Raw genomic sequence first — 71,665 nt, 5'->3', positions numbered from 1 at the left:
TCAGGGCTGGCAGCGAGGCGTGGCGAGGGAGGGAATGTGTAACCGTACAGGCTGTAGGGCGGCGTGTGGAGGCGAAGCCCAGCATAACCCTGCGGGGCGGGGTTGGATAGATAGCCCAGCTGAGAGGCAGGGAGAGGCAGGGAACAGAATCCTTCGCTCTCATACGCCGATGGACCTCTGGGAGCGGGGAACGGCTCTGGGGGGTTGCTATAACGATGGAGAGGGTGTGTGGGTCGGCTGCAGGTGTAGTCAGGTGGGCTGAGAGGACAAACCTGGAAAGGTGAGGAGCACGGTGACGTGGAGAGCAGGTGAGGTGATGCTCCGATCCCTCCATGAGCTCCGGTGATCCCTACAGAAACAGAGCCAGAAAAACAAAGAGAACAGTGAAACCTAAATCCACTTAAATGAAAGCAGTGGTTGTTGGTTCAAATACTTAAAACAACTAGAGGTGAAATGAGCATCAGCTCTGATATGACTGATCCACATTGAAATGTATTTATTTGTCAATGCCATAATAAAATTCAGATTACGCTATCAGCTACAATCTTTCATGCACAGCAGCTGAGCTTTTAGGACCACAGGAACCCCTGTTTTAATTTAACCTGACTTAAAGTGATTCCAGGGGGTTGTGTGCAGAGATGTGCACATTTTTTAAGAGTTATTTGTATAGAGTACTCTGTATCAACAGATGTTCTGAGTTGACCTTTGATAATTGGTATCAGGGGATAAATGTTGGATCAGGACGTCCCTGAAAACGACTTAAGATTATGTCTCCTGTTGTGGCTGGCAGACAGAAGCCAAAAGGGAAGTTTTGTGGTGTTTTAGCAAAACCTCTTCAGACCGTGGGTGGACACTTGGGTCGTTTACAGAGGACATCGCTTTTTACACAACACTTCCTACAACGATCACCTTTGGTCTCTTGTAATCATGACCAAGTTCTTTTCCTAATCTTCACCCAGTGCTTTTTTGTGCCTAAACCCGACCGCTCTCTTTTTGTAATGAAAGGCACTAACAAACAATGTCATACGGTTAATAGGGGCGCCAGATCAGCAATGACAAACAACTGACTTTGCCATTTAAGTTGGATGACTTGACTTATGCTCAGTATCCAGACAGCTCCTACCTTGCTTGGCCATGCCAGGGATGTCCTCAAATGTGAGTGTTCGCAGAGATGGACGCCAGAACGCATAGGACTCAACCAAAGCCTCCAGACCCATCCTGTAAAATGCACATAAATGCACACGTTAACTCGTTGCTGGTACATGATCACTAAATCACTAAGAGCAGACCTTCCCCGTCTTACACTCTCTTAAGTCATTGATGCAGCTGCAGCCGCTCTTTCCCAGCATGCCTCACTGGGTTGTACATTACGCTAACCACCTGGCGGCCATCTTAGTCACCCATGGGGCCTCTCTTGCAGTCTCCATGGAGACTGCAGGTAATGAGGGGCATAAACGCCACGTTGCGATTGGCTGCTGCCGGCCGGGTGCTCGGAGGTAATTGCTTTCACACGGCTTTTACGGGCGAATCAGGACGAAGGAGCAGGAAGCCGCAGCAAGGATTTATGAGGTGGGACTCCCCTTCCCCCCAATCTGTGTCTCCCTCCTCCTCTAGGTGAGGCAGAGGGTTGCTGTGGCGGGGTAATGCGAGTGCTCTGTTACCCCTCGTTAGCGTGAGGATAAAAGTCCTCCCCCCCGCGGGGTTGTAGCCACGGTGATAATTTAGACAAGCTGCCCGGAGCGGCTCTGTGTGCTCCAAAGCAGCCTATCAGAGCAGAAGTTTATTTAGCAAACTGCTTAACTCTTCCTGTAATATTTAAGGGGAGTTTTTTTTCGGCCTTCCTGAGTTTAACTTTTATAGGGTCAGCTGTCAGGGTTATCCAGTTTGCCGTTCTCTACCTTCCTCCCTCTCAAATTTTCTGTCTCACACGTTCCTTCTCCTCCTCTTTCTCCTGCTCTTCCCCTTTCTCCCCCCCTCCTCTCTAATGATTTCTGTGAGGCCTCAGGGGAGTGGCTGTTTGGAGACTGTTGGAGTTTTACTGCTGTGTTGTTTTAATGCTGTGTTTATATATGTTTAGAAATGTGTTTATACAGATTTTCTTCAGGACACTCTTGACTTTTATTATTTTGCTGTTGATGTTTATGTTCCCGAGGCCGACTGGAATCTGACGCTCCATTTAGGTTTGCAGCCGAGGTTAGATTTTTCCCTCTCAAAGCCTGAGCCTGTAACTATGAAATTGCAGGAATTATGGTGCCTTTAAAGTTAGCACATTTAAATGAAAATGCATCACCGATTAATATGGTAAAATATGTGCCACGTCTCTATTCGGTTTAGTCTTTTTTGCCATTTAGGACAGGTTTAATGGGAGGCTGTTGCACATTTTCCATGAGAAAAAAATAAATAAATACATAGCTTTGCTCCCCATAAAATCAGACTGAAATAGCCGTGACAAAAACCACAACCAAGCCAGAATATAAAGCAGTCATGCATCCCACATTACCCCTAATGCACTAGATAATGTGAAAATCTCTGTGGTCGAAATGAACTCACCGGTTTCTGCCAGAGTCTCTGAAGCCCTTGGCAAATGGGTTTCTGTCAATTTTCAGCCTTGTAATCTGAAAAGTAAAAGAAGACTCTAATTATTTCCAAACATTTAGTTATTCCAAAGTCCATGATAACATTTACTGTTTAATGGAAGTTTTTTTTCCAACCAATATGATTTTCTTATAAATAAATAAATTCATGTGCATAGTTACCTGCCAAAGCGCAGCTTGTCCGTGTTGTGTTACATATGGGAAGGCAAGTATGTACTTGTGTTTCCCTGCACATATATGTGAATTTGTGTGTGTGTGTGCGCGTGCACACGCTTGTTAGTTAATGTCTGTGGTGCTGTCATGGGGCTGCCCAGGCTGTGGGTGGTGTTTAAGGCCCACCTCTGTGACCCGCATCCAAAGAGACTTTTATAGGCATCGCCACCATGTTCTAACTTCAGCCGTCGTATGCTGTGGGCCAGCCAACCTCACTAACATCCTACTTCAAAGCTCACACTGACTGGTCCAGTGCAAAGATCCAGAAAACACAGCAGCTTTCCCTCACTCAAGACATCAGCTTTGAAATTTAGTGGGAAAATTTTAAATAACTATGAAACCCTCAAGCAATGTAGTAATGTACAAGTACTTAAATGATCAGCTGAAGCGAGTAGCACCGTTCTGACAATCAGTCCACTAAGTGTTTCCTTGGTAGGGCTGGTTTAACGCCACGGGCTTTGCAAAACACACACACACGCATAGACGCATACGTGTCCAACTTTTAAAGGCAGACCACACCAAGGTGCCAAACATAAAATTCTTATGATACAAAAATCAAAATAGTTTTTTATTTTACTTTTCTACATCTTCCTGGTCTGTATGAAACATGTAGCTGAAAGTATCAGTGTGACCAGAAATGTATTTTAAACCTTTTGTCAGTAACTACAAACAGCCCAAAACTACAGAACAAACAGTAGCATCATACAGTGAGTGCAGCACTTGGATTCTGGTAATGTGGGTTTCTTAGCTATGTTGGCTATTTCAGCGTGTTTGGTTCACGCAGTGATGTTGGTTTTAAGAGGAAATGTGGTTGCGTGAAGGTCAGCTGTGCTACCTGTTGATTCTGATAAGCTGTGACGGTGGTGAACACAGTCTCGGGGAAGGAGAAGGTGCGGGTTCCCTCCCCAGCAGGGATGGCTCTCACTGGGGATAACTCCTCTCCGCACTCCTTATGGATTACATGGACCCGTGGCTGGTACTTGTGCATCGAGTGCAGAATGATCTGAACCGAGACAGAAAAAACAAAAACAAAAAAAAAAGTTCTCTCAGGCTTAAATTACATTACAGCAATTACATGTTATTCACAGCTATGAAACAAGGTTATTGAATATTGAACACACACACACACACACACACACACACACACTGACACACACATCCGTAGTGATGTGCACCTGCACAAAGAAAGACACACAAACACAAAATGTCCCAACTGAAAGAGGAAGTTATGGAGTACGCAGAAATGTCAGAAATATGATTTTTTTTTGTCTTCTTTCTAACATCTTTTAATCTGCAATTATTACAAAATACAGCAGGAAAAAAGGGTTTCAGGCTTTTATTTTCTTGTAAAATCTGACTATTTAATAATGTTTATTATACTGTAATATTATCACAACAACTATATAATATCATGTAAAAATTTGATTATTCAGTGGAGATGAAATATTATTAAAGAGGCCACGATGAGGTCATGAGGTAGTACACCCATGGGATAATAATAATAATTATTATTATAGTGATAATCATGATAATCATAATAATTGTACAGTCTCTCACATGTCCCTGGTCGTCCAGTTCGTTGTTGGTCAGTTTAAGTTTGTCGAAACTGACCACCTGACGCATCCACGTCTCTCCTGAGGCCGGGGAGTCCGGGTGGATGTAAACTCTGGGCGGGACAGGAGAGTCCGCATTCCCCGCTACCATCCACTTGGAGCTGTGGTACACGTACCTACACACACACACACACACACACACACACACACACACACACACACACACAAATACAGTGTGAATTAACACAATGTCCCAAATTTGCATTTTTATGCAGCCCCCATTTTACATGCATAACGGCGAGAAATTGGCCATAAAAAAAGACTGAAGTGATTTTTGCCAACAGCAATAATCACAAGCGATATGAAAACGGAAATAAAAGAAAACCTGGAGTGAACAGGAAGGACAGGAGTGAATATCAATCCATCAGAGTTGGAGCGTAATTGTCGTTGAACTCAGAACTGTAATCTGATTGGCCTGCAGATTACCTGCGTACATAGATATAGATGAGATATACTTTTATATATACTGTACATTTATATTTTATACTGATATAAGTATTTTAATAGTTTTCTACATTTTATCCTACACTTTAAACGACGTTGTATATTAAACGAAATACCTACCAAGAGTCAATCGTCAGGTCTGATTTTGAAGCAGGCCTGAATCTATTTTTCTTTTTCTTTTGGTCTTGTGTTTTATGTGTAAGCAATTAAATAAGCAATTAAATAAGTAATCGCTTAAAACGATGGAAATGCACACGGTAGGCTGCACATATAAAGACCGTGATCCTTAGTTCCTCCTCTGGTTGACGGAGGGTCCATCACCTGCTGGCTGTTCAGCGTTTGGTGAGTAAAAAAAACCTGCAGACTGAAAGTGTGAGGGGCGTTGGACGCTTGCAGGGGCAGAGCCACGGTGCACTGCATGGCTGCGCAGACGGAGTTGCAACAGCACAATGTTTTCTCCTGCATTATAACGACATTTGCTGGCTTGACCTTCCAGGCCGGAGAGGTTAGGCATCCAAAAGGCCTTTTCCAAAAGGGACTGCAAAACCGCCGTGACAACACACCGGTGCCAAGCGCCATTTGTGGAGACAGACGTGGGGCTGCGCAAATGAACCCTCCTGTGTTGTCCCAGGAACAGTGTTTATGGAGTCTAAATTAAGACTTGATGTTAACGAAAATCACTGCAATATTCCCGTTTCTGCTGGACATGCGTGAGGTTACAGCCCACCGATACATTTCTATTATATTTACAGCTGCTATTACAGAACACCTTTACTTTTATTTACCTTCTACGGTTTTAAAATTCATCAAAGGATCACAGGGTTTCATAGCGTCTTTAGCCTTGGTATGCGGTGTGTGTGTGTGTGTGTGTGTGTGCACGTGCTGTGCGCGTCTTACCTGTATCGTTTATTGTCCACGGGGATTATATCCATGGCAATGTAATACTGCTGATGTGGGTCCAAACCAGTGATCTTCACACGCATAGCGGGGAACATCCGCCTGACAGGAAAACCAAATAAATCCTCTGCACTGGAGATTTCAGCTCAACTACAGGCTGCACGATTCTTACAGAACAATAACAATAACTGTAATAATAAAAATGTCAAAAATAGCTTCCTAATAAATAATAATGATATAAGGCTGTATAGGCTGTTTACACTGTGTCGTGGTTAGAGTTAGATCTTTTAAGATTTATTATTATCATGATCAGTTCTGCCAAGTCAGCCGAATACATCTGTAACTATCTGGTTTACAGCTTGTTTTTACAGATTTTTGTCTCATATCTCATTATATTCAATATTTATTGATGCATCAATTTATTATAAACATCTTTCTTTCCCCAAATATACCATATTGTATTTAGTATAATTCTTTTGAGCACGTTGAATACCAGGCTACCCTTTCCCACACAGACTCCGTCTTACCGTCCAGCCTTGGTGATGATCATTTCCGTGCCAATCTCGTGGAACCGTTTCCACAGGTCTGATCCCTGCAGGTCCACGCGGGTCTCCCCTCCGGTGCCGGTTACCGGCGCCGCGCACAGAGCTGCGGGCTGCGGGCTCTCCAGCAGCGCGTCCTCGCTCTCTGCTGCGCCGGAAAGAGGCGAGATTAACACGTTTTAAAAGTAACACATCCACCCAGGCCAAGCGTTATTCACCTCCAAGGTGCTTCTCCTCTAGACTAGAATACACTCTAAAAACACACCAACACAACAGCAGGACCAACTTCTTCTTATGACACCAGCACCGAGGCTGTAACTACATAAAGGCTTTGACAGTGTAACATATATGAATAGAACTCACTGTTATTAAGAATATTATTACCATTACAGTAACTAACAATGATTAGAAACCTTTCAGCAGCCTACAAAAATCTCTTACATTTTACTACATGCTGCAAATTATTTCAAGGAGAAGAAAACCGCTTTTAAGTTGCTCATAGTTATATTATTTAAAGTCACTATTGGTTATATTTAAAGTCACCCTACTGTGGCACTGAAAGCTCGGAAATTGCAGTTATTACAGTTATACATATTTTACATAACCACATACACACTATAGGTCTAGTATATCATGATACAGTGGGAAAATGGCAGGTTTACTATACACTTCATTTCATTTCAGTATGATTACTCAACTCCAGTCTGAGTCCTAATATGAGCTGCATAATGATTTTCACGATGGAGAGTTTGAGTTTGAATCTGTGTTTTTAATATTGAGGGTATGTTTAGAGGAGCGTTTATGTGTCTCAGCGCTGTTGTTATTTGCGCTGCTCAACACAGGCCTCCTCAGGTGGTGGAAATTTATGGACACTAGACGTGGGCCTAACAAGCCAAACTAGCACAAAGACAAATCCTCAGCCAAGTGCATTTTAAACTCGCAGCAGATTTAAATCCTAATTTGTTAGGGCCGCTCGGTTTATGCTCTCTGCAGACCTCTTAGCATCCTTTCCGTGGCAGCTTCTCTGCCTTTATACGCTGCTAATTGGCGTGTTTATGATTGCAACACAACTCATAAAGCGTCTCACATTAGTCACACTCACACCACTCATATTTACTAGACCAGGGCCACGATATGATATCACATTTCCACTGCGTGGCTCCGACCAAAGCCCATCATTGTTTTGCACTATAATCTGCATCTTTTGCGTCTTATTACTGAATTTTCCTCGGCAATAAGCAGAAGAGGGCATGCTTAATGCTGATGAAAGAACTGCTGCCTCTTATTAAAAAGGAAATGTCAAAGCAAAATGGCATTTTTTTCTTAGAAACAGAGGGTAAATGTTGAATAGAGCCTAGAATGAGAGAGTATAGTTTAATGCTCACCTTTATTATAAACTCCTACTAATTTGGTTGTTTCTATTTCAAACGCCTGTTTTATTGAGTCATAGTAATTTATTTTACCAAACCATTTTACGGGCCTATTATTGTTGGCTTCATTTGTTGTTATTTACTTACGGGATCCGTCACTGGCACACTCTGCCTCGCTGCCCCGGTCGCTGGTGCACGCTCTGTCGGCCCGCGGCCCCGGGCTCCCGGTTAGATCAGAGACATCAGTCCCGTCCTCGTAGCCGGGGGACACCGCATCCTCTTCGGCCGTCCTGCGTCTCTTTTCCGCCCCGATCAGCGCCTCCACAGAGAATGCATGCGCCTTGACGCTGAGCGCGCACGGGGACCGCCGCTTCTCTGCCATTTCTCGGAGGAGGGAGACGGCGTCACGAGCTTGCAGGGAGCACGAAAAGTTCAAAACACAGACGGTGGCAAAAAAACAAGGAATCCACGATGACAGTCCAGTGCCTTCAGTGCGACGGCTTGTCCGCCCTCGAGCCGGACCGCAGAGGACACACGGGGAGCCCGGACGAGCTGCGATAATGTCTCCGTTATCCGTGAGAGCCGTGCGGACTTTTGGAGAGCGTCAACAACCGGAGCTTAGAGGAGAGTCTGAGAGGGCGATCTGTCAATCACGACACAGAGCAGCCAATCACGAGTAATCACGGCCCCCCGGAACTTTTCCCTCGTCCCGCCCGCTGTGGGGGCCGCTCGTGCCGCCTTATGTGGTAAAAGGAAAGCTGGTGATTGAATCATGTCCTCAGGGGAAGGAGCGCGAGGAGCGTCTCTCCGGGGCATTGCGCGCATTTTCACACACCGGCACTACATGCTTTGCATATCTGGCCATTAGTACCTCCTGTACGGTGGCCAGTTGTGGCCCCCATCCTGGAAATAAGCGTTTCTCACAACATGACCGTGTTGCACATGGGAAATGTCTCAGGATGCGTTTCTGCGTGCAATAATCATAAAAAGCCAAAATACATTTGGTCAGGCTGCTGGTAGCCTACAGATGGTCACTGGGCCATATGAAGGAAAATATAGTTTAACAGGTTTTTTTAAATATACCTGCAATAAATGTGAATTTAGAACGAGGTCTGTGAAATGTCCAAGTCAGTGAGAGAAACAGAAGAGAACAGAAAGAGTCCCGCACAACAGAGGCTCTGCTTCATGACATCATAATAAACTGCATTTAATAGAAATAACTAAAAGAAAAACATCATACAGCTCGACATAAACGTAGTGAAATATTAGTAATAATATCCTTGACTTCTTTGTGCAAACCCCAGTGCTTTTTACACTGCAACAACACAAATGTTTTACTGAAAAAAGATCAAGTACCACCGGCTGAGACGCTTCAACTGCACTAAAATAAAAGTGTAGCCACAGCTTAGCATTTCCTATTGTTAATCAGGCTGCAGTAACCAGAACAGGCCCGGCCTATACATGAATACAAGTACAGATACATAAACATATTTATCTTTAAATATGTCAATGTATTGATGATTATCATTATAGCCCCACATTGGTTGATGTTTATTTAAGATGGAAAGTATAAGTAATAAAGTATTCCAGTCTGCCTGTTTGAGTTAATGAATACAGAAACTGGACTGCAGGCCGCAGGATGTGATAGCTGGAGGATCACTGAAGTGATTTAATAAACCACCAGCCGAAGGGAGACCAGAGATGAGTCTGATTGTCTCTCCACGGAAATAATCTGCCACACTTTCAAGGCCGCGTAAATGAGCGTGCGGTCACGCGGGGAATGCGCGCGGAGGCAGCAACATATGGAGGGCTATAAATAAACTGTGAGGCCGTGCGCGCGTGTGCGTGCGGCTTTTTCAATCTGACAGTTGAGTGAACGCACTCAGGTGAGCACACAACTGACCGCAAGACAGTTTAATCTGCACCATTTCACCTAAACACCAGAGGAGTCCTTAATTAATCTGCTAATTTGTTACCTAGCAACGTCTTTTGGCCTCTGACGGAATGACTGGATGTGATGTGGCTTTGTGAAATACCATCACTGACATCAGGATTTAATTCTTAGTTTTTAAAGTTGCCTATTTGCGGTGATGGTGATGGTTCCTCCGCTGAAATGAGCGCAGAGCTCGAGGCCTCTCGTTGCTTGTTGGTTAAATAAACAACACGTCGTCATCGTTTATTGGCCCAAATTCAGTGTAAATGACTGAACGTCAAGGGGGAAGGTCCGCGTGGGTTATCAGATCAAAAGCCTCGTGTTTCACTTCTCGTGGGCATTAAAAAATGTCACGTTTCTTAATAACTCCGTGAGAATTAAAGAGGCTGCGCTGTGTTTAAAATACAGTTTAATTTGGACTCAACACAAGTGACTGATCCAGGCTGAAATAACCTCCAAATGTTTACTGCTCAAATGTTCACACGTGCATTTACGTGAAAAACACAGGTGATCAAAAAACAATTCATAACACCACGACGTTAATGATTTGTTTTCTCTTTATTATTATTATTAGCCAAATTCTCTTTTATAACCAGTCCCATAAAACATAACAAACTTTTAATATAATTCTAGCCAAATAGCCAAAGAAATATTTGTTTCAATATACAGATGATATATGGTGACAACATTTGAGCTGTTAGCCTAATATGTATCCGCTGTTACATTAAATAGACCTATTAAATAGAGTTTAATAATAGACTTTCAAAACAGGCTTTTAATGTATAGACCATTGTTAACTAAATAAAATTAAGAAAATGTTTCATGTTCCCATTAATAAATTGGTAGAACTATTAAAAAAGAAATTATTATTATTATTATAAATTCTACTTAAAGGCTATTTCAGTTCATGATTAAGACATATATTCAGACCTGCCACTTTAATCCCATAACTGTTAATTAGTTCAGTTTTATTATAATTACATGAACAGTTGGTTTCAATCAGTCCTAACCATGAAAAACATTTTTTTTGCCTACCGTAGCTTTAGAACCACATGGATTTCTGAAGCCTAATAAAAACCAAATTGTTTTTGTAAATAATTCTTGTTTGTAATTGTTATTTTTTTTCGTTAGCAGGTGCACTGGTCCGTGCAGAGATCACTGTGCCACCTGCCGTTTGGTCTACGATTCTTTAATACATTATTATTGTTATTTGATCTGGTTTTATTTTTTTCATAGATAGATTTTGAGACGGGTTGGGCCATATAAGAACATGGCACATACATGTCGCTGGAGAAAGCTGCAAGAAAGAAGACAGAAGAAGCTTTTAGAACTTGTTATGGGACATAAACTCAGCCTGTAGGTGATCTAACTCCTACAGTAACTCCTGCAGGCCTGTGGCCAACATGACCTGGAAGCGTTTTGAGGGAATGGGATTGTGGAATAAGTTAATCTGGGCCTCTGAAATCATAGAGACTGTTCCTCCTCTGCAGATATATCGGCTCTAAAAAATAATGGGACGCCGTCTGTTGTATCCAATATGGATTTTTTCCAGTCCGGCAGCTTCGTGCACCATTTGTAATAAACGTAGCTGCTTTTTGCACGAAAGTAACTGAAGAGAAAAAATCACGCGTCTTAACTGTGTTTTATTTCTTTGATTTGAACGTGTGTTTCTTTCCCTCTGTCATACTGCACCGCCGCTTGTGTCCCGTTCAGTGTCTCAGTTTGTCAGCGCCTCAACCTGACTGGATCAACCATTTGGAAGACGCTGGATGTAAGCTGAGCACTACCCTGCAGCCTTTATCCGTGCATGGAAAATCTAAGATGGACTGTTTTTGTTAAACTGGTGTAAATCACAGGTTGCTCGCGGCAGCCTCCCCTCCATTCATGAAAGTGAGCGCGTGCTGCTGCTCTAATTAGCTCGACCTGTAGCTTTGATTTATGACTGGATAGTCTGAAACCACCATTTTGTGCCGTATTTAATAATTAAGTATAACAATTCACGAATTATTATAAATTCCTCTAACCAGGTTTGCCTTGAATTCCAGTTTAATACTAGACTAAATAATACCGAGTCGTTTGGCTTTTATTTTAATTTTTCTAAACTGGAGGCTAATTTCTCTGTGAGTTAACCTAAATGATGCGTTCACGTGCAGGTGCGCGTTTACCTGTCGACTGTGACCTACTTTGTGCGTCACTCAGCCTCCGTGAGAGCGCGGCCTGTTTATCCAAGCGTCGTTTAAAGAAACCCATTTGGTCACCGTGAAAGAAGGCGGAACCCACTGCGCGCTGAATAGGCTGTTTATTAAAAACCTTTGACATAATTACCTGTGAGCTTTGAAGGGACGCGGGGTAGGATAGAAGTGCCGGAGCAGGGGAGTCTGGGTAATACATTGTTAACAGTTATTTAGCGCGTGCTAATGGGCACGTGGATCACTGCCAGGGCTTTTATGGCGGAAGTGGCATGAGCGGCGGGGAAGGTGTGTGAGTTTCTGTGATATTGTGTGTGTGTGTGTGAGAGAGAGAGAGGGGGGGGAGAGACCTACATAAGTTAAGTGGTAATATAGTGCTTTTTTAAAGGTTTCAGGAGTGATGCCTTTCCACTGTTATGTCGTTTTGATGGAGATGGTGATAAATGCAGCATCCAGCTTCAGCCATCTGCCTCCCTCCAGATTCACCCCTGCAGCCAAGGTCCTGGGGGGCCGAATCCCAGACAGTAAATGCTGGATCCTCTGCACGGCCCCACTGGGAAAGTCATAACTTGAACTCCATGCTGATCTGCAGTTGTGCCAACACTGCAAAGCAAACGGCCGGGGCCCCTGTGAGCATATCCTGCTTATGCTGGCCCAGAGTCACTCGTCATCCAAGTGAAGTGACCCCTGCTCTCTTTCATAAAGTTAACCTTCCATTGAAAACGTGGTATTTACTGACGCGCTTGATAGAAATTGATGGATGTATGACATTTATTGAATTTTTTTTTACGAGCCGGTTCTGGTCGTGACGCCGTTTATTCAGGCCTCTGTGCGCCTCGGATGTTATTCAAGTTGAACTCCTGCTCTGGCTCTGACAGAGAGAGACACACAGATGACTCAAACTCTGAGTTACAGCTTGAAACTGCTGGACTGGCGTTGGATTCATCCTGTTATTCACAGATCAAGAATGCTTCGCTCAGCTAAGCCTGATCTGTCACTACAGGGCCTATCACATCATTATTTTGATTAGATCAAACTGAAATACATTTAGGATGATTGTTTCACTGTCCATAAATAAGTTTTATCAAAGCCAAAAGTACTAGTGTTCAGAACTAGAGAGGGAGCTGTATGGGGCAAGGAATTAAAGCAAAGGAGAAACTGTGTGTAATTAGTCTGTATGGAGCCCATAGTATTTTTTAATCCATCATATTTTCAGTCAAATTCGTCTGTGTAGCCATGCTGTGGCTGCTGTATGAAGAGATGAACTTTCTGAAACACAAATTGACGGGAGCTGATGGTTTGAGAGCATCTGTTATTTCCAAAGCTCATACAGCCCATCCCATATTGCATATTGTTTTAAAATTTTTGTGGAAACTTGCTTAGAGACAACAAAAAGACATGATTGCTCCTCTCGCCAATGTAGAAATGCAATGATTCTGGCATTTGTTGCTTTTTTTGGAACTGTTTTTCATTGGAAAGAGTGATGGGTTGAAAAGTGACGACTGGGGTTGCATGACATCAAATGCAATGAAGTGGCCCTCAAACCATTCTCAGTGTTATGGTGTTAGTGATGCATTATGTTTGAAGGGCAAACACATTATGTGCAGGCAAAAGTCTGTGTGCAATTGAGAGAGAGAGAAAGGCGGGAGAGCGATAATTATAAGAGGAAGTTAAACTTTTAGGCTCCATTTGACATTTTCTGGCAGTCAAAACCACTGAGGTGGAGACGGAGTGAGAAACCAGATGTGATTTCTGTCAGGACCAGGTTAAAAACAGGTAGCCAGAGGTTGTGTCGGTGTTTATCAGTAGAGATCAGTTTGGCACCCATGTGCCTACAAAAATGCATTACCTCTGGATGTAACAGGAATCACTATCTCAATATTAAGATGCGCTTCCAAAATTGAACAGATTTCCACGGATTTCATGCAAACCACCGTGCGCAGGATTTGCTGCCAAAGTGAGGTTGGACGCCCAAAAGACTACCCAGCTGGACTGGGTAGATTTTTAAACAGAAAACTGCTCTATCCAGCGATGCCATGGTTTGAAAAGTATGGTTGCAATTGTTGTATAGTTAAAAGAGGGAGGTTAATGATGCAAAGAGTCCTTCATGATGATCTGTTGAATGGTTACATAGCTGCGCTGTGATTGACTTTGAACTTGAGGGCAGCAGAGGTCAGCAGCTCTGCAGGACTGGCTCCAGTCATATTTACCCGAGTCAGCAGGAGACGCAGTTATACACATTTCTCTGGTTGATCTAAGGTCGATTAATTACAAAGCTGAGTCATAATTTGCGGAAGTAAACCGTTCACTTATTGGCGTTGAACACACTGTAAAACAGCTCCAGAATACTCTCTGCTTTCAGTCTACCTTGCTGCCAAGGTAACCTGCTTGTTTTATCACCTCGTAGCCTACACCTGGATGATTTATACGTTTTGGGTGGCTGGGGTGGCCCTATTGGTTGAAACAGCTTGAACTTGGCAGGTTTGACATCCTTTGTCCTTGAGCAAGGTGCCAAATCCTCACCTGAGCAGTGATTTTAAGACGCTTTGAATGAGAGCGGGCTAAAATGCAAATGTCTTGTGTTTTATGTCGTTACACAGCAACAAAACAACGAATCCTATTACCTCACTGCCGCTTTGTTTTCTCCCATCAAAGACAGGCCGAGAGGAGGGGCGCACAGGATGGGGAGAGAACAAGTGAGCAGGTGCAGTTTTTATGGCTTTCTACATCTAGCGAAGAAGGGGTGAAAACATTTTCTCCTCTCATAACCCATGAAATCACATGAAGGCTCGATCTGAACAGAGTGCGTGTTTGTGTGTGTGTGCATGAGGTCATTAGAAGGAAGGGTTGTGTATGCAGAGGTTTTGATTACTCCTTATTGTTCACTGCCAGGGAATTCTCGAATTGGTAGGTGTGTGTGTGAGTGTGAGAGTGCACGTGTGGGTAGTCAGTCTTTATGTGTAATCACCTCTATAGTTTCCTGTGATTAGGCTGCATAATGAGCTGCTAAAAAGCACACAGATTAGAACTATGGTTAATTAAGCTCAAAGTACTCCAGACTTTTTCTTTGGATGCCCCTCACATACACAGACACCCCCACACATACACGCAAACACACACACACACGCACACACACACACACACACACTAACGAGTGCAAAGCTCATCACGGAAACGCTGCAATTTGAAAATAACAACAATCATAAAAAAACCATACAAACATCTGCAGCTCGTAACTGACGTCTCAGGCCAACCCCAGCACACGTGCCTCTTAAAACTGGAGAACAACGGTTATTTTCATCTCTTAGAAGTTGGACTTTTATTTCTTTTCTCTTTCTCTGGCTCAACTGGAACCGTTTTAGGCGTTTTTTTAATCAAAGAACGAAGTCGTTAAAATTGAGAATTGGCGGTGAAGGCGTCCGGTAAGCCCGCCTCTCCTCCCTGCTTGTATTCGACGTCGGGCCCAGTGCTAACTAGCATTCAGCGCAAATTTAAAGAATGTTTTATTACTGTATTTAAGGAATGCCTGTGTTAAAGTGTACACAAAACATGCTTATGTATATAGAAAATTTTATTACCTTGTTACCAAAAAAGCATTTCAGTGTTTTCTGCGTTGTCCCGCCAGTGCCAGTTACTATTTTTAAGCCTTTCAGGGGATCTAATTGGTCCTAATGACTCAAGAGGAACAAACTTTGAATGAAACTCAGGAAATCAAAGCTTTTAGGAAGCGTAACGCACACTGATTCACAATAACAATATCAGTAAATGTTCATTATTATTCATATATTATCTGTTGTCCACTTAGCACTGCTGCACACACTGTGTTCAAGTTTATGCACCAATGCAAAGTTAGCCTAACGTGATTGAAGTAATGCTGTTAATGCATCAGGATGACTGTGAAGGTCTGACGGGGTCTATATTTATCAAATGATACATTGAAGAGCCTGTGAAGTGCAAGAGTAACCTTTAAGAAGAGTTCCCATGTGATCACATGATTAATCACATACATGCTCTGAGCAGGATTCTTCAATCAGACACAAGGATTTGAGTTCTTTTTTTTTTTTCCAAGAATGAAGATGATTTTTAAATTTTTTGTCATTCACATTTTAAACTACACATTGTTTAGAAATCCTTAATATTTCCCATTTACATGAAAACATTAGTCTATGATCTATGATTTATTATGTACTAATATGCATTGTTACATGGGGACGAGATGATAGAAAATGAAGTATAATGGGAACAAAACAAAAACTGAACAGGGAGCAGGACTTCTGCTTTAGACTAGGAACATACAGGACAGTAGATACAGTGAAAATGATTCCAAACAATAATTCTTCTTTGGTTATTGTTGAAAAATGGACAAAAAAGTTGGTATCCTCTCAGATTTATGAGCATTTGTAACTCTTAATAAAATGTGACAAATAACATAGTTTTTAGGTTTGGGGATGGAGGTAAAAAAAGTAAAAGTATTTATTCTCTTCTTTCACCACATTTGCACTTGTAGCAGTTTGCTAACTGAATTAGTGCTCGGCAACAAAAAGGTGTTTTTCTAGTCGACCTTGATAAAGTCCATCTGTACGTTTTTTTACATCCACACAGTTGCATTCACGTTTGTGCACATGTGCATGCCTGCATGTATACACGTATGCCTGTGCATGTGTATGTGCACATCTCTTTATTTGTAGCCATATACTGTAGCTGCAGTGATACAGCCTCGGGGTGCAATGTGTTTTTGATATAGAGTCTCTTCCTCTCCCGGCATGCCTCTAATACTCTCCCTCTTCCCAGGATAACAGGGTCACAGCATGAAGACCTCAACGACTCCACACCTGGAATAACACCACCCAGAATATCCGCTCTGCTCTGCTTGTGAGCTGATGTGTGTGTGTGTGTGTGTGTGTGTGTGTGTGTGTGTGAGCTCTAGTGCGTAAAGAAGATAGGAAAAAGACTGAGAGAGGCTTTATGAATGACAGGGTGAAGGAGGTTGTGTGGTGCAATCAAGTCATCTGTCTTGCTAATTTCGTTTTCTTTTTCTCCTTCTCTCTCTTTGACACATACTCAGGCACAAACTGAGCGCTCTGGTGTTTTTTTGCGATGGCCTGTTTTGCTGCGGAGGAAATATGAAACACCCTAAGGCATTTGTCAGCGGTCAGTTGCATGTTCTTGCTCCTTAGTTGTGTGTGTGTGTGTGTGTGTGTGTGTTCACTAGGCACATTTTAAACTCAAACCTGTGTGCGTCACTCCTCCCCTGACACACTGCTGAGGTCTGATTAATAAAAGATGAGTTCAGGGGAAGTATGACTGTTTTGATTCCTCCGCTCCCTCCGCGGCGAAAAGAAAAGAAAAGACAGGATGAAAGACGAGGGAGAGAATGAAAGTGGAGCGAGAGAGGGCAGGGTCCACTCTGATCACCCCAGGACCACACTGTGAATGGGCCGTTCACCCAGAGAGAGAGAGGGAGGGATGGAGAAAGAGAAGGATGAAGTGAGGACAGAGGGAGAGAAAGAGAATTCATATATCCACCACTGTTTGATGCCTGTGGTGCGCCTCTGTAACTATAGCCCTCTTTCTTTAGCCTGCTCTCGCTCTTGCCCTCCTTCCTCCAGATTACTCCCCCTCTCCCCCATCACTCCCTCTTTTTTTATATGCCTCTCTTTGCCCTCTTCCTGCTGATCTGTGCCAACCACCATGAAACCACCGCCACATTAGAGCCTTTAACGGGCACTGCCTGGCATCCTGCTCTGTCCAAACATATTATAGCCTAGTCGCACACGCACATGTTAGTGTGTGTATATGCGTTTTACACAGTTTCTGAATTCACAACTATAGGATTTCGACATATATTAAGGGCTGGGGACATTTTTCATCCCTGCAAAACTGCCACGTGTCATTGTGGCTCCAAATAAACTCCAAAGATTTTGAGTGCTTCTAACAGATTGTAGATGGAGAAGGCGGCAAATAAATGGTTCACATATCCCGACTGAAAAATGATATTAAAGCTGAAGAATTTACTAGGAATATGGTTTGGACTGATGTTTATAGAGTGGAATATTATTATTACATACCTACTCTATTCTGTGCTGGTACAGTATCACAGAATAGAGCAAAAAAGAGACTTGGCTTTTGTGTCTGTTTTATTAATCTGCCCGTCCATCTCTCCATCATACGTCCATCTATCCCTCCATCATTTCTCTGTTTATGGGCCCATCTGTGAATCCATCATCCATCATCATTGATGTGTTTTAGAAATTAAGTGTTATTGACTTTATTTTACACTGGCGGACCTTCACTCAAACCCTCTAATTACTCCAGAGAACTGCTCATTTTGACTCGTTGAGTTGTTGGTGTGTATGTGTGTGTGTAACTGTACTCACCATCAGCTGGCCAAGTCTTTCATCTTTCTCATGAATTGACCATCTGAACATTGTTTCACACACACAGCAAACATGCCCATGTGAAGATTTTATGATTTGTTAATGAGGCAGCGAGGATGTTGCTCACACCCCGCAGAGGAGGATGCAGCTGGACGGCACTGACCACACCTGCTGACATCACGCCACCACGCCGAGGTGACGCTTGTTTGTTTGCCAGTCGTCTCGAGGCGTGGAGATGAGTTGAGATGATGATTAGCGAGATTTTCCTTCAGTCAGAGAAAACCCCCATATGTCCTCTTAACCCTTCCCAGCTCCAGGAGCACTGATCTGTACCTGATATGGACCTTTGACCTTCCCTGTGGAGAGGGACAGGAGCACTGTGAGGAAGTGCAAACATAGGGAAATATACAGTGTATTAGAAATAGCCATCAATGAGATTTGCCTGAATAGTTAGTTTCCCATAACAGGAGAAAGCTGCACCAATTAATATTTCTATTTTATATAATAACAATAGATCAGATGACTGTTTGTTATTAAAGCTGTTGCATATAATGATTTCCCCACACACCACCCACATCTGCATTTTCCCCTGAAGCTTAACAAGTGTTTTAGGATCTTTCAGCATATTGCTCTGGTTTTTCAGCCAGCAACCCTTAGCCCTGCCACAATGTTCTTTTTAATGATGCCCAGCACCAACAGGCAGAATAAGTTAGCAACATAGTGAACACAGTGGAGCCTTTAGCAGCCAAGAAGCCGCATATTTCAGTCAGGAGTTGATGGACACCAAACATGTGCTAAATGGAGTTTTGGATGTACGTTTGTCAGGGACTGAGAAGCACAACGTGTTAATGTTGCTCCGTATCTGGTGGATGTGGAAATAAGCACCTGTTTGCTCACATGTCTCCAATACTTTATATGGTCAGTGTTGTGTTAACAACTTGTTCTGCTGCCCTCAAATGATTAACTAATAAGCTGTGCCATGCCTAATGGGCTTATTCTCTCCCTTTGATGCTCAATGGTGCTTAAAAACAACTCCAGAGGTCTCACATTTAGTCCATGGAGGTACATCAACAAGAATGCAGTCACATCCTCCAATATTTCATGATTATAAGAAGTGCTATTCACTGTTATATATGTGATGTAAGTTAGATTTAAGGTCCTGCAGGTGGCACTGTTTTGGTGTAGGGTTTTTTTTGTGCTATTTGCTACCCTCCCAGTTCTACCTTCCTACCCTGTGTTTATCCCAGTGATAAAATTACACATTTGCATGTTTTTCCAGCATCAGAAATTCACTCAAAGTACATGTGACTGAACCTACATTAACAGCATTTGTGAGATGCAACAAGTATTACTGCAAAAAACAGTGGAAGAGAGTAGTATGACGCTATTCATAACTTGCAGTATATGAAGCAAGCATTTGTATACTCCCCAGTTCAATGTATTTATTTGAGTAAATTAAATCCTTTTTAGATGCACAACACTATTCCAGCCCATGACCGATGGATCTTAATAATGTTGGATGTATGATGTGCCATCTGTATATTATTCACAAATGATTTTTTCTTGTCACCCAAGTGATAAAGCCCAGCTGTGTTCATTATTGGCCACATGGATCAAAATGAGGCCTATAAGAAGTGTTAGAGTAAAAAGACTGAGAAGTGTGTGTTATATGTACACATACGTTCTGTATATACTATATACACACACACACATTGCATCTTTTACAAATGAGTCATTACACAAAGTCACAACATAAAAATAATTTGTCTTGACTATGTGCTGCTATATAAGCCCAGTTTCAGAGGTTCTAGCACTACTGAGCCAAGAAAAAGTCCTTTGGTTAGACATACACAGATTAGCAGCAGGCATTACTGTCAGGGAGTATCAGTGTCCATGTCCTTTGACTCTAAGGCTATGTAAACCACATTTATAGGTTTATTAGAAACACCCCTGTATGACTGGGGGCTGTAGGAACAGTTAATGGTGTATGTGACAGTTTGTTTCCCTTTCATAATGGGCTCTGAGCAGAGCAGGTAATTATAACAGGCAGTCTCCTGGGCTGCACAGGGAAGAATGTTTACCAGCCTGGGCAAAAATACAATATGAGTGATGGAGCCCCAAAGTATATGGGGAACCAGTGACAAATACAGCAAGAATAATTCCTGACACGGTAATCATACTCCAGCCGTACTCTGTCCTTCAATCTCTTCCTCTTTCTCTCTCCAGGTCTAACTCCAGGGCTCCCGCAATTTTTTTAAAGTGAGGTACAGTAAGGAAACAGATACTGTAATTATTTCATAAATCAAGAGTGTGGAGGACTGGTGAGGAGGCCTGTAAATACTGCAGAGGAGTCTTGCTTTTTGTGGCTTTCCACGTGCGTTTGGGTCAAAAAGTCAGACTCACACAAGCCTGTTTGAAAAGATCAGCTCACAGACAGACAGATAGGTAGTGTTGATGTCATACATTATATTGGTCTTGGTTTGGAAGCTGCGGCCATAGTCGGACCCATGAGTTACAGCTTGGATTCTTAACTGTAGTTTACAACCTTAAATGGGTCATGCTTCTTTTCTGCTGAGTTTTAATGTGTTCACATCAGCCTTGGCCTAGCGGCATGAAACACATTTTTTTTTATATGGGCTCGGACTTAAAAATGTTTTGGAAACCTTAACTTTATGAAGTTCTCGGCTCCAAAACTCAGCAACAGAGACCAGTCAGGATGTTTTCCTCGTGCGTCAGTCTGCAGCACAACTGTTGTTGTATGAGCGGGTGATGAGTGAGAATAACAATGTTTTTTTTTTGTTGTAATATCTGTAACTCAAATTGAATAATGTCACGAGAAACAAGTGGTAATTGTTAAAGGCGATGATGAGTTGGATAATCAGTGATGGTCGTGTAGAGAAATCATGATACATTGCTTATGATATTAATTTTCAACAGCATGATGCAACGTTTTTTTTTTTTATTAAGTTAAAATGCAGGCAAAGAAGAACTTTTATACACACATTATCCACAGGAATACGATACAGAAATTCAGTGGGGAGAGTTTCCATCCAGTGTAATGTTTTTTACTTTTTTAACAACTATATATAATCCATACTGCAAAAAGAAGAAGCTTTTAAATTTTAAGCGACACTCTTATTTGCTTTCTTGCCGAGAGTTAGATGAGAAGATTGTTACTGCTCTCACATCTGTAAATACAGTACGAAGCTACAGTCGGGCAGCTCGGCACTTGAAAAATGTGCAAGCCCCCATGACCGGCACGGAGCCATCTTTGAACGTCCTCACCTCTTTTTAATACATTCATGTGCTGGACACAGAAACATCCTGAGGTCCTCTTTAATTGCCTGCAAACTTCACAGTGATGACAAGACTCCTGATAGGTGGTTTATTTTTGTTGCTATTTCCCTGTGCTGCCAGTTTTTGCGCTAAGTGAAGCTAAGCTAACTGACTGCTGGCAGTAACTTCATATTTACTGTACATGTACATATGAAAGTGGTGTTGAACTTCTCATCTGGTGAAAGCGAACAAGCATACTTCCCAAAATGTCCAAACAATTCCATAAAAATCTTGCTGTCAGACTATTAAAATGTATTCTTGTTCAAAGTAATCCAAGTTTTTGCAGAAGTGTCCAATATCAATGTTCTGTCTGGCAATAGTGTTTCTGTACATCATTGAAACAGGAAAATGTTAAACTAAAACAATGAAAGTGCATATTATTCATTAAAACTGCAGATGTTATCATAAGGAGGCTAAGGAAACTAACCCATCTCATAAGTTGCTTTGGTGCCATCTTGATGAAGACTCCAGTCTATAAACAGCAGCATTTAGTATTTGACTGGACCTTTTTGCAAAATTTTAGACATTTACTTTACATGTATTGGTTTTAGAGAAAGAAGCAATCTGCAAAGAAGGAGGAAGATGAAGAGTGGACATGTTGAAAATCTAAATGTGCATATCTTGACAGACGAGAAGATGGATAGTTGGAGTTCCTTTGGAAAATAGTTCTGATGTTATCTGCTGATCAAACCGCCGTGTGGCTGATGGCAGCAGCTAAATCTTCCTAAATACTATGAGGCGGTGAGAGGACCGAATCCAGTGAGCAATCAAAACACAGTGAAAGGAGCTGAAATGGGAAAGAGAGAAACAACTCTGTGGACACAGCAAATTTACTCCTAATAGACTATGACAAGGACCCATTTTTAGTCCCGCGGTTTTGGTTTCAGTGTGTAGACAGTCCAGGAAAAGAGATCATTGTCTTGTGATGAAAGATGGAGCCTGTATGTGTGCAAGATGGCCACCGCTTCTCTCCGTTTCTCCATGAGTTCAAACTTTGATATGAAGGCTTTTGGTTCTTTTCCTCCCTCTGTCCTTCGCTTTCACGATATAAGGGAATTTCTCAACAAGCTTCATGGAGTTTTCTTTAAGAAGAGTTTCCATTGTTAAACGGTCTGTTCAGAATCAGCCGTGCCTCGCAGCGTTGCACTCCTCTTGACTTCCTCCACTCTTTCTTTCACTCCCTTTTTTTGTCTTTTTTTTTTTGTCGACAGCCCACTTAAAGAGCAGAGTAATAAAGCATAAGAATTTTAATCAGGCTTTTAAACAGTCCTCTCCTATTCGCCCTCCAAGGAAGGTTTTTAGCCCCCCTCCATCTTTCCTCCTCTCCTCTCCTCCCCTCTATCCCTCTTTCCTCCTGCTATCGCCCTTGCACTTTCCTTTGCTTGTTGAATGCGCTCATGCATGATGGTCTGAACTTGATAGACGTTCATAGGGCATCGGCAAGAGAGCTGTTAGCATGTGCATGTATGCATGTGTGTGAATGATGGATAGAGTATGTGTGGTCTCCCTGATTGGGTTTCATATGTGTTTTTCATCTCTCTTTTTTTAACATATTGTGTTTCTACACATATATATCAATCTAACTCTCAGATCTTTCTCGCTTTCATCTCTCGCTCTCATTTTATTCTCATCTATGGCGAGGAATGTGTTAGTTTTATATGAAGTCAGCACATATGCCAACAGGCCTGTGATGTGGATGCCAAAGTATGACGACTCTCTTCGGGCTAACTGTCAGACGTTAGCTGTAGATGGATCGGGTAATTGGAAGAAAGTAAATAGCTGCATAGAGAAAGGGTGAGAGGAAGATACAGAGGAGCGAGGGAGAGTTTGGATGTCTGAGTTGCAGATTAAAAGTTTGCTCCGTTATCCTGGGAAAGAAGGATGGAAGAAAGGGAGAGACGGGGAGGGAAGGGCTGAGTGTGGTGTGTGTAATTTCGGCAGAGGGATTTTTAATGAGGGGAGATCTCTGCAGGTAACTTCCTCTCCTCCCTCTTCCCCACTCTCCCCCATCTTCCCCCAGTGTAGGGGGGAGAAGCCCATCTGGTTAGACTAAACAGCAGATTAGCACATTAGCACTGGAAGACGGTCAGGCAGGCACCACAGGAAAGACCCGAGCTAGCATATGACATTGGCACACATGGCGCACAACTCATTAAAGGCAGACATAAAAGTTGCACTAAATTAAAGGCAAGCTCCATCCACCGTCATTAACAGATGGTCAAAGTTTGAGTCATAATTGCAGCTTTCGTATTTGGTACACAAGCAACTTGATACAGCTCAAAGCTAAAAAGGTTGGCTTTGTTTTGGGGAATAAAATGAGCTTAGCCTGCTCTGATGTTTTTTTTTTTTTTTAATTCAATCCTGAATTTGGCAACTATTGCAGTGATACAAGGCAAATTACAGTACAACCTTCTGTGTATGTTTGTCACTTCCCAGAAATAATGCCCTAAGTACTCAGGGCAATTCACAGACTCAGCTGCCCACAGTTTTCTTTGGGAACTAAATTCTACCAAAATATGACCTCCAATTGTGTCAGTACTGGTCAGACTGAAGGCTAAGTTGAATAAAGTGTATTTTTGCTGCCCTTTAATCTGTTTAATCTACAGAAAAACACCAAGCATAAAGCCAGATGGAAATGTAGATATTGGACTATTCAGCAAAACCTTGGATCACATTAAATGTCTACATTTTTCGAATTCCCTCTTTTCTAGAAAGTCTGTAAAGTTTAGGGGAAGATACAGGAAAATCACACATGTGGTGCTGTAGCATAGTAAAGTATGGTTAAAGTTAGGCCGCTAAAGCTTACTGAAGTTTAAGAAGATTGTGGTTTAAGCTAAAACAAAAGAAAGTGAACATTCACTACACTTGTCTTCTGACACGACAAGTCCTCCACACCCCTGCTTTCCCTCGCCACAGGAAGGGGAAAGTATTGTTGGCATTGGATGTAAATAGTTAGGGTCAGAGTTGTCCAAAATGCACACACAGTAATTCACAGGGACACTGGAGAGAAGTGGTAGATCTGAATTTGAACTGTAAACGTTTCTAACGACCCAAAAGAAGTAAACACAGTCTATTAGTGCACAATAACTACTGAGGAGGACTGGCCTTGGCCTAAGCCTCTGGTCTCACCTAATCCAACTTTTTATTATCGTATGTTATTTTTGACCCAGCTCCTCACAGCCTGCCTCAAACGTATCAGCAGTTCGGCAAGTTAACTAAAAAGAACAAATGAATGGCCCCTCAGAGAGCCTCAGGAGGTCTCTTCATTTAATATTTGGAAAAATCTCACTTCTCCGAGCTCAAACCTGCAGTGACTGATGTTTCAAGTGAGCAGTGGAGACTTTTTACCCAAATCTGGTGTAGCCCACATGTTTGATAGACAGCTGAAATGGAGGAATTTGGTCTTTTATGTTTATGACTTCCTGTAATTTCCAGTGGCGTAGAGAGCCTTTGGAAAACTATGCCACTTGTTCACCTGGATCAAGAGAAAGAGCAGCAGAATTTGGGAGTCATGAGAAGCTCTGTGTCTGTTCATTCTGCTGGTGAAAGGGTATTATTTGTTTCTTTTTTCTGACTTTCTCTTGGTGACTTAATTAGCCTGTATAATGAGCTGCTAAAGAGCACACAGATTAACGTTGGTTAAACTAAAAGCACTGGAGACTTTCTTATTTCCCTCACCTCCCTCTCTGTTTAAAGGGTGTAGAATGATTGAAGCATGTCACGGGTATCCAGGTTAGATTCTTTTGGCCTAGTTTTTTATGATTCCAGGGAACCGAGCTGTGAGAAACTACAAAGTTGCCAGGCATGACTGGGAGGGGTCCTGTGTGCACATTCATGTAATAAAGTGTATCCCGTTGCGAGGTGTGGAGTTAGGAGCTGCTAAAACAGCCACATCTGAGATTGCAGCTGTGTGAACATATCATCTGTGCTCCTGGTGATAGGCAGGACCGGAGAAACTAGTCCCGCCCTCCAAATACCTGCTTCTACCGCCTCCATGTTTAGTGCATGACACAGTTGAAGCAGCTCAAAGAATTCTGCATCAACAATGACTGTGTGAAAGGGGTCGTCCTTATAGATGAAGCCATAGAAAACAATCGCATGTTTCTGCCGTACAGACTATTTTAGTGTCTTTTCGCTCTTGTTTTAGGTTTAATGGCTAACATCTTTAATTCTAACTCTTGGTTCACTCTCACTGCACTCTGCAGCTGAAAAATTCATAAAAGCCAGGTGAGCAGAGTGGAGCACACATATTTTTCTCACAAGTTGATAGGGACCAAAACGGAGCTAAAAGGGAGTGAATGTAAGACTGACATGAACTATGAACTAAATTCCAACATCTGTCCGTATTTACTGACTGTGAAAACAGATGATTGTGTGCTAACATGTTTGCCATATCAGCTTTCTAAGGTGATATATGTGTGTTTTGTGTTTACAGCTTGTTGCTGTCACCAAATGGCCAACAAATTGAATTACAACTCTTTGTGGAAAGATAGATTTGTCTCAGACTATTTGGGATCAATATTCTTGAAAAAAAACCTGACCTGTGGATCCATAAGAAACTGGCCCATTATTGTATTTGCAAGCTTCAGCCAATAAACAAACCTTTAGAACCATAGTCACTGTAGAGAAGATCAAAAAGAACTTAGAGTAATTATTTAAAAGAGTTGCCAACGTATCATGCTAGCATCTCACATGCTACAACACTGCTGTGTGAAGCAACACACACACACACACACACTACTTGTGTCGACAAATATAGACCTGTCTTTGTTAAGTCAGAGTACACAAGCATAGTTGTACACCAGTTTAACGACCTCATTTTGCCTGGCCAATGAGGTGTGCTATTAACAACATAACACATGCTTATTGAATACGCACTCACAGGCACTCAAGTTCATGCTGTTTCGACACACAAAATATTACCTAGTTAACACAGACACAGTCAAGCTCAGCTACACCGAAACACACACAAACACAAACTAATTTTGCCAGGCCATTTTAACACGCACTAATGAAAGGGAACAGACTTTATTAGCTCTCTTTAACGGCCAACACCCCACATACCTAATCACGTTCACACAGACGCACACAGAAACACATGCACTTTTTCCTTCGTCAAAACAACAATGTCATAGACATGTAAACTGAGATTTGAAGCTCGGAGCAGCGTGAATAATTGCCCATAATTCCATTTCCTGTTGGTGAGGTGAAGGAACTCGGTACCATCCGAGCATCCATCTGGTTTCCGTTTGAGTCGCAGGACCTCTCACTGCTCCAGCAGCACCACCAGCACTACCATTACTACCATTAAACCCCCACTAATGCTCCGAAATGATCTATGAGCAGCTTTTTAGACCATGGAAATCAATTTTAAAGGCAAGTAAAAGGAAAAGAGATGTTTTGCATCCTTAATCCAGGGCTGGAAAACATGAGTGAGCTGTGTGCACTTTATAGATGTGATATTTGCTGAGCGGGATTCGTTTCTTTTTCTGATGCAACTGCAGGAGTTGTGTTAGTTCCATCCAATCATGTTTTAGCTTATCTCATCCTCCAGGCAGAGTCAGAGGTGCTCGTAGCCAGCTGTCAGCTGGGACAGCAGAGGGCCTGGAGGGAGGGAGGGACGGATGGAGGGAGTGAGGGATGGCTGGGACAGGGAAGCGGAAAAGTAGTGATTGAATTCAAGCCCTCACAGAATAGAAGTAATTTGATTTCATGACTAAATTTCCCAAAATAAATATGTGCAGATGATGCTGAAAAACGCTAAGTGTAAGAACACCATTGTTTAGAATGACATCTTTTTGTATCTCTACTAAAAACTCATCTTCATTTGCCGCATCTTTTTTAACTTTTTTGATTGATTTGAGTCATCTTTTTGAATCCAGCCTCTTCTTTGTATTGTTGATAACAGTTATTGTTCTCAACAGTTATTGTTCTACTGCCTTTTCCTACTATTTTTACATTTGTGGCCAGTTCTGCTGTGCTTTCATTTTGTTGTTTTAACATCCATATACATTGTCCTGGCACCCGTTTACTTACTTAAAAAAAAATAAAAAGGCAAAACAAAAGAAGCAGGGCATCGGGTTTTGCTTTACAGTGCTTTGAAAGACAGTTTTATTTAGTAATTTTCTGCACATTATTCACACCCTTTAAACAAAGACTCCTCACTCGTGACACATCACGATTTTGGAAAACAAATTATGAGCCGAGATTTTATGGACACGATACATTAAACAAAGTGTGTGTGTGTGTGTGTGTGTGTGTGTGTGTGTGTGCGCGTGTGTGTAGAGCGTACAGAGTTTTGTGTGCATGGGAATGGAGTTAACATTGCTAAGTGGTCACGGCATCACTGCGGGTAGAGCTGGCAGCGCCTTTACTGTCCAAATTAAAACAGCAGAAATCACCACAACAATTGAGAACAGATTTTCACCAAGGTGCCTTAATGACATTGTCAACCCTAAAAACACACAAACACATACTCACACACACATAACAAAATGCAACACACTCTCAGACGCTAATGATCTAGCTTAAAGCTTCAGGGCTATCTCATCAGTGAACAGGTTGTAATTTAGAACATATTCACTCTGAGGGTTTCTGTGTGTGTGTGTGTGTGTGTGTGTGTGTATATGTATGTCTACATGTGTGTGTGTCTAGTAGGCATCAGAAAACACACACCCGCTGTTCCAGTCTGTTTCCTCCCCATAAAAAGGAACACTTAGCACTTCATTCTCAAGCAGTTCTGACAACATTATACAGGTTAGTTTAAGAGAAGAGAGGAAAAAAACAAAGCCAGAGAAAAGGAACGGGGAGAAAGAATGAGGGAAGAAAAAAGAAAAAACGGAAGCCTGGTCACTCAGCTGGGAATATTCAGAGAATTGTTTTTAACGAGTTAAATAAATTCTCCCACAAATGAGGTGAGGGAAAGCGAGAGGGGCAGAGAGAGGTAGGGAGTGTGAGAGAAAGAGGGAGGTGAAATTGAAGAGAGTGTTTGGCTTGGTGTTGGGAATATTTTACAAGCTGCATTAATGGCTGTTCTTAAAACACTGCTATTAAGAAACGGCCATAATGTTGTATATCATGGGCGATTATGTTCACACACACAGGCTTACACAGCTAAACACTCTCTCATTACACACACACACAGACATGCACAAGCCAAAGCAATTAAATGTGTGCTGGTCCAACACCTTTTGTGTAAATAGCAGCTTCCTCCTGCCCAAACAAACTGCACCTCTTCTTCTACAGCACACACAATGTGGCCATTCACACTTTCCCGCTGCGGCTGATTGTGGAACCGTTTCTGGGTTAGAAAATATTACATTTGCATGCTGCAGCTGATGATACAAGCCGACCGAAGTTGCGTCGGTCCTGTTGTGGCTGAGTGTCGGCATACACGGCCGTGTTCTGGCATAAAAAGACTAAGCGGGAGCTGGTTGTGGCCCATTTATGGCTGCCAGAATCGGCTAGGTTTCTGACTGGACTGTGGACGGCCAATTTGGGCTGGGAATTTTGCTTCAGTTTGCAGCGGCACTGAAATTAGCTTTGGGCCACTGTCAGCAACAGGAATTGGACCAGAGCGCATTTATCCTTTAAGTACGGATATAAGCCATTTTTGTCCAAACCATTTTGGCAGCCTGGGAATTCATGAATATGTTTTATATTACATTGAATTAGAATTTTAGATCATTTAAAAGTTGTCCACGTTTTTGGATAATTCAGTTTTGATTTCTTTTCGATAATTAGGCTGCGTTCAGACTGACTGTAGCCATGCACTAAAACTGCAGCCCTCTCATTCAAGTGAATAGAGCCATGCCGTTCAGCAAAATAACACAATAGCACGCTAGCTTGGCTCTATCTAAAAGTAAAAAAAAAATCTGCCTTCATACACCTCTAAAGCTCAAAGATTAGCACGATGTATCCAGAAAAACAGATTATGTGTCAGGTGGTCTGTTGTTGGCCATGAAATGGTCACAGCAGGTAACTCCCGCTGAGATCACACTTTTTTATTTTTTACATTTCTGTTTATGACGGAATAAACAGTTTAGGTACAACATATTAACTGTGAGCTTTAGCTGTGTATAGATTTGGACAGGGACAGGCTAGCTCTTCTCCTCTGCTTCTAGTGTTTATGCTAAACTAGGCTAACTGCTTCCTGGCTCCGGCTCTGTATTTTATCAGGAGTGGTAAGGATAAAATGATAATAAAATTAATCTTCAAACAGTCATCGAGATTCAATTTGCTCACATGTATGTATTGCCGACAGATGAAGTGGATATTGTAACAACATACTTTGTTTGATTAATCCCTGGTCTCTGAGGATGGTTGTTATTTTATTTTTTTTTAAATCACAAATACCAGCTGTCAGTCATGTGGCTGTTTGTTCATATAGTTATAAAAGGATGGAACGACAACAAAACAGTAACGTCAACAAATAATTATGTTTATGTGTTTTCCATCTCCATGGAGATTAATCATTTCGTTATGCTTTTAACACTTGAAATTCAGTTTTCAATACAGTCGAATTTGGGCTGTACAGTAAATTTACTGCCCAGTAAATATGCTGCAGTATACTGTACAAACATACTTGCCTCAGCAGAATCGGCAAAGCCCTGCATTATTTCCTCCTGCAGTTACTTCTCAAACAGCTTTATTTGACTAGGAGAAGGATCAGTGGAAAAGGATCTGATTGTATTTCTAAGTTATAGTCCATGAATCATGCGTATATGAGAATAGAGGGGTTGGAAATATGAAGACATCAGACAGTATGGAGCTGAATATTTTCTTTGTTATTCTAGGCGCCAGGGCTTGCTCCTGGAGGAAGTGGCGGGCATTGTGGTCAGTAGCAGAGTACAGTATGGAGTAGACTCCGTGTGTGTGTGTGTGTGTGTGTGTGTGTGTGTGTGTGTGTGTGTGTGTGTGTGTGTGTGTGTGTGTGTGTGTGTGTGTGTGTGTGAGTGTGAGTGTGTGTGTGAGTGGTGATCGGAGGTGTGGCCATCAGTCTGTCAGGCTTCTTTCTCTCAATCGTCTTGCTTTTCCCCTCCTTCCTTCACTTTCTGCAGCACTGCAGTCTGAAAAAGTCCAATTAAAGTAATAAACCACACATCCCACCCAGCCCTGAAACATACACACATACATTTCCCCAGCAAATACAAACATGTACCCCACACACACACACACTTGTGCACACAGGTGAGCACACATGCACAAAAAAACACACACACACACGGCCACAGTTCCTGCCCCCCGTCTTCCCGCCTCCCCTGGTTAAATATCCTGGTTATTAAACAGAAATGTGCTGCAGATTTCTGAGGCTCTGTGTGCGACACATCTGGCCTGGGCCTTCAGGAAACGACTGGTTCACTTCACTCTTGTCATCACCTTCCAACACGTTTCTTTCACATTTCAATTTGGGAGCGGCGCAGCAGGCAGCTCCAGCACACACACACACACACACACACACGCACACAAACACACACGTGTGCAGAACTACTCACTGACGCACACATGCACACATGTGCTCGGGCAAAGACACACACGGTCCACATTAGTGACAGTGGGAGTGCACTTTTTGGTGTTACAACTCTCTGTTTTCAGCCTCTCAGCTCAAAGGGGTGGGCTCTTTTTCATCCTTCTTTCTTTCTGTGGGCTATTTTTCCTCAGAGCTCTCTCTCTGTCTCTTTGTTTCTCTCTCTCTCTCTCTCTCTCTCTCTCTCTCGTCAGTGTTTTGTTGACAGTAGAAAACCTCTAAACCACCCGTGACACAAACTCCCATTTCAGGCTTGGTCAGGATTGTGTGGGATTAGAAGAGTGTGATGAACTGAAGCTCGTGGAAAGACATTTTTTATGGATATGTATTGTGTGTGTGTGTGTGTGAGATGCTGTGCACACAGTGAAGCTTCAGGCAGCACAAAAGGACTTTACAGCCACTGAAACAAAGAGTCAACTCTTTGTCAAGAGCTCAACACCAACAGGCTGATAGTTGATAATAGTTAAATAAAACGGACAGTTTTAGCCATTGGATTTAGATTAGTTATCCTTCTATTGTTGTGAGACTTTGGAGTTTCTGCTCTACAATTACAGACGATTTACACATTTTACAGATTTACAAGGTGATTCTGATATTCGGGGAAGATTGATTTTAGACAAATCAATTAATTCAAATTAAACGGATTCAGTATTACATTCTGCACAGTGTAGAGTTGTAATGATTTGAAGAAGCATTTAAAGATTGTTATTTAGTTGTATTGGCCTATTGTCACACATTTCTGAGGACAGTATAGTGATACAGGATGGTCAATTTATACTATTGTAACTACGGCCCTGAAGACTGTTCAGTATCAGTGTTACTGCAAAAAACATCACATTCTACATTTTTAGATTCATTTTAGATCCTTTCTTTCTATGTTTCAACCACAGCTCTTTTGCATTTGAAATTTTGGGAAAGTGATGCTGTAGACAAGTTTATCTGATACTTCAGTACTTAGATATTACCACACTGTGTCTAGACTTGAGCTGAGAATTCAAGACAGCCTTAAATCAAAGCATGCTACTAGTTTTATTAAATTTTTTTGCCCTCTTTATTTCAGTTTTTCTTGGCACACAATGTTTTCACAAAACACACTTCCCCTAACTGTTTACAGAGGTAATTCAGCACCATTTCTGCTTGTGGGCAGCAGTGGTTTGGTCTGTATTCTGCTTTCACAGTATATGATGTGGAAGACACACGGCTTAAAGTCTTAAGAGTGCAGCGCGTTGTTTGCCTGTTTAGAAACCATGTCGAACCATTTCCAATCGACATCACTGACGCAGAGACCACAGAACATGAGAGGTTTAAACCACAGCAACATGCAGGCGCTGACTGACGACATGCTAAGCATGCTACGCTGCACTGACTGATGATGACACGGTGAAGTGATGGTGGGTGTCACTGACACATGATGACACATCAAGGAGGCCGCGGCCACGGATGAAGTCGTCATGCCAGTCAGTCAGTCAGCTAATGACAAATCTTTTCTCCTAATGACAAAACTAGATGAGTGATAACACAGGAGCAGACAGTGACATCATCACAACTATGTCCACAACTGGAAAGTAATATTCTTTAAAAGAAAAAAAAAATCAATTAGAAGCATTTGAAATGAGCACCAGCACTTCTTTTTTTTCTTTCTTTTTCTTTGTCATTAACAATTGTTTCCACTCCCTTTGCAATTCTCCTAAAAGTCGACCCAGGCATCCTCTCATGCTGTTACACAACATCAGGAGTTATGCTGTGATGAAGTGACTCACTTTCCCTCAAGCTGCATCGTTGACTTCACTTCATTATTTTCTCCATTACCCCAAATCTGTTTTGACAACAACAACGCGTACACAATGAGTGTTAACGTGTTACACACTTGTTTCACTGGGCTGTGGGTTACGTATACAGGTGGTGAGAGTTGGGCCTTGTAAAGCAAGAGAGCAAAGCAGTGTGTTGAGTGTAGGTGTGTCTATATTATATTTCTGCCTCATCCTCAACTAATTTCTGTGATTTCTTAGAAGTTTATCAGTCTCTAAAAGTAGCTTTTATGAAGCGGGACTGATACCAACCCTTTGCTGAATCTGTTGCCACAGAGTTGATTTGTATTTGCGCTGTATGTCTGGAGAAATGTGAGTTCCTCAAAGACGCACAGGAAGAAAGACAGAATAAAGAAGAGAGAAATAGGCAATAAATCTTTCTTTATTCACCTGCTGATGATTTCTTTTCCTTTAGTCATGCTGTTGGATTAAGAGCAGTGTCCTTGCATCAGTCTGTTATGTCCACTGGAGGGCAGATTGGGACAGCAGAGAGACAACAGAGAGCAACACCGGTACTAATGTCTGTCTGCACTGGACAGTGTCGTATTGTTATATTCTGTATCACTGAACCCAGCTAGTGTTTCTTTATTGCCATTGACTAGACTTATAATGAGAGGATTTTAAATGCAAAAGCATGCTGCAGTAGATGTCCTGTAATCACTTATAACACAAGGAGTAACACATTTGAAAACAACAGGTTCTAATATGTCAGATTGTTAACATATACCTGCACATGTATGTTTGTTTGTATTATTTCAGACACACTCTTTGTGCCTCTAACAGTTGTGGGAAACAGTTAAGTATTTTCTCTCATGATAATATTCAGTGAGTCACAAATTGAGACGGGGCCACAGAACATTTACAAATAAACCCCAGGAAAACTACAATTTGGCAAAAAGCTGAGTGATAATTATATATTGCTACATACTTATTATATGTTATTTTTGCAGAAATCACACTGAATTTGAAGCAGTTTTTTCTCATTAGTACCACTTTATTATATGGAAGTAGCTCATCAGTATTACAGCGGTCTGTTGTCTCCACCTTTCAGCTTCTAGTGGTATATGAAATGTGAGGCTGCTCAGAGGTGTATCTGTATATATCAGAACAAATCTCACAACAAAGCTCATAAACTACATTGGAATATTATGAGGGGGGAAGAAAAGGCCAGTTTTAAGGGAGTCGGTGCTGCTCGTGAGTCAGTGAGACCGTCAAGAGTTATAACTCTCATTAAACACTCCAACAGGCTACAAAGTGCGACTGTGAAGTACATCATGCTGTGGCAACAAAAAGATCTTATTTTAACATTTAGCATCTTGCTCTTTTTTGTATAAAAGCAAAAGGGTAAATGGAGAAATGAAAGAAACAGAGTAGAAGACAGAGAGAATGAGAGATGGTGAGAGGGTGGGGGTCGACTGCGTCTGTTCTAGTGTGGTTTTGGGGAGTTATTTGGTGTTAAAATATGCCTTAATGGTTGCTGGGGATCCATTTATTACAGGCAGGAAGCAGAAGGGGGTTTCTCTTCTCATTTAATGTGACCGCCGAGAAGGTCGCCAAGTCCTACAGGCAAGCCAGCATTCCTCTGCGCCAACGCAACACACACATTCACACACACTCGACTATGTATACACGCCTAATTATACTGTAAGGCATGTAAATGATGCTCATGTATGCATATGAGTAGATACAAAGATGCCTAATTTCAAAAGCATAAAAAAATATGCAGTTATGTTAGAAACAGCTCACAAATATGTGTGTATATGCATTAAATGTCTCACACACACACACACACACACACACACACACACACACAAATAGACTGTGGTCTCTGGCAGTGAGAATGACCTTTTCTGAACCATGGAAACACACATTAACACACACACATGCACACACACAGAAAAAAGACTCTGTAAAACATTTAAGCATGGCAGTGCCGAGGTTATATAAAAGGCCTCTTGAGGTCTTATTAATTCAGATTTGTTTTTCAGTTGTGAAGCTCGGTTTCTCTCCTTCTCACTCATCCAGTCTTTCTCTATCGTTGTTAGTTTGCGCTCGCTTCCTGTCCCTCATTTGTCCCTTTGTTGGGAATGGACGACACAGCACACCACTCCTTCCCTCTGTCACACTTTCTTCCATTTCTTTTTTTTTTTTTTCTTTTTCCTTCCTCTGTGTCTGTCCAATACAGAGCCAGATACAGCTTGACACCCTTCCCCGGCATGAGGGAGGGTGTGTTAACACCTCCTCCCACACACACGCCAGGGCCTTAAGACCCGTTTATGAAGTGCATGGCTCCTGGCATTGGAGCGCACATGCACACATGAAGAAGAAGGGAAAGATTAAGATGTGAGTTTTGATTTGTGTAGGAAAATTAGTGATTTTCTTGAAGGGGTTTGATTCAATGTTTTCACAGCATTTTGGGTTCCACTGATGTGAAACCACTAATGGTGGATTGCTTCTGTATTTTGCGGCTCATTTCAGAACATTCTAGAAAAACTGTTGACACAAGTGTACAGTATGGGTGTGTTTCATATTTATGTGCCTTTTTCATTATGGTTTAGACCGTTTGAACCTGAGTTGGTCAGTGTTGCTGATTTTATCTCATAAAGAGTCTTTAAAATGTTGGCAAAGTCACCTGACGGGACAAAAGTGGTCGACAAAGTGTTTTGATTGCGATTACACCGACATCAACGGCGCCTGAGCGTGCACAAAAAGAAAAAAAACTGTCATGGCTGCTGCAACTGTGTGTGTGCTCTGAATGCCAAATCAAATTATACAGTATCAACATGTTTAAAACAAAATAAGGTAACTCTAGAGGCTTCACTTGGCTACTACGATTGCTCAGTTAAAGGTTGCGTAAGGTTGTGTGTGTGTGTGTGTTTGAGAGTGTGTGAGTATATTGGGTTACATGGCGGATATAAGGCTCTATCCCGCCTTTCATCAGCTGAGTGAGAAAGAATCGAGAAGCAACACACTGCAATCTGACCCTGATGTACACACACACACACACACACACACACACAGAAAAACAGACATGCTGGCCATCGCTCATCAGCACAAAACCTCACTGCTGCTTTCCACGGATAACCACTGTCATAACACATGCCTCTGTGGCCCTGATCCCTTTTCCAGTATTATATCATTTCATCGATATCACTTTTAACCTCCAGTTTGGTTTTTACACAAAACAATGTTAACTCTCCATTCAAGTAAAACCATGAACCATGATAGTCAATGACTCTGGGCCAAACAACAAATGGTTACCTTGTATTGTAATATTAATTATTGCATGAGATTACAGGCAAAAGCCATTTTACTTGAGATGTGATGAGAGATTTAAAGACATAGTTCTATATCTTGGGTAATATTCTTTTATCCACTTTTCTATCTTAGAGTTGGATGAGAACATTGCTACCACTGTTAGCTTAAGATGAGCGTGAAGCCTGGAAACAAGGGAAAGCAGCCACCATGGATCTGTCCCCTAATGCTCGCTAATTATCACCTTATCATGTTTGTTTAATCAGTACAGACCTCAGTGTATAAAAACGACGAGTTGTGGTTTTAGTCATATTTTGTTACCAAAGCACGCAGGCTAGCTGATTCCCCCTGCTTCCCCGTCTTTATGCTAAGCTAAGATAAAAGCTGCTGTTAGTAGCTTCATATCTGTAGTGTGTGTATATCGTCTCATCTAACTCTTGGCAAGGAGGTGAATAAATGTATTTCACAAATTTCCACCTAAAACACATATATGAATGTAAACAAACATATATGAAGACAATGTGCACTTATCCCTCTCCATTGTCCATCTTTTACCACTCCATACTACAAGTGTGTCATAACAACTCTGATCTGTCCTCACAGTGAAGAAAATGACCTGATTGTGTCAGTTTCAAACTGAAATGTGCAGAATTAGAAAATAAGATTTCAAAGGGAACCCAAGGAAGTAAATTAAGAGAGTTTGAATGGTTACTGTGTAACTGTGAGTGTCTGTGTGTACCTTAGTGTGTGCAAAGGGGGGGTAATTACGGTGTAGAATGTCTTCCTCATCAGTGGAGCTGACCTAAGAACACAACAGTTAATCATCCACTAACCGGCAGGGAGAGACAGAGTGAGAGAAGGAGAGAGAAGCCAGCGTTGCACAGTTGGAATGAAGCAGAGACACTTTGAGGCACCTGTATTTGTTAAAAGGTAAAATCTTCTATCAGACAGTCTGGATTAAGGGATCTGCTTATCTGAGACTGGACGGACAACAGCTCAGTAGCCGAGGACACGCACCTGCTCCTGAGGAAGGATCTTTAGCAGCATTCTGTGTGTGTTTGTGTGCATCTGCGTGTGTTAGTATGTGTGGACCGTCCTGTTTTTGGATTTGATTGATTGTGTGTGTGTGTGAGAGAGAGGCGGCCACATGGGGCTGGGGCCCTGTCCAGGATGCCAGCTGCAGCAGTGAAGCCCGCTCCGGAGGACATGGTGGCGGAGGGAGGGGGCGAAGGAGAGCGCAGCGTGTCCCAGTGGGAAGCCTCGGGGCTGGGCCGGGAGCGAGTGTCTCTGCCCTCTCTGAAGGTCCCGAGGGAGCTGCTGCGGAGCTTCCCCCACTCCAAACGGGTGGGATCCTACCTAGTGGGGAAAATGATCAACAAAGGATCGTTTGCCAAAGTGATGGAGGGACTACACATCGGCACGGGGGAAAAGGTTGGTGCAGAGACATGAAGTGACATGCCTCAGACTGGAGGGGTGGCACACTGGCATAGAAAAAGATCACACACATACAAGATTATGATTACATGGCTACAACTTGTGCTCTGTGCACTGGTAACTGATGATTATGCTCAGTTGGGTTTGAAAGAGGCAGTGGCCTATTATTATTGTTACTATGTGTACAAAAACTCTGTAATTATTTTATTTCATAACCATCTCTTGAAGGGATTTTACAGGAACAAAACTGTTGCTCACCAGATTTAAAGAGGTGTGAAGTAGATCTGTGTCTGTGCAATATATCTGGAACTTTATGTAAATGAATGCAGAAAAATCTAATGCTTTGTGAGCATGATTACAAAGCTGCAATTATGATTTATCCTTTGATTTATATAAAGTTTGTAATACAAATAAAACTGGTACATTTTCAGACAGAATGTTCTGTTGCACTAAATACGTCCTGGTTTAAAAAACAATTGAAAAGAAACGGGCTAAAGACAACCAAGGTAATGTTTGTAGGTATTTAATTAATTCTTTTTTATTAATTATTATTGTGGCTCTAAACTGGTACTGTGTGTGTGTGTGTGTGTGTGTGTGTGTGTGTGTGTGTGTGTGTGTGTGTGTGTGTGTGTGTGTGTGTGTAAATGTATGTGTAACTCTCTGTCATCCGTCACTGAGACCCTGACCCCGGCTCATATGTACCTGACCTGGTTGCCATAGTAATGACCAAACTCATCTCCGGGGGTGTTTGCTCCTCTTAACCCTGGTTACCCTCTACAGGCCCAAGACCTGTGGAGGTGAACTCTGCAAATATTTAAACACACACTGTTGTAGACCTTTGCGTCTTTTTAAAATTTTAATTTTGAATTAAAGGCAGGGTCTGCAACTTATTTTGGAAACACTTTTTGTGACATTGGTTGAAATCCTCAGAGCAGCCCAGCAGCAATCATTAAATTAAATAGAAAAATGTCGCTCTCACAGGACTAGAATAAACCTGTCCAGTCATTTCATTCAGACAGAATTTAATGCGTGGACGGCTGACCTGCCCGTCTACCTGTGTACCTGCCTACATGCTCTTACGCTGCAGGTGCACTGATCGTACATAACCGCAGTCTTCTATAAGGCTAAAGCTAGCGATCTAGTCGCAGATGAATGGCAGAGAAAGAGCGGCCACAACTTAAATCATGGCTCAGCGACAGACTCTCCTGAGTTACCAGCACGAGTTACTGAGCTGAAGAACAAGACGTGACAGACTGTTGTAACAGCACAAAGCACAGCGTCTGAGCCCAGTGAGCTGTAACTGTTAGCTAAAGGTAACGGTACGTTTATGACAGCTGTTTTTCTTGTCTTTATGTGATTGTGGCCAATCAGTCAGCGGTTATGTACAGAATGAACGAGGGACACGGCAGCAGCCGGTCTTCCCATCATTGTCGTGGACTCGTCCTCCAGCAGTAATGTTAGTCTGGCAGCACCCATTCATGTGTTGTGTGGGAGTGGGTTTGGAGGAAAGCCTGAAGGGAGAGGGAGGGATATTTTCGGTTGGATACTTTAAAAATCTCGCTACTCTTGCTAGTTTCTCCAATGTTGCCAGCTCTGCCCTTAAATGAAAGAACGCCACATATTTGTAATGCCCTTTTTAGACACAGTATTAATGGTGTATAAACGGAACCCTCCAACAATTACTTTACCATCATTCACACCCAAGTGTTTACCTGATTTGCCTTCAGAAACAAACTACACTCGTGCAGAATCATTCTGAATAGTGTGTATTCTGTTTATCTTTTAAAATAGGACTTAGTACAGAGTAATATTGGTTAAAGTTACATTTGGAGGCTACTTTCACAGTTTCTGGCTTGCCACAAGAAATGGAACAGAGAAGATTATCAAGAGTTCTCATTTGACTTGATAAATTAAGATTAAAGTTAATGTGTGTGTGTGTGTGTTTAGGTGGCCATTAAAGTGATCGACAAGAAGAAAGCTCGACAGGATTCATATGTGCTGAAGAACATGAAGCGAGAACCTCGAATTCATCAGATGGTCCGACATCCTCACATCGTCATCCTGCTGGAGGTAGAAAAATTCACACGTCAACACTCACATAGAAACCATCCATAGTAACATAGTCCATAGAAAGATGGAGCAATGATTAACAATTGTGTATGTGAATTGCAGACTGTAATTAAAAAGTTAACATATATCTGCTGCTGCTGAATGAACTGGTCCAATTGATATGCACATGAATTACTGTGTGCATCAGACTCTGGAGACGGAGAACAGCTACTACATGGCCATGGAGCTCTGTGCTGGAGGAGATCTGATGGACAGGATCTGTGAGAGGAAGAGGCTGGAGGAGAGGGAGGTGCGGCGCTACACCCGTCAGATCCTCTCTGCAGTGGAACACCTGCACAAACACGGCATCGTACACAGGTGAGACTGCACACACGCGATGGGCAATACTATATTAGATACTGAGCTAGTTCCTTTCACAATCTTTGCACAATCTCAGTCTTCTGACTCTGATGCTTTTCTTTATTAAGTGTCCTTTCTTCCGCTGTTGCGTTGAGACCTTAAAAACATACATTACAAAACAATCCATAATTAATTGTCACAGATATATGGCATCTCAACCATTTTCACTCCAGGTTCACAAGTCAAACTTTCAATGAGGAGATGAGAGCAGATCAAGTTTGGGGCTTTGGATGACCTGCTCTGTGTTGGGGCATACAAATGACATTAACTTTTTATTGGTTTATTATCCAGAGGGTGGAGAGATGAAGTGCTGTAATTATTAATCAGTGAAGGTTGATTACCAGATGAATGGATAACTTTGGATGTCTAGTTAATAACTGAAGTTATCAAGCATATATTTCAAACCTTTCAAATGATCAAATGTGAAGGTTTGCTTGTGTTTTTCCATCACATACAGTTTGGCTATTTCTTGTCTTGGTTGACGTGTCTGCCATGAAAAAGATTTCACCAAATCATGAAGTGAAAATAAAAAAGGTGCTCAGCACACACACACAGAGTAGTTTGTAGGGCATTAACAGCCTACAGATGAGGAAACGCTACAAGAAAGGCAATATATGGCACAGTGCAGTGTGGGAGTTCAGAGTGTTATTTTAGTGGCATTTTAGTATGTGTGGGTGTTAGAGATCCAATACGCACACACACACACACACACACACACACACTCTTAGACTGAAACCACACACAATCTGCACAGTACTGCTCTTTGGTTTAAGACCTTGGCTCCTCTGAAGGTGGGAATGTGATTACCAGGCAATGACCTCATCATCCTGCGCCGGCGCCATGATTCACACATCATCACAATATCATGGACTTCCTCTCTAATGAAGTCCCTCAACGATGTCGCTCTCAGCCCTTCAATAGCACCTCTCTGTCACACGCACACACCCACGTGCTCACACACATGCATACTCACACTCTCCACCACAGTCCCACACAGAGATGATTAAACTGGAAATAAATGGAAAATTTGCACTTAAATGCACCTAATGCCACCCACATCCAGTAGGTTTACCGCATACTTTTTCTCCTTTATGACAAAGTCTGCTCTCGCTCTTTCTCTGTTTCCCTCTTTCTTCCTCTGTCGGTCTTTGAACTTGTCTCGGGTTGTGTCGGTGGATTTTCAGGACCCGGAGTGTCTGTTGGTTAGATGAAGGCAGATGAAAAGAATGTGGCTGATTCCCAGGCTATAGTTTATAGGGGATCTCTCTCTCCCAACCGCAGATTTTCATTTTGCCCGGTCGTTTTAGAGCAGGCGGTGTGGTTGGTGGTGAGGCTGGGGTACTTTCAGGGGAGGCAGGCAACTTTTCCAGGTGAACACAGAGATATTACTGAGAAAGTCATGAAATGCCTCACTTGGGTCTGAAAAATTCAGTTTGTGTTGACTTAAAAATCCTGAATTTGTGCTGGTTTTTTGGGATCCAAAACAAACGACTCCCTGAAATTGCCACTTAATGTACATCCTGAAAAACTGAAAAAACTATTTTTCACCAGTGTTTTTAAAGCTTGATCTGTACCCAAACCCAAAATGTAACTTGTGTTTTCCTTTGCGTCTGTGGGTCCAGGCTGATCCCATCTCATCTGGCTGTCCATAAATATACAGAAAAAGCTTAGAGAGGCCAAGCACACATTGTAGGCGTTCTTGAATTGAACAAATGTGGTAGTACTGATTCCCCAGAGTTCAGCTGATCGGGAAGAAGCCTGAGAACCAGCTTCCAACCACCCAAAAAATACAAAAATATTTACTTGGACACAAAATCTCACAAGTGCCTTCACAATGAAAAGATGCTTCCTCAATAATAATGAACAAATTCCTCTTTGATAATGAGGAAATGTGTATCAAGGAGGTCTCAGTGAAAATGAACAAATAAACAAAATAACAAGATAAAGCTTGTGTTAGACTATCTTTAGGCAAACAAAATCTCTTGCACAAATATCCCCCATGCACATAACCTAGTTGAAAGCTGAGGTTTTTTTTCTTTTTAATATCAACTCAAACTAGGCTCCATCATGCTTGAAATCACCCTCAATCAGAGAAGAAAAAGACAGCAAAGAAGTCTGAAAATGGCCATGAACGGACCAGAGTTTCTGGCAGGCAGCATCTGCTAAAATGAGGGTCTGTAATAAGTCGAGAAAGCATCAGAATGACCAGGGCTTGCAGTTCCCCACCTCTCTTAAGTCCCAAAGAAAGGGCGTTGTCACGCCCTGATTGGCCAAGAGGTGCCACAGTGTCTGTCAAGTGAAGTGAAAAAATCCTGTATGATTAAGGACAGATCTCATGAAAAAACTACAATGAACCACATTCGTCCTTCGTGACCCAACAGCTCTCTCTCTTCTTCTCCTCTGTAGAGATTTAAAGATTGAAAACTTCCTGCTAGATGAACATAACAACATAAAGATTGTGGGTAAGTTGATGTTCCTGCAAAGTCTTGGATAGATCTGTGTGGCAGAACCTGTCTTAGCAATCTAGTGCATGTGTACATGTGCTCCACTGTTAAAATGATGATGTTTCCCACAGACTTTGGCCTGAGTAACACTCTGAAGGCTGAATCTCTGTCTCTGGAGCTCCTCAGCACCCAGTGTGGAAGTCCTGCCTACGCTGCCCCCGAGCTGCTCGCTCACAGGAAGTACGGGCCCAAAGTGGACGTCTGGTCCGTGTAAGTGATCAAGTCTGAGTGTGTCAGTTTCCCTAATTGTTGTCTGGCCTGTCCCTTCCCAGCTTAGTGTGGATTTAATGTAGTGTTTTTCTGAGGTTATTTTTAATGACAGACTGTACTTCATGTGTATGCATCTTGTAAATGTGTTGGTTTCTTCACATTTTGCGTGTGTGGGTGTTTGTGTGCGTGTAGAGGTGTGAGTATGTTTGCCATGCTGACTGGGACTCTGCCCTTCACTGTTGAGCCTTTCAACATCAAACAGCTGCACCAGAAGATGGTCAACGGAGAGATCAGCAGCATCCCCAGTGACGTCAGCAAAGGTAACTCCCAACTTTTCACTCGTCTCTCTGAGGAAATTTCCTTCAGCAACATGTAGTTGAAGTAGGCAGGTTTGTGCTTTTCTAGCAAGAAATGACATAAAATGAAATATGGCTGAATGTGGGCTATGTTGAATTAGCAATTTGTGAACAAAATAAACCTGCAGGATGAAAAAACACGGTCAAAATATTAATCCAATTAGATTTCCATTTTGAAAAGTCTTCTTTAGTTTCACAGTCACCCACTGATTAAGATCTAAATTGGATCTTAGTCATGCATTAATGTTCTGAGAACATTTACCCAGCTTTTGTGAATGACTGTGAAAATACAAACTGGGATTCAGTCTTCTTCCTACAGACTACAGACCTGTCATAAGATGGAGAATTGAAGGAAAAAAAAAATGTTTCACTTCTTACTTTTTTCGCTTGTTCTGTACCAAGTACACAGTGGCCTTAGCGTTTCTCGCAGCTTTATTTTGGTCTCCCTCACACACATAGTCACTCTATTACACTCTGTCATGGCGCCATGTCACCACAAACAAACATAGCTCCTGTTACTGTGGGCAAAACCAGCACAGCTCTGGTGCTCTGAAACGGTGACAAGATCAGATTAGCGGCTGCATCGCTGCCACAGACGGCCATCTGAGACATGGACGTTAACTTTCAGACTTCGTCCTCCCTCTTTATAGGCTTGTTTTTCTCACCAGTCTTTCAAAGTCAGCTTCTCTCTTTCACCAATCCCATCGTCCTCCTCTGTAATTCTTCTCAGACTGGCCATCTGCAATCCTGTTTGCTCATTTACTTGTTTTTTGTCATCGTTTTTTGTCTTTTGTCATGTTTGGTGATGTCACGTTTTTTTCTGTTGCTTTAATTCACACAAATTAGTTTTCTCTTTGTGTGACTTTTTAATGTTATGTTCAACACTGTTTCAGCTTTCATCAGTGTCTGCAGAGACTATTATCCCCCAAGTTCATAGATTTAAATCGGTAAATAGTGCTTTTGATTCTATCGGTTACAGACAAACTGAGTTGACCTTGACTGAGACGAGCTGCTTTGGCTCTGTCACTGAAAGTGAAACAACTGATAGTGGCAGATTAAATGGAGCGGTCTTGGCAAATATCTCTGAATGCGGTAGCCTGTTCAAATCCGTCTGCTCCTTTGGACTGTGGAGCTTATCTGGAATCCCCATCTGGAGTCAAACTATGAACCTCGCTTGGCTGTCACCAGACAGCTCGATGTCACAGGCCGACTGGCTGAATTGATTCTCCCGAGGGGAAATCCTGCCTCTCTCCATGCCATCGTCTCTGCTACAGTTTCAGTGAAGTCACAATGACTGGCATCAGCCTGGCAGTCTGGAGTAGCTGTTTAACGCTGGCTTTTTTACTTTAGTCCATTTTGGCCAGGCAAGAATGGTACAAACGTAGGCGTTCATGGAATAAAGCACATGGTTGGTGATCTGATCTCAAACTCTGCTAATCAGTCATATTTTATGGGTGAATATGAGACATTGTGAAACACTGTTATGTTATATAAAAGTACAATCCCTTTAGCTCAACCTCTTCCAAGCTAATTTATGTGGCGTTATTATAACAAGACAGTTGAGCTTAGAATATCATCTGTTTCTGTGCAGTCTTGACAAGATGAGTACTTGCAGTTGATGCAGTTTTTAAGTGGGCAATGAGAATTTACAAATTTGATACAATTTAGAATTTGTAAATGAAAGAAAACAACCGTGACACTGCTCCATCTGTGCTCCCGCTGCAGGAGCGGCTGCGTTTGTGTTGTCTCTCCTGGAGCCAGACCCAGCTAAGAGACCCAGCGTCAGAGCTGCGATGGAGGAGAGATGGATCAACGAGGGATATGCCAAGAAACCCCTACACACACTCTCTCACAAAAACAGGTAGAGATCTACTGTGTGACTGCACGCTAACATGTCTCCTACAGCAGAAACATATATTTCTCATATGCAGACACAATAAAGTGGTTTAAAGCACTTTCAATGATATATTTTGCAGAAGTTTGACATATTGCAAAACTCCCTTCTATATTTTCACATTTGCTGTTTAATGTATTGCACTACATTTGTAACCCAAGTATGTGAGACAAACAGAGTCTCACATAAAAAAGAAGAAGAAGGAAATAACTGTGACTTTTCTAACAAAATGAAATTTTTTCTGGTCAGAAGCGTAACAGCTTTGTATATTATAGCATGACTAAAAGGCTTTTATCACTTTACGCAATGTGGAAATGCAATCATGTATGGCTCTTCCTGGCAACAATGCATTTTCTGGAATCCACATGAATGAAGAAAGAGCTGTTCCAACTGTTCAGCTCACAGTTGAAAATCATCAAACCAAAATCCCTCAGTTGCTGGTCATTTCTTACCAACAAATCCTTAATGACCCCTAAAAATTCTCCCTGCTTTATTCTTCACACTGTATCTTTGTAACTGTTTTTCCACCCCCACGCTCTCATCATTTTCTAGGTTGTGTCCAGAGGATCTGAACTCGTCTGTGCTGGCATACATGACAGAGACGCTGGGCTACTCCCTCTCTGAAATCATACACACACTCACCATCAACCGACCCTCCGCCATCATGGCATCCTATCACCTGCTGCTCAACAAGCTCTTCAGGAGCCAGAAAGGAGCCAAGGCCAGCAAGGTTCCCACCTCACTTCCAAACATACACACACACACACATCTACTGAAATACTAGTAAACACAACTTTTCTGATACCAGCAATACACAACGCTACCTTAAAAAATGAATAAATATAAGCATTCTCATGCTCTGATGTCAAGTTTTAACAGCTAAAAATGTCTGATTTGGCAGAAGCTAGAGAGCAATGACTGGAGTCTTCCAAGCAAGAATACATGGAGAGAGTCAAAGACTCAGCAACAGGTAATTTTGTCATTAACCTCACAGTGATTATATAGTATTGTTAAAGTAATGGTGTTGTAATAAAAATGGGGCTGGTGTTGTCAACAAGTCCTATAATAGACTAAAACCAACAATGATTTAGTACATCTCTCAATACTCTCTACCTTCTGTCACCCCTTTGTGCAAGTACAAAACAGTCTTGGGCTTCGTGACAACTAATCCAAGCTTGTTTTCAGAATGAACCGACCAATGAAAAGAGCTCGAAGCAGTCCAGCCGGCCTCTGAGAGCCCAACAGACAGCTGAATGTCAGAGCAACAGGAAGAGATCTGAGGAGCTGCACAGGAAGGACCACCGAGAGGACGCAGAGAACCGCCCACCCTCTCCATCTCTACCCCAGCTTCCTCACTCCGCCTCCCCCTCACTGCTCCCTCGCCTTTCCTCCCCGTCCCCCGCCCCTCTGTCTGCAGACGATGGGGCCACCGATGAGGAGATCGCCATCACCTTGGACACCAGAGAGGCGCTGTTTCCTGAAGGTAAGGATTTATAGCTCATGCAGGAACAAAAGCTGCACACATCCACAGTGCAGTGTGTACTTTATGCTGCTTCTGTATGTTTGTGTGTCCCAGTGTCTGTGTTCAGGGAGCGGGAACTCGTCCATCTTTCCCCTCCTAAAAGCTCTGCAACTCAACTCTGTGACTCCGCCCCTTGCCAAGTCCCCTTACCAGCTGAGCCAATCAGAGACAGCAGCACGTCCAGACCGATCCGACACACACACCTGCTCAGGACAACTCAATCAGACGGGGCCGCGGACCCTGGGTCAGACTGCTTCCATGACAACCGGCACCAGGACGACCACTCCCATCACCTGAGCATCAACGAGCGTCTGGAGAAGCTGCAGACGTTTTATTCCTCCGAGAAGAACGGCATTTCTCCCAGGATGCTCCTGGAGGCCGACACACGCACCACACACTCCTCAGACAGAGACCACCTGGGCACCATGGAGACGACACAGACGTCACCGTCCGCCCCACTGCCCCGCCTGCGCAACGTGGGCCTAAAAGACGGACGAGGCAGGAAGATGACATGGGTAGGGTTGACCCGACCAGGGCCCCCAGGACTCCTGGTGAACGGGTCCAAACCTCCCGCCTTCCCCTCACAGAGACAGCATACTTTGGTCATTAAGAGCCTCAGGCAGGAGAGGGGCAAGAGAAGAGATCTTTCAGCAGCAGGAGGAGGAGGAGGAGGAGGAGGAGGAGGAGGAGGAGGAGGAAGAGGAGAGAGAGGGACAGCAGGTGGAGGCATAAATGGAGCCAAGAGGAACTCAGTTCAGTTACGTTCATCTCTCCAGCGGCGGGTGGCAGACCTGAATCTGCCACTGCTTCCTGCAACCCTGCAGGGGAAGACTGATAGGAAGAACCAGCTACACAGCATGGACTATTGATACTGTGCATAGATGGGAGAACATCTTAGAGGCAGTGATAGTGGCCAGAGAAAAGTGCATAAAACTGAGGTTAGTGTCACATTTGGAAAGCAGATTTACAATTAATAAGTACCAGCCTGTACTGAAACAGAGGCTCCACTAAGGTGAATGAAAGAGAACGAGGATGAGGGGTGGATAGTATGAAATACTGACTACAGATAGGGCAGCAGTTGAGAACTGTGCAAAGACATTTTGTGTAAATGGCAGCTACAAAACGATGCTAAGGCTTTTATTCTCTACTTACATTGTTCCATTCATCCATCCCTCTCAAACAAACTATATCCAAGATGCAACATTTATATGCTGCAGTGCCAAAAGATCCAAGCTCATCAATGTTAAATGTTTTAAACCCTTCGGTAGCCAGGCTTTGGTCTAGCAACTGTTGACCATTATCTTTTCCAACATGTTAATCTCAACCCATCACAATGTGAAGTGCAGAATGCACACAGACTCATGGTTCTATTTGTATTCACTGTTCTTAAATACATTTTTGTACTAACATTAAAAGTGAATTTAAAAACAAGTCTCAATTCAACCTCTTGACAAGTTTTTTTTTTTTTTTGCAAAGTTATTGCTCAATTCAGAATATATTTAGGTGAAAATATGGGGTATATTTTGACATGTTTTCTCTCTCACTTTTGCCTAAAATGGATTTTCTGCCTACAGAAAACTGACCAAATGACCGCTAACACTAAAGGCAGCTCTGGGCTACAAGACTTCCCTGTACAGTAATAACATTGCATCTATCTTTTACACAGCCCAGACAGACAGTTACATCAGCTTCATTTCACACATTAACACAAAATCAGGTGAAACTTCCTTTTATTTTCAATATCAATTGACAGATTATGGATCTTTGTACGTGACTGATTGTACTGGAAGGTAGTCAGTTTACCACTGTCACAAAATAATTCCAGCTCGTTGGAGAGCAAATTGTGATACCTATTACCTGCTAAAGGTCACTGTGTTCATGTGAAGTCATTTTATTAAGCACCAGCTTACATATTAACTAGAAACTAGTGTTAGCATTGGCATTTGTGTTTTTTTGCGGTATGGACGAGGACCAAAATGGCTGCGGTTGAATTATTGCAGAAACCTCAGACAATTTAAAAACTTTTTAATGGCATTTAAATCACTTTTTTTTATACTGAAGAACAAACCAACAACTACAACACAGATTTTTTTCTCTACCTTTCACTTTTTACCATTTTGTCATGTATTTAGCTTTTCACTGCACAAACTACTGTGAGGGTGTCAGATGTGCGTCCTCATACTACTGCAAAGCTAATTTATACCAAAAAGAAATTCGAGCTCAAACAATCTTTCCCCCAAATCTCTAACAAGTGTCTTCTGCTTCATACGCCCTCTGTCTCTGCACCCTTCGCTCCTCATGTCACTGTCTCCGGATCATTAATATTCAGATGTGCTGCAAAGAGGTGGAGGAATCTGGTTGCTGCTTCGTGGCACTCTTCGGGGCTGCTAAATAATTTAGACTCAGTTACCTGATACTCTGTTTGCATGTGTGTATATATATATATGTGTGTGTGTGTGTGTGTGTGTGTCTGTGCATGTGTGTTGGGGTATGGCGCATGTTCTGCGTGTGCCCAATGAGGACAGATTGAATCCACTGAGCTGGATACATCCCCCACTCCAGTTACCTCTCTGGCTACTTAACAGTGATATGAACCAGTAAGCTCTGATACTGTATCAGACAAACACACACATTCACACTGGACAATGGCAGCACACTAAACAAGATCAGCTGGTGAACTTGCCCAGTTAAATACGCCTTAAGAAAAACGAGGGCACTTGTTTTTTTTGTTTTTTTTTAATTAATCCAGAAACCAATTAAGGTAACGTGTGTAATCCTGTGACAGAAACCCTTTAAATACATATTAGCACCCATACAGGGGACCCACCAACACCTTGTTTTGGATGCTGGAGACATTTGCTGCTCTAAATCAGCATCCATCTACCCTCTCAACATTGAGCGCTGAGCTTAGTCAGACTGTATCTGAACGGTGTGTGTGTGTGTGTGGAAGAACCTTGACAAACGAGGTATGGAAAATTGATTAATAATGCACGTTGCACATAAGGATGTATCCATGGCTACTGTGTTTACAGCTTGCTACAGTGAACATTGTCCCGTCAGAGGAGCATGTGCCCGCAGCGGTAACATCAGGAGGCGACTTGAAATAAGTTTCCATGTGAGCAGCCGGTTATCAATGACACATTCACTTTTGTGCTCTTTCACTCAGTGTCCTGACCAGTGAGAGACACCACAAAATCAAAGCAAAAAGCAAAGTGAAAGTTAACTCATAACTGACAAGTAAGTACTTGGGATTGTAACCTCATCCTTTAGGTTGTTAGAGCAAAGTGGAAATATCTACATCTACCTGTGTGACTTTAAATGTGAGCTAAGTGTGTTTGGATTTGAGTCACAGAGACAAAGAAAAGAGTGAAGGCTTGAGACTCAGACAAAAGAGTCTCTTGACACTTGGATTTGACTCCTGCAAGACTTGAGACGTGTTTTATCCTGGTACAATAAGAAAAATAAAAACTGAACACGAAGCCTTTTCATATGCATATACTGAGAATATTTAATGATTATTGGTTAATGATGACTTGCTGTAAATCACAGTATAAGATTAGAGCTGTAAAGACAGCTGCTCCAAAGGTGTGTCCTTTTAATTGTCCTGAGAGGGAGGCCTAATTTGCTTCTTAATTACCCATAAGTCTTGAGACTTGGCTCTTAAGGCTTGACTGGGACTTGGCCTAAACAATCCGCTAACAGTACTCCTAAACAACATACTAAACAACAGCAACGTACTGTTGCTATATGCTGGTTTCAGCAGGTTGTCGGGGGCCTCATTTACTTCTGCAGTGGTGCTGATGCACAGACCATCCTATAAAAGTTGTTAATCTGTCTCTGGTTTAACAGAGGAGGTAATTCACATGGTCTTTGAGAAGGTTTTAAGAAGCACTGGGTAGACTTTATGGATTAAGATCTACCTATAATAATGTTTTATCTTGAAATGTTAAGACTTTTGAAATTGCTCTGACTGAAGCATCATTCCTACCCTTTTTTTTTGGGCCTCTACGAATCAGGTGGTAATTCAGTGAGAAAGTGTATAAATAACTGTGCTGCTGCTTTGGAATAACAGAGCGAGAGAGAGTCAGATCAGTGGCAGAGCCTTCAGTATCCAGAGCGGCTCCAACAGTAGTGAATTATATACATTCAGCGTGACTGTTCTCCTCAGCTCACGTCTCTACCTACTTTCTCCTCTCTTATCCTGAGATGCATTCTCACCTTTGATCTTTGACTATACTGACGTCCTCCCTCAGGGCCAACTCGGTTCAGTTTCTCCCACTCTCGGTTGCTAATACGTAAGAATGTAGGTTAAGTTGCATTAAAGTTTCAGCCACTGTCATGCCCCGTTAGGTAAGACGCCGTAGAGACGGCCAGTTGTGGTCACTGGAACTTAGACGTGCCTGGACGTGTCCACAAGGCACTTGTCTGCTTGAGGTGATTACTTGTTAGAGACGCCTCAGAAAGAGACGGCCTTGAATCCAAACAAAGAAGATATAAAGGTCCCATATTCTGCTCTTTTCCTAGAAGTCCTTCTAGAGCACGTTTACATGGATTAATGTTCAAAAAACACATTATTTTTCTCATAGCAGACATAGCTGCTTCAGCCTCTGCACACTCTGTGTTGGAAGAACAGAGCAGTTTGTGTGCTTTGCTCTCACCTTCGACATTTTGTGTTACTAGGAGCTGGTGTTAGTGAGGAAAAAACAATGGCAGGCCGTGAGGTTGTAAACCCACATGGTCATCAGTCTAGTCATGTATGGGTGTGCACTCACTGTACAACACTGCACAGGCTGCAGGCACATAGAAAAAGCACACATAGTTTTGTATTTAGTCTTAAATCAATATTGTACAAATAGAATTTTTGACACAATGATGGTGTTGAGAGATCCCTAAAATGATTACAATGAATCCTGAAGGAGACATGTACGTCTGCGACAATCCATCCATCTGTTTGAGAGATTTCAATGTGGACCAAAGTCATGCTGCTATCTATCATGGCTGAAAAGAAAAAGGAAGAGAAAATGAACCAAGACCAATATCAATAGAGAAAATGCAAAGAAATCCATTGAAAACTGACTGACAAACCCAGATTCCAGTCTGTAAGCTGAAACCCTCATTGGATGTGAGTGTGTGTGCACATTATGGATGCATGACCGTCTGTGCCATCATCTGATAGATTGCAGTTTAATCTCCTTGCTAATGACTGATGAGAGATGTGTCCTTTGTGTTTGCTCTTTCATAGACCAGATGCAGGATTAAGAGCCGAGACAAAAGAACGACCCTGCGGCTGCCCCCCAACATCAGCCTCCAGATACAGTGGATAGGAATACCACATTGTTGTATGTATACCAAACCACGGTGTGATAAAGCAGAACTCAGTTCCCTGTGAAAATATACATGACTTTTGCAATGAAGTGTAATGTTGTATTGTATTTTAATAGGCTAAAAATGATACTGATATGGAAAAAGCATATTGGTGGTCACCTGGAGGCCACGGGGGTTACAGGTGCATTGGTTATGGAATGAAATGGATGGTGTTACCCGATTAGCACTTCAATAGTCTTGGGTGTCTCTAAGAATAATCGCCATGCCCATCACAGTGTTTGTGTGTGTGTGTGTGTGTGTGTGTGTCAGTCTGGGCAAGCCTGTGTTCCGGCGTGTCTGGTTTCTAATGATGGTCATCCATAATTGAGTGTCACCTCGCAGGGGGAGCGGTCCAGGGTGGCGCAGTGGTTAACTAGGCTCCGGCTGCTCGCCATGACAGCGTGCGTGTATGAGTCACGGGGGTCATCGGCGCACAAATCGTCCAGCGCCACAGAGCAGCAACCTGAGCTGAACACTGTTTAATTGATGCCACCTCTGATTAACTGTCAGTTCAGGATCAACACCAGCTAATTCACTAAAAGACGCTCTGACCAGAGGGACACTGTGTCACTTTAACCTCAACACATGGGAACTGGCCTTAACCTCAACACACGGGAGGTCAACCCTCACAGCAGGTTCAGAGGGAAGTTGTCAGAAAACAGGCGCTTATCTCGGCAGTGAAAGTTTGTTCTTCAAAGTATGACACTGGATAGATTTCACTTGAAAGGGTCATTATTGAAGATCCATACAACTGAGTCACAATAACACAAATTTAAAACCATGATGTGTATAATTTTTACATGACTATAACTTTTCATTTGTCCAGTTTTGATTATTTAACCGGAATTGGCCTTAACAGTGTTAAAAAGTTTTTTGGCATCACTTGACTGTACTTTATGTTAAGTTGCACATTTTGTAAATATATTTATATGTTAAGCAATAGCAGTTTATTTAGCAACAGTAGTTTATATTTATATGTTTTTATATATTTTATTCTATCCTCTTCTTTTTTCACTCTTTGACATTCAGTGTGGATGGCAAAGTAAGATTTTCAATGTACAGGGAAACCTGTTTCTGCACTGTACACATGACAATAAACGCTTTGAATCTTGAATCTTTGAATCTTTATCATAAGGCGTCCTTTATAAAGGAATATCATTAATATTCAAGTCATTGAGTCTCTCCTAAAGATTCTCATTTCTAAGTAGTAACAAGTCATTTACTGAGTTTAATAACATAAATTCCGCAGGGATCACATGGTACTAAAGTCATTATTAAAGGGTTTTTTTATATTCTTTTTATTGAGTTTTATGGTATGTGCAAATAATAATAATAGTAATAAGAAGAAGAAAAATAAACTAAAAAAACAATCAAACAAGCAAACAGGAAGGCAAGAACAAAAACAAAACAATCCCACCCACCACAAAACTAACTTCATACGCTGCAATACAATATACAGAATTTTACAGAAATAAATGCAACCACATATACTTATCAGAAAAAAAACCCATTGCATCCTTCAGTGAGATACTGAATTATTATCCTATGGAGCTACAGTCAGAGTTTTTGTAGAAAAGTATGCAGAGGTGTCCAGAGTCTCCAAAATTTTTCTGATTTGTGATTCAGATCGTGTGTCTCACATTTTGATAAGCCTTCAGCTTAACTAAGTAAGTCATCTGCAGTAATAATAATTGTAAGTTGATGACAAAAGACTTTATGATTCTAGTTAATTCAGCTCCCTCTTATTTGATCTGTTATCATTTTTAGCCGGCTATGTCTTCGTCTATTCTCTTTTTTTCCTTCTTTCTTATTTTATTGTGCACTTCGCAGTTCGGTTATTTGCTTTCATGCTCCAAAGCACATAGTGATCTTGTTTTCTAGATATTGCACGATACTGCCATCACTTTAAATGTTGTAAAGTAAGTAACAGTCCAGCAATTGTGCATAATGATAAAACATCACTAACTGTTAGGATGACCTGTCGTTAAAAAGACAAAGCAAGTGTCCCGCTCTATAAAGCATAATTAACTAATTCACAAACCAGTATTAGAAGGTGGTGCCAGATCTTTAAAGCTACTGATGATTCCTCTGTATATATTATATTATTGCTATTTAATTTTCTATTTCTTTAACTGTGTGCTTTTGTCTGTCCCCTTGAGCTGCTGTAACAGCAAACTTTCCCCACTGAGGGATCAATAAACCATATCTAATGATACTAATACGTTGAGTATCAGTCAGTTTGGAACACATCGAACACACGGATCAACGGGAAAGTGGATATGTTGTGGGACTCTTTTAAGAGCTTGATTTCTTTTTGTCTTTCTTTCTTTAACTAGGTCTCTGATGAAATCTGTTAAGAATCAAAGCTGACGACAGCTATCGTGCTCAGCGAAGGGAAAGCTAAAACTCTTCAGAGGTCTTTCAATCCTCTAGGCAGAGTGTATTTGATACTAAAAGCACAGATTTCTAGCACTGAGTTGTCCTTTTAAGAGAAAACATTAAACAAATGTATGTACATTAAAATCTGAATTCATAAAGTAAGACACAAATGTTTTATTCAATAATAATAATGATAATAATGAAATAAATCTACACATATTTCTAAGTGTTGCATGGTGATCAGAGGGCAAAGAAAGCACTTCAAACCCTGCTGCGTCTGACCGCTCCCAGACAGTGAGGTAGATCACATATTTAATGGACGAGCAAACCTCTGGCTTGCTCACAGCTCATTGTTTGGATGAATCATTGCTCGATCAGAGTCATATTTCTGGATGAAAAAGATCCCGTCAAGATAAGCAGACGTTGCGATGGGCTGCCAGCTGTTTTGACAGGCAGAACTCAGCACGTACACATTCACAGCACAGGGCCCATCCAAGACAGGCATGCTGGGCCTCCACATTCAAACATAACTGACTCTGTGATATACAAGCCATTATTGCAGGCGAGCCCGTCATATAGTTTCTTGCTTTGATGTTCCTTGGCAGTCTCTCTCACATATTAGTTGAGGATTTGTGATTTCTCTGTTTGAAAGTTTTCATTCACTCCGACTTCCTCCCCAAAGTCTTTGCATATGATCTCCGGCTGTTTTGAGAATGGCTGTGAGGGCAAAGATGATAAAAACAAACGCGCGCACACAAGCTTTTGCTGCCAGACAAACTCACAGATGAGGAGACGATCAATAACTAATGAAGTCTGGAAGGGAGAGGAGAGCCACATGAGTCAGAGGTGTTAAGTTCAGCACACATGTTGTTCACACTGTGAAGAGGACTATAAAAATGCCAACTGTTGTTTTACCTGTGAGACTAGAGGGAAGTGTGTGCAGAAACTTTTCATCACTCCTCACTCTTGTTCCTCAGCTACCCAAACATGAACAGGGACTCATGTGGGCTGCAACATGTGTTGTTCTGCAGCTCCATCTGCTGGAGACTCCATTAAGTGCAGGTTGTTCTGCTAATTCAATCATTCTCTCTGTTGCGAATGCGTCCAGTTCTGCACAACGATTAACACTTTTTATCCGCTTTCACTGTAAAACTCAACAGATTTAATTAACACAGTGCTTCACGTTTCTTAGCATCACTGTCATCAGAAATATACATGTCATTTTAAAGTCATTAACACTAAAGTTATCCGTTGATGCCAGATATGAGGGCATGTGTGCTGGAGATCAGCTCAGCCTTCACTGCTGGTTCACACTCAGAAAGACGTACGATTATCAGAAAACAGGGGGGTGAAAGCTACTTCTTCTATCAAGCTCATTGAAGGTTTTACACATGGCAAATTATGTTCATGATGTTTAGCAGAATGTCTAGCAGGTCATAACTGCGGCTCTTCACAGCTGATATAGGCCTCCAAATGTTCAAATTTGATTTCATACTTTGGTTTAAAGCCACAATGTGTAGAATTATTCATGATGAACAATCATTAACAACAGGTAGGTAGAAGGAGTGAGGTTTAGTTTAACATTTTTATATCTACATGGCCTGTTACTATAGCACAGGTGATGAAATAATTACTAGAGATGTAAAGGCTTTACTAGTCATAGCACAGAGTACATCAGGCCAAACGCTGCTCACTGCTGATCTCTAGTGGATATTAAAGGAAGTCAAGCTCATAAAGTTTCTAGCTTCGACGCAATGAAGTGGTTAAAGAAAATTCACTTTTATTTGTTTCTGGACAGTCCTTTCTTTTGCTGGTTAAATACAACATCACAAGTAGCCACACTGAAGCCCCGGAGTGTTTGCCAGGGCAGCATTATACAACAACTTAGTCACAATTTGAACAGCTTGGTTCATTGATCCAGGGGGGATTCAAACAGTTTTCCTAGAAAGTGGTGAGTGAAGCTGAGCAGCACACTACAAAAAATGCCCAGAAAATAACCTCAGAAAAATTTAAAATTTCATCCTGAAGAAACGGATGAAATTGCCTGCCAGCTGGATGAGAATCTCACTTTTTGTTATGGTTTGTTCTGATATTTCTGTCTGTTTGTTTCTTTGAATGGCACGATTTTTCTCACCCAGCAAACATTTTTCAGTCACTATGATATGAAATCCCATGTTGAGTTTAGCATTGTTTGTAGTAATTGCACCCTGAGCCTGTCCCCTCTCCAAACTACCCCAGAGAAAAGACCAGGTCCAATCAGCCAGTAGAGCAGCATAAAGCAGCAGAGATGAAAAAAAAAAAAAAAAACCTTGTCTGATCTAGGAACTGCTACCTAGAAAGTTTTGTAGCTTTGCTTTGTTTCCAGCTGACGATAATCACCCCCTGGCCTAAAAAGTTATCTGCCCCATGTTTTGAGACGTCAGCTTACTGGATAACAATCCCACTTGTAGATTTAAAAAGAAACTAAAAATGAAGAAATAATATGTATTTACACAGATACACACACATACAGAGTATTACCCATACATTAACACACAGATCTGCACATACCCAGACAGTGCATGTACCCACCAGGATAACAGTTCACTGTTATGGTGGTGAAATCTCAGTCACAGTTGTTCTCACGTCACTACAATCTACGGTCTCCAAAGTCACACGAGTGGGGGCTTTATTAACGACAAATCAAATGTAAATCCTAATGTGCTTATGACTGCATACAAGCTTTCCCCAGCGCAGCAGTACTGCAAACCAAAATGGGCTATTTTACTGGGCATTATGGCAGTAGATTCAGATCTGACATTGTTTCTCCCAGTGATGAAGGGACTCTACAAGGCTCTGGTCTCAATGTTCAGCGTTGCTCTAGAACAGTTTATGTGCAAAACCTCTGGTCAAGTTGTAGAAATGATCCACAAAGATCCAAGTGTATTTTTCTATTTTTCATTCCCACTGTATCTAAGGCTGCCTATGTACCTTTTAATCATAAATTAGCGTCAAGCTTTTATTGCAGCGATCCACTGTATACGACATGATTCAGATTCATGTTCAGTCAGTTAGCTGACAATCAAAACTCACAAGTGAACGTGCTGTTCGTGCGGCACAAGATGCTATTTTCAGTCATGTTATGCTCATTTTCCTTCAGTAACATTGAGACCCAGACACTGGACCAGTGTTTCAGCTGGCTGGATCTAACCGTTTTTTCCTTTTGTACAGGTTAAAGAGATGTGACATGTAAACCAGATCCCCACCAGACTGTGGTTCCAGTTTGGGTGAGAACTAGAGTTAAAAAATATTGGTGAAAAGGAAGACAGGGTTGTGGATCCCTTCATCCCTTCGCCTTGGTTCCACATTGATCATTTAGGTTCAAATCGGTTTGTTTAGTGAAGCTCTTGAGCGTAGCTGGGACTTTTCTGTCTGAGTGTCAATGGACACTGGAGTCCAGTACAGATAGACAAGACATGTCACAGGTTACACAAAAAAAACAACGTATTTCCTTTAAACCGCAACCACAATGAAACTGTTGCTGTTGTAACATGAAGAAAATGAGTGATATTTGCATTGAGAAGTGACAGGGATGATAAGAAAGCCCCGTCAAATCTTAACTGGCCCGGCTGTGAAAACCAGTTTAATGAGAAACAAAGTCCATTCTGCAGCCTCTACTAAATATCCATCTTCACCATGGAAACATCGTTTGAATCACACAGGAACAGTGTTTAACAGACTGAAAAAGAAAAAACAAAAAAACTAAGAAACACACAAGTTATCTGAAAGACAGTATAAAAGGTAAGATTATATCTGTGTGTGCGTGTGTGTGTGTGTGTGTGTGTTGACGCCAGGCTGTGTTGTGGTATTTGTGGTGTCCTGTGCGACGGCTTGTTCCCTCAGAGTGAGTTCGCTCCGATAACGGTTTTTGAACGCACTCTTCATTCAAGCGCTGCGCAACTAAACCACTGCCATGGCGACAGGCAAACAAAATAAAACAAAATATGTGTGTATATATAAAAAAAAAAAAAAAAAAAGTAAAATAAAACCGAGCGAATCAGCATGAAGACACAACACTTCAGAGGGTAGGGAGAGCCGGGAGGCCAGTGCTCAGAGAGAGGTCAAAGTGGAACGTTAGTCGAGTTCAAAAAGGTCAGAGGTCACCCTGGTCAGTCAAAATTCAACTCTGTTAGCTCATGACAACCGTCACCACAGAGCAGAGTGAGACATTAATTAGAGGGAGATTTATACAATGTTTTACAGGACTAATCATTCAGTTTGAAAATAAAATGCCCCAAACCCTTCGCACATATAGTATATGTATAGCTATTAACATATCAGTGGGATTTTCCAACTGACAATCATCCCAATGATAAAAAGCTGACTGAACCTTTAAAGTCTGGACACAGATGAGGGTGTATGAGACACATGTGGCCAGAATTTAGACGTTTGGTCAAGTTTGAAACAACACTACTTGAGGCATTCCTGTTAATATAATAAAACTTAAATGGCGTTTCCCCAAGGCATATTATACATTCATAATACTATGTGAGTGCAACTGTGTGTGTGTGTGTGTGTGCGTGTGTGTCTGTGGCTGTGTTTGTATCTGAAATACCCGCCACAAGATAGAAATTATCTGCACGAAAGCAGAATATTGTACATAAATGTGTGTGTGGTTGTGTGTGTTCGCATGGCTCCTGTCCTCACGGCTGAAGCACATTTCCGTAGGAAACAATTGTACCTCATTGGCTCAACCAGGTTAGCCAATCACCAATAACGGAAGCCAGAGCCCCTAAGCCCGCCCCATCCCCGAAAACAGAGTTCGGCTGGTTGTGTGTGCGAATGTGTGTATGCGTGTGTGTAAGGGCCACAGTCCATTCCACTTGCAGTGTCCTCATAGATGGAGGGGAGGGGATGCGGTTTCCGTGGTGATGAGAGTGAAGTGTCGATAAGCCGAGGAGGAGAGGAGCCTAAACCTCAGCTTCTTTCAAGCCGATTCGTTCCTCCTCCTGTCAGTCACTGCTGGGCTTCTTCAGAGAGAAGGCTTGGATGTTGAAGTGGCTGCTGAGCTGTTGTACCTGCAATGGAATAAAACATTATTATACCATATTCAAATCTGTGTGTGGATTCAACAACAATGTGATTTTTTTTTTTTTGTTTAAGCCCATGACCTTAAAGAGTTACTGTACCTGTTAGAAGCAGGACTACAAGTAATAGAAATACTGCCAGAAAAATTCCAGCAAATTCACATTTTTGCACTTCAGTTTTTGCACTCAATTAAACAAACAAGACGAAACGTGTTAATTATTGAGCTTTAGAGGTGCTGACAGGTGGATTTTTGTACTTTCTGATGACCCGTTTCCCTGCTTCCAGTCTTGATGCAAAGCTAAGCTAATTGGCTGCTAACTGTAGCTACACATTTAATATAATATCTGATGTTTGCTCATGTGGGGATTCTTGAATCCTTCATTTTGAATTCCTGAATCTTTGGGTCTCTCTCTTAATTAAAGAGTTTGGTCTAGACCTGCTCTTTATGGAAAGTGTCTTGAGATAATGCTGTTGTGAATTGGTGCTATATAAATAAATATTGATTTACTGTACAGATTATTTCTTTAATCAACATAGGTACTGTGTGTGTGTGTATGTGTGTGTGTGTGTGTGTGTGTGTTTTTGCTCTTACCACTGATATGCCGTAGTGTATGTGTGCTAGTATGACAGCAGCTGTCCACAGACACAGCAGTAGGCTCTCGTTGGCGACCACCCCGGTCACCGCTAGCAACACCACAGCCATCATGGGCATCAACAGCCAGCTCAGCGCTTGGCAACGTGTGTTACTCATCTGACACACAATCAGCTTACACTGCAAGATAAATACAGACATTCACACATGAATAGAAGTATAATAGCAGCTGAATACAGACAATTATGTGTTGTGTGGTTGTCAGAAGCACAAAAGACAAAAGAGTACTGGTGTGTGTGTGAAAAATCAGCAGGCGCTCACCGTGACATTAGCGAAGGCTGTCCCCACCATGAGGTAGAAGATCCTGGGCTGCAGCTCCAGGATTTTGGATGGAGAGAACACCACCCAGGTGGTGGACAAGACAAAGAGGAGGACAGGAGACAGGAAAGGGAGGAAGGCTTCATACAGGCTGCTGTGCTTCAGAGTGTTACTGCGGTAAGCTCTGCCAAAAGTTCAGAGAGTTCAGAGCGCTGCGTGAAATAACAACACTGCGATATAATATACCGCTAACGAAAAGTTGACTTACTTCAGGACATTGTAGAGGCTCATGGGTAAAGTCACAGTGAAGGAGCAGGCTGGGAATCAAAGAACATTAATTACTGTGGCTGCCTCGGCTGGTGAATGTATTGTATGTATTCAGTGTGACCAATCACAGCTCACCGATTATCATGAAGGTGAAAAGGTCTCTGTAGAGGAAGTGCAACAGGATTGGCTGGTACCATTTTTCCACGCCAACCACCGCAGTGACCAAGTAAACAAGCGAGATTGTCTGAAAGGAGATGAAACCGAAGGCATCAGATTTTTTTTAATATATATATAAAACAGCATTTTTTACATTTTTTTTGCATTAAAAAAAAATAATATAAATAATAAATAATAATAATAAAAAATAATTTAGGTGATGTTACTTTTTGTTGTTTGATGTTACTACGCTAACTAGCTCTCAGCTGCATTACAAGAACAGTGCTCTTCATTTATTTACACGTCGTCTTCATGGATCATCAAGTGAGGCGGTGAGGATGCTAACGTTGTGTAGCTTTAGCCACAGACTTTTACCATTTCATCGTGTGAGTAGCCATCAAGAACATACTTAAGATCCATTTTACAGGGTTGTCATTCTGAAACCAGTCAGCTGGAAAAGTCAGCTAGAGACGGCTAACATCAGCTGGCTGATAAGATCTGCTAGGAACAAATGTAATTTCAGAAAACGAAAATCGATGCCCATTGGTCGGAAATTTGTTGCCTGGTTTTTTGTGCCTGTGTCTCAATTCAAAGACCCATTCTCCTCAAAAAATGTTTGACTAGCATAGCAACAGTAACTAAGGGGCCAGGCCTTAACAGTCAAATCTGTATTTCATGTTATTTCCCGTCTTGCTCCATGTGTGTCCTTACCACTTGGCTGATGTCGTATCCCCAGGGCAGAAACAAGATGCCTGTGTTGTATTTCTCCCAGTGAGATAGAATGAATGAGAACAGCACCACCCACAGGATGTAATACAGTGTGGCCACGCTCACGCCACTTTCCCCTCGTCCAAATATGGAGTAGACGGTTGCCACGAAGAAGATGCAGGCCCAACTGTCCAGGCCGTGGTCAAACAGCTCCCCTAGTGGCGTGGAGGAGTTGGTGCGGCGAGCCTGTTTACCATCAACACCATCTACACACACAACAAAAAACAGACACGGATCATTACATGCAGCACATGTATTATAGCAACACAAAAACATACACAGGGCTAACAAATTTTTTACATGACTGACATTTCCACTCAGCCATAGCTGCTGCCTACACTCACATAACTGTACAACCGGGTTTAAAAACCAGCCACATTCCCGTCTCCCACCACTGAACTGAATTCACTGTCACAGCAACTGATCTGGACTTCACTCGTTTCATCCACACATGGAAGCATTCATTCTGCAAACACATCCTCATTAGAAACTCCATATGGAAAGTTATTTCATATTAACGGTTCTGCCAGTCTGCAGGATGTCTAGCCGACTTTAGTCGCAGAGCACTTGTCTACACTCGAATATACACACAGACACACGCAGAGGGAATGACTAAGGGATGACTAATGTTGCTTGAAGTATTGGGGTGAGGAGTAAGTGGGGTGTGGTGCAGTCACATCAGTATCTTGCAAACAATCTCCTTTAAATGCCTCAGGTGATCGCACCAAATGGTAAAAATCCAACCAATCAGTCAAATAGTCCCATCACTTCCTGACTTGCAGCACAACCATGGTTTAACCATTTAAACCAAGTTTAAGCTTTTGCCCATTTGAGGTCTGCGGAACAAGCTGGAAACGCAACACTGACTCAAGCTCATCTTCTACAGCTGTTATGGTGAACATGTCAGCAAATACACATCACGCTGATGTGCAACATATTAATTCATTTGGAGTGTCGTTTCTGGCCATCAGATCAAATGCAATATTCACCTTTCTTTTGCTCTGTTGTGCTCTCCACCAACTCCTGAGAAAAAAAAAACTGCCTCAAAAGAAAATCCCTTTCAGTTAACACACATTCAACATATCCACTGTCAGTTAGGCCTGTCACATCCCACTTCATGCAAATGTAAAATTGTGTCCAGCTATTAGTCAAAATGGCCATACAACACTCCACACATCATCACGTGCCTGGACACCTTCAACAGTAGACTGCTTCTGAAGCAGCCCAGGTACGTTATCATCTAGGACAATGTTAGTTTCCACTGGTTTGCTTTGGTGCTCATCACCTGTAGTGTTCCACACACTCCCTTCTCTTGAATCCTACTAAAGAGACATGGATCAGGGGTCACACCAGGCCTGGATGTGACACTATAGGCGACACTTTCCCCGCTGCCTGGCTCAAGACCACATCACATGTGATGTGCATGACGTCATATGTTCAGACCCAAAGAGCTTTAGCCAAAAGATTTAGCCTCATTTTTTTTCTGTTCTATTTATTCATAAAACAATTGTTTTTGTTTTCTTCTACTGCGCTTTTTTTGTTTGAAGTGTTAGAACATTTTGAGAAAAAAATCTTTTGATTTTAGTGTTCTGTTCGGAGTACACATCCGTATTTTAAACAATTTGGTATCTGTGTGTGTGTTCATTACATGTATGACAAAACGTTGTTGCAGACTGTCATACACTGCACACAGACAAAAAAGTGTCTTATCTACACTGTCAGTGTGTAGCTGATGCTTCACACGCTCATTCAAATGATGGTTTGTGTCTGAAGAGTTCTGCAGGAAGTATTTGCTTTTGCAAGAGGTGTAGACTGTTTTGCTGGTTGGTGTGAAGTTTTGTGGTTAGCCAGTAAGACAGTATCAGAATCAGAAAAAGAAACTGAAACCGTGAGTACGAGTTCAAGGGTGACTGTGCAGAATACATTCCATTAGGAAGAATTTCCCCAGAGCCTCTCAAGAAGTCAGAACAAAACAACACACAGGGGTCGCAGGGATCAGGACTCACCGAGTGTATAGGCCAAGAAGTTGAAGATCCCTGCAGCAACCCAGACCCAACTAGGCACGTGTTCCTGTCCTGCAGCTGAGACACAAATAATGGACATATGCAGCACATAAACACAGAGAAAAACTGACAGCCGTAAATTAGCTGTAGGGATTTTCAATTTTCTCACTTAAAAAGTCAAAACTTGTTCCAGAGATCTGAGGCTTGTAGAATCAGTGATATCTTTTACATTGCTTTTTTAAAACAAGCCTTTTTATCAATGCTGCCACAACTCCTTTTTTCCCCAACATGTCTTATTGGTTTCATTATTACTGTTATTGTTCTAATGTCTATTATTGAGCGTCTCGTGGTATGTTAGGTGTCTGTTCTGATTCTCGTCATTTCCTGAATTGTTTTGAATCCTGTTTTAACCTTATAAAGGACTGTGTCACTTTGTTTTGAAAAATGCAGTGGAAATTAAGTTAATATTGTTGTTGTTGTTGTTGTTAACCATTAATATGTGTGCACAGTTTGGTTTGACTGTTCTTGTAAGGACTGACTCCTGACAGTAAATATTCTTCTGAGAACATTTTGGCCTGTCTCTGTAGTGACTGTAAGGATTACAGTAAGAGTCATGTCTGTATGCATCTGATTTGAACTAAGTGTGCCTTTGTCTGCAAAAAGGATCTTCTATCTTCACAGAGTTGTATGTCGGCCTTTGTTTATGTTCTAGAGATACTGTTATACGTGTTAACAGTAGTGGCTCAGTGTGTGTGTGTGTGTGTAATGGGTTAGTGATTACCCTGAGGCACTGGGAGTTTCAGTGACAGATGGACTTTGCCTTTCATAAACAACACACAATCTTCTGGTTTTCACTCACACAACTAGAGGGGAAAGAAGTGGTGCGGAGGACCTACCGGAGGCAGTGAAGCCGAAGTCGTAGAAGGCCAACATGACGAAATTCAACACAAGGAACATAAAGCCTGTAAACGTAATAAGGTTTGGAGCTAGCCATGTCGGCAGAAACTGATGAGAGAGAGATGGGCAGAGACAAAAAGATAGCAACAGTTAATTAACATGTCACTTTGCTCTTAAATACAGTCTTCTCATCATAATACAGACACTGATTAAATAACCAGACAGTAATTAGTGTTGTCACTCTTTAAGCACAGTTACATAACTGTCAGGCAGAGACCATTCTGGGGATTTAGCTAAATGAACATCAGGTTACCGTCACGCAGAAATTCACATGAATGCCTGTTATAGATAAGTAGATACATTAGTCAGTGTCTTTAACGAGCCACATATCTAAGAAAAGAACGTTCCATGCGTTTGATCAGGTACATGACTGCATTCGAAACAACACAGATCAGCACAAGCGATTACAATCAGAGGCTGATGTGTTTGGACACAAGAGAATGGACGGGGTGGTTGCGGTGGGTGAGGCCGTCTTGTTACTGTATCACAGCAGACGGCTGGAAACCTCATTAATGATGTACGTGTACACACAGGCACACAAAAACACACACACACACACACACACTTGAACAGGTCTTTCTCACCTTCACAACAAAGTTCCAGAAAGGGTGCATGACGTAGACAGACAGGGGATTCGAGTCCACTGCGCTGTACTGCAAAGAGACAATTTAATCAGTCAGGACGTGATCGTCAAACACAGTTTTTTTTTTATATTTGATTAATCTTATCTCATTGCAAGTGAGCAAATGCTTGAAAAACTACAAATCAATAAAATAAAAATACCAGCTCTGTGTCACATGTAACTTGTTAACTGGGTAATTTTAGTGGCCTGTCATCATGCAGATCAAAACCTGATTCCAGCCTCTGTTACTTTATCCAGGCATGACGAGCATGTGCGCGTGCTACAGTGTAATGTACCCCCACTGGTGTTCATACAATTTAAGAAGTGTGTGTTTTGTTATGCTGGGCTCTCCAGTTCAAGAGTAAACGCTGCCTCTCTGATGCCAGTCTTCTTTGAGGGCTGTTTCCTGTGATTGAATTCGATTTTTTAGATTTAGATCTCATTCTCGCTCCTAGTTCTCGAGGAAGAGGACTGGGTTTTCTGCATTTTTAAGCGACCACGTGAGGTTTAATAGTTGATTTTTAACTGGACTGCTCTCTCAAGAGCAGTCGACTGTTTGGAATTCAAATTAACTATGACAATCATGTGCTCATAATTCAACGGCCAACCAAGGACACCGGTTAAGGGAACTACACAGCACTGTGTCATGTGTAAATAAGATTGTTATCAAGATTTGAATTTTTAAAAAACAAACGAATAATCACTGATTACAGACATATTGACAACGCTGAAACATTTCATTTAGAACATCCACTGTGGATCAAAATAGTCATGATGTTGTGTAATGTCAAAAAAAGTGTGTGTTCCTCAAATCAACAACCACCGATGCGCTTCATCATGCGCAAAAACAGACCCTTCGGCTGTAATTCACTCTCATCTTGAACAAACAAGACACAAGTTAAGCCTCTGTTAAGTGTGGCAGACAATGTGAGAGGAACAAAGACGGATGACAGCATAAAAACACAGAGCGACACAATCAGTGGAACAATCTCTCGCTCAGATGTGTTTTCCACTTGCATGCTCGTATCTGTGCTCCTCTCAGGAGTTCAAACACTGTGCCAAAGGCAGCCACACTACTTTCACTCTCTGACATTTGTCATCCTCCGCTCTCATCCAGCCACCGATGCTCCACGTCACTAAGGCACGAAGTGAGCCACTTAAAAGGCAATTATTGGAAAAGGGTCTCTCATGATAAAAACCTCAGGGGAGCAGTTTCACACAGTAAGTTAATCAGGAGGATGTATATGAGAGAGCCTGAATGACCAATGCCTGTGTCATCTAAGGACTACAGGAATCTAACTTTATATTCTAACTGTAAAATGAACCGTGGCTCCTATTTATAACTAAAATAACAGCACACAAAGTCAGTACACATGGCATCAGGACCCCTCGTAACCACTTGCCTGCAAACTTCAACTTTACATTGATAAACAGTGCCCATGTCAAATTAAACCTCCTTTTTTAAAAACTGAATTGTCTTGTGTTGCTGGATAGCTGCCACCCCTGTTTTCTACTGTCCTCCATAGCCAGTGACAACAACAGGCTCCTTGTGTCTGTGCTGCCACATTGATGCTCATCTTTATGGGAATTAACTGAACACTCTGAGGTTTGTGTGACATGCAGAAAGGGCGGTACTGTTTCAAATGTTTCTGCAACACCAGTTCATGGTCACTGGGATTCTCACTAAATTGATTTCGCTTGTCTGTCGGCGTTGTGCCCTCAGTGCGCTGGTTCAAGTTGAGCTGGTTCACCTTACTAGTTCACTGCTGCAGCTACATGCTTTTCTCTCTCTTCTGTGGTTGCAGTGCAACCAAACTTTAAAGACCAGGACATTTTATAACAGGCTGGAGAAACAGGGGAGTCTGAAATGTGTGAAAACACAAAAGAAACCCTTCTTTCATAGCCAAACACTGCTGTAGAGAAAGAGCAGCTAGCTGCTAGCACGTTTGCGCCCATGTCAAGAGAGACATTGTAAACAATGACACTTCCGGTAATTACTTTCAAAATAAAATGATATAATAGTCACCGACATTGAGTCCCAAAATTCACACTGACTTTTAAGAAGTATCTTTAAAATTAAAAATTCAAATTATATTATTTGTTTTGTTTTCTTCAACAGGCTTATAATGGCCTGTATAATGCTTGTACTTTAGAGGACAGACAGTCAATGTTAAAGTTGTGGCTTAACGTTAAACACTACAAACTACAAGTGTGAAGTTGACTTAAATACTTCCCATCTCCAAGGGTGTGTTTTAGCAGCAGACTGCAAAATTAAAACTAACTAGTTACAACTAACCACCCACTTAAAAGCGAGCTATAGTGGAGCACGCTTTTATTTTCTATGGGATGTGTGACCAGCATCTGGCACCACTTTATCTAACTCACACTACCTTCACACACTCTCTCTTTTACTGGGGAAGCACCCTGAAGATCGTGACAGCTATGTTAGCGTTTAAACACACATACACACACACACAGTGGGATCAATGGCTAGCTGCTAACAGGCTATTACAGCCTATTGATCATACCTTATATTTGTCGAAGCCCGCCAGCTGCTCCTGAGTGACATATTCGTAAAGAGCCATGACGGAAAAGTCTGGCTCCGCGGTGAGATAAACGGATCGTCTTCCTCTGGAAATGCAAATCCCCAACGTTAGCTGCCGAGTCGAAGTACCATCTAGCTTGGCCGCTGTCGTTCACGCCGGGTGAGGTGATGTCGAAACACTCGGGCCACTCCTACGGGGTGGAAGCGTCCAGCTGACCGCAGCTCACTACCGCCCCCTCCGGCCTGGATGACTACGACAAGAAAAATGCGAAAAAACATGATGAAAGCCTGTCAAGTGGTACGAAATAACACGATTTTAACAAGTTAAGGTGAAACTAGAGAAAGATAATGGTGTTAATGATCAGCAAAGAGTCACATGTGGGTTTATTTCTAGTTAATTGATCACTGAGGTAAGATCTATTAGATCTACTTCTATGGTGTCCCTAAACGTGACGTGGCTTTCCCCTCCGACCGGAAGACAGAGACGGATTTACCTGTTTGCTGCTGAGCGGCTGAAATATCACTCTAACCGAGATTAAAAACCCAATTTAAGGGATAATGTAAGTAATAACATCAGTAAAATAACATTATAAGAGGTTTGACTATGTAATTCTCTGGAAGCTTCACGTGTAGCGTCTCCTGTATTGGTTAATTTAGCCGGCGTTGGTTTTAGCTAACGTTAGCTTGTCAGGTTAACGTTGCAAACGTTTAAAAGCTTTGATTGATTATTATAATTACTCCGATGGGTTTCTAATTCATATAGAAAACATTCACATGCATAATCCAGCTACATGCAAGCGAAGTGTTTGTGTTATGTGGTCAGAAAGTCACTTCAGTCATTGGAGATAATGATGATGCTTTACTGTAACGTTACTGTGAATCAGATTATATTCAACCTCACTGCTAAATTTTATTTATATTTTGCATGTGTTTGCCTCATTTTCAATACGATTAAATATATAAATATAAATAAAATAAATGACTTGCATGTATCTTAAACGCGGACAGATGTGTTATACTTACGGGTATGGACAGAGATGATGCAAAGTAAACCTAAAACGTAAATTGCCCAAAGCATGGTATGATCCATTAAGCTGCAAAGACCGAACACACTTTTAAAGACTGAGCAGCATCCGTACACTTGCACTAATCTGTCTCCTCATGCTTTGCAGAATGGTGACAGACGTGCAGCTGGCTATATTTGCCAACATGCTTGGCGTGTCACTGTTCCTGCTGGTTGTGCTGTATCACTATGTTGCTGTCAATAACCCCAAGAAGCAGGAGTAGAGTCTCCGAATGTGACTGGAGAGGTGAGAGCAATTTGTTTGCCCCAGATGGTTCATCATTTTTGATATCTTTCATCGTAGTTTCCATTATCCAGCATGTCCCACTGTGACCTCCAGCAAATGAAGCTTCCAGCTCAGTGCTACATCATTGACTTTGCTCAATAGTTCCCTCTGTGGTTTAATTTATAGTGTGCAGAAGAGTGGAGGAACCATATTTAAATGTTTCCTAGTGATTTATTTTCTTATGTTGTCTTGTTTGATAGTTGAAGCACATTCAGCTACACACAGGATTGTTTTCCCAATGTGTAACACGTCAACCCGCTTAAAGTCTGTTCCTCCCCACAGGTGAGATGGGACCCCCACCACCATGGAAACAGCATTCCCTTTGTTCACCCCCTTTCCAAGAGAGAAATTTCTTTGTAATATTGCACAGTAGCGTTTTTTCTAATAAAAATGTGTGAATTCCATTTGCATTGTTTCCAAAAATTCCTGACGTTATTCTGCATGTTGGCTACATTCACATCGAGTTATTATAGTGTAAGATGTAACAAACATGGGAGGGTTTTTTTTTTCCCAAGTTCATTTATTTATATTTTGAAGCTGTTTCACGTTCCAACACCACATTATACCAGTCACAGTATAATTAGCTTGGTAAAAGTCAGTCCATTTGTTACTGGCTTTAAGATGCTTATTACATTTAAAAAGACAACTCCTGTAATTCCATACACAAAATATTCATATTAATATATATACTGTAATAAAAGATATGTTCCCATATTGATGCACTATGGAGCAAAAAGCTCCAAAGGAATGTGACAGCAAAGGTATGTTCAATACAGATATAGTGTGTATAAAAGTATTTACCCACTCATTGGAACTCATGTTTTATTACTTTGGATCACTGTGGATATAACTAGACTCTTGACACAAACAAATCAAAGAAAGAATCTCTGAGATGGCAACAATTTTCAGCCACTAGTCTACGTTTTCAGTGTCCCCTCTCACTACTCTCCTTTTCACGTGGACACATTTCTTGAGGGTGGCCTGCTGTAGGCAGATATACAGCGGTGCCATGTTTTTTTTTTCCCCCCTATTTAAAAAAAAAAAAACTCTTCTTACAGTACTTATTTTTAAATCTGATTGATACTTTTCAGTAACCTCATCATCATTGTCCTCTGTAACAAGTAGCTGAACCTTACAGGTAAAAGTCTTTATCCTAAAAGTCTTCACAGGTCACTCAATATAAGAGCACTAAAAACAACCGGCTGCACTGGTGATAATTTAGGTGTGATATGATCGAGAGGTTGCTCTGTTGTTATGTCACATTTGGATTTAACTCCAGTATATATTTGAACTTCTTTGGTGTTGATAATTGTCAAAAATCCTACTTACACAGTGAGAAAGTCCAGCGGGGGTGAACATCTTTTTATAGGCACTATATGTAAAGCAAAACTCCTGGAATGATAACATTAAATACACACTTCACTCACACTTATGTTTCTAAACTCACAATGGAAATGTGGAGGTTATAAAGGTGCTGTCGTGCTCATCAGTCTGAATAAAAATCACCTATCAGTGCATTAACAGTGTTGGTCAGAGTGCATTTAACGTCTTGTTGAGGAGGGGGCAGCGGAGGGAAAGGACTATCAAACAACAGAAACAGATATGTGAGGTATAATGATGGTAGCTGAAATGTTACAGGCTATTTCAAGTTTATGGATTCTTGATCAGTTTGGAAGTTACCACTTTCCCACCCCAGCCACTGCTGTGGTTCCACTGAGCAAGGCACTTAACGCCCACCTGCTCCAGTAAAGCTGACCAACTGGACAGCTCCTGGGTCTGACTATGTTGAACAGCATTGGTTGAAAACACCACACTGCTGTGGATAATCTAAATAATTTTACAAATACTATATTGCACAATAAAATGCCCCAAATAATCCTCCTGGATGACACTTTCCCCTCCTGTTTCCTCATTTAAAATGGTAATTTAGACTCACATTAGGCAAATACAGACATAAACACAGGGGCCACCTCTGCTGTGCAGTTGCTAGGCTTCTCCACACAGGGTCACTGTCTCACACATGTTCACAGTCTCGGGCAGAGGCATCACTGGAGTTTCCTCAACCTTCAAAGACAATATAATACAGTCTGGTCAAGTGTAGTCATTTGATTCATTCATGTTCAGTATTTCTTTCTCCCTGTATATTAATACTATCTCACACATTTGTGTGTGCGCATCTGTTTTCACCTGTTTCAGAGTTTCACTCTCCTCCGATGCGTTTGTTATAATTGTACTATCTTTGTAATGGAAACTCCTGTCTGTGCTCTTCCTCATCAGTGCTTTAGAGGCCAACTGTATGGCGCCCTCTTTCCCCGATACACCTGTTGAGTGAAATAAAAGTGTTAATTGTTCATATGTGCAAAGAGGGGAACACACTGAAATACTGTCCTGACAGTGTCACTAGATAAAAAGTTCAGGGTTCACTGAAGTGGCTGCAAATCACCCTGAGGGCAGCATGCATGTCTGTGCCAAATTCACTGCTCGGCTAATTGGCGGTGAGCAAGGGGTACTATGTAGGTAACAAAAAGCTCCCAAAAGTGAGTGGGATTTACTCTTTCGGCACCATGAATGTTTGCACAAAATGCCTTTGAACCCAAAAGTTGTTGGGATACTTGAGTCTGGTCCAAAGTGGTACATACACATACCTGACAGGGACAGGCGGCGATGGAAGCCAGGTCTGAGCAGCTTCCAGACCTTTATGGTGGCTGACTCGTCCTTTTCTCCTGACGGGACCGGGTTAATGCTGGTGGGGGACGTTTCACTGCCACGTGGAGGAGGGGCTTCGGTTGACC

The 71,665-nt window shown here is 41.9% G+C and overlaps 5 protein-coding genes across 5 annotated transcripts in view; 2 read left to right on the top strand and 3 right to left on the bottom strand.

The window, feature by feature from the left end:
* tbx18 (T-box transcription factor 18) overlaps positions 1-8,245 on the bottom strand; it is a 9,732-nt gene extending 1,487 nt beyond the window's left edge. The window contains exons 1-8 of the mRNA XM_070849277.1: positions 7,821-8,245; positions 6,289-6,451; positions 5,762-5,863; positions 4,365-4,536; positions 3,643-3,810; positions 2,551-2,615; positions 1,124-1,218; positions 1-349 (exon numbers count right to left, since the gene is read on the bottom strand). The exon at positions 1-349 is cut by the window's left edge and continues 1,487 nt beyond it. Of these exons, the coding sequence (XP_070705378.1) occupies positions 1-349; positions 1,124-1,218; positions 2,551-2,615; positions 3,643-3,810; positions 4,365-4,536; positions 5,762-5,863; positions 6,289-6,451; positions 7,821-8,055 (1,349 nt within the window). The 5' untranslated portion in view covers positions 8,056-8,245. The remainder of the gene's footprint in view (positions 350-1,123; positions 1,219-2,550; positions 2,616-3,642; positions 3,811-4,364; positions 4,537-5,761; positions 5,864-6,288; positions 6,452-7,820) is intronic.
* A 28,996-nt stretch (positions 8,246-37,241) lies between these two features.
* Positions 37,242-47,845, top strand: LOC139218011 (hormonally up-regulated neu tumor-associated kinase). The gene is made up of 11 exons (XM_070849538.1): positions 37,242-37,528; positions 39,479-39,601; positions 39,789-39,958; positions 42,407-42,462; positions 42,576-42,714; positions 42,907-43,034; positions 44,796-44,931; positions 45,517-45,694; positions 45,866-45,934; positions 46,150-46,447; positions 46,541-47,845. Exons 1-11 carry the CDS (start codon positions 37,268-37,270, stop codon positions 47,353-47,355), a joined length of 2,373 nt encoding a protein of 790 aa, XP_070705639.1. The 5' UTR covers positions 37,242-37,267; the 3' UTR covers positions 47,356-47,845.
* An 8,147-nt stretch (positions 47,846-55,992) lies between these two features.
* Positions 55,993-67,699, bottom strand: selenoi (selenoprotein I). Its single transcript, XM_070849400.1, has 10 exons — positions 67,508-67,699; positions 64,942-65,010; positions 64,297-64,405; positions 63,404-63,478; positions 61,341-61,603; positions 60,609-60,717; positions 60,475-60,523; positions 60,210-60,390; positions 59,889-60,068; positions 55,993-59,286 (listed from the first exon to the last, which is right to left on the bottom strand). The coding sequence occupies exons 1-10, from the start codon at positions 67,562-67,564 to the stop codon at positions 59,179-59,181; spliced, it is 1,200 nt and encodes a 399-aa protein (XP_070705501.1). The 5' UTR covers positions 67,565-67,699; the 3' UTR covers positions 55,993-59,178.
* Positions 67,700-68,696: 997 nt separating this feature from the next.
* On the top strand, positions 68,697-69,277 carry ost4 (oligosaccharyltransferase complex subunit 4 (non-catalytic)). Its single transcript, XM_070849512.1, has 2 exons — positions 68,697-68,834; positions 69,156-69,277. Exon 1 carries the CDS (start codon positions 68,698-68,700, stop codon positions 68,809-68,811), a length of 114 nt encoding a protein of 37 aa, XP_070705613.1. The 5' UTR covers position 68,697; the 3' UTR covers positions 68,812-68,834; positions 69,156-69,277.
* Positions 69,278-70,813: 1,536 nt separating this feature from the next.
* agbl5 (AGBL carboxypeptidase 5) overlaps positions 70,814-71,665 on the bottom strand; it is an 11,239-nt gene continuing 10,387 nt past the window's right edge. The window contains exons 15-17 of the mRNA XM_070849757.1: positions 71,519-71,665; positions 71,061-71,194; positions 70,814-70,937 (exon numbers count right to left, since the gene is read on the bottom strand). The exon at positions 71,519-71,665 is cut by the window's right edge and continues 47 nt beyond it. Coding sequence (XP_070705858.1) covers positions 70,860-70,937; positions 71,061-71,194; positions 71,519-71,665 — 359 coding nt within the window. The 3' untranslated portion in view covers positions 70,814-70,859. The remainder of the gene's footprint in view (positions 70,938-71,060; positions 71,195-71,518) is intronic.

This window comes from Pempheris klunzingeri, chromosome 18 (assembly GCF_042242105.1).
Source record: "Pempheris klunzingeri isolate RE-2024b chromosome 18, fPemKlu1.hap1, whole genome shotgun sequence".
Taxonomy (NCBI): Eukaryota; Metazoa; Chordata; class Actinopteri; order Acropomatiformes; family Pempheridae; genus Pempheris; species Pempheris klunzingeri.
The sequence above is the reverse complement of the archived record's forward strand: the minus strand, read 5'-3'. Positions and strand labels throughout refer to the sequence as shown.

Coding starts and splice junctions, on each gene's coding strand:
- LOC139218011 (XM_070849538.1), top strand. CDS start 37,268: ATGCCAGCTGCAGCAGTGAAGCCCGCTCCGGAGGACATGGTGGCGGAG. Junction 37,529..39,478: donor ACATCGGCACGGGGGAAAAG/GTTGGTGCAGAG, acceptor GTGTGTGTTTAG/GTGGCCATTAAAGTGATCGA. Junction 42,715..42,906: donor AAAGTGGACGTCTGGTCCGT/GTAAGTGATCAA, acceptor GTGTGCGTGTAG/AGGTGTGAGTATGTTTGCCA.
- ost4 (XM_070849512.1), top strand. CDS start 68,698: ATGGTGACAGACGTGCAGCTGGCTATATTTGCCAACATGCTTGGCGTG.